At 41.1% G+C, this 56,812-nt stretch overlaps 1 protein-coding gene across 1 annotated transcript; it reads right to left on the reverse strand.

The window, feature by feature from the left end:
- Positions 1-21,847: 21,847 nt before the first annotated feature.
- Positions 21,848-44,371, reverse strand: LOC132403389 (coiled-coil domain-containing protein 63-like). The gene is made up of 5 exons (XM_059986800.1): positions 44,178-44,371; positions 41,755-41,944; positions 38,120-38,242; positions 30,750-30,931; positions 21,848-23,231 (listed from the first exon to the last, which is right to left on the reverse strand). The coding sequence occupies exons 1-5, from the start codon at positions 44,369-44,371 to the stop codon at positions 23,051-23,053; spliced, it is 870 nt and encodes a 289-aa protein (XP_059842783.1). The 3' UTR covers positions 21,848-23,050.
- Positions 44,372-56,812: the final 12,441 nt, after the last annotated feature.

A 56,812-nucleotide genomic window follows, 5' to 3' on the forward strand; every position in this document is an offset into this window, starting at 1 on the left:
GAAGAACTCTTCTCACTGCTGCCATCAGAGAGTCTGAAGACTCACACTCAACAATTCAGGAACAGCTTCTTTCCCTCTGCCATCTGATTTCTGAATGGACACTGAACATATGAACACTCCCTCACTACCTTTTCCTCTCTTTGCACTACTTATTTAATTGAACTTTTTAGGTATTTATGCATACTTCTTACTGGAATTTACAGTTTTTTATTATTCTGTATTTCAAAGTACTGCTGCCACAGAACAACAAATCTCACGACTTATGCCAGTGATAATAAACCTGATTCGGGTTCAGATTTAACATCTGTGGTGGTGAAGGAACTGCTGACGTTCCGGGCACAATCCCTGCATCAGGACCTACGTTGGGAATGGACGCCAAGCTTCATCCCAAAACAACAGGTTGGCACCTGATGGTGACTGTGTTGAATCTTTCACTGGCGTGTAGAAACTCGCGGGTCCAAGTGTGGCACTCTGCGTCTGCTACATCTACACACGGTATCAGAGTGCATGCTGTCAATGGGCAATGGCGTCAGGGAAGAAATAGTTCCCACAAAATTCCCTGAAAAGGAAAAGGCAAAGAAACTTGAATTATATGTTTTGTAGCCTGGGGAAAAACACACACGCAAGACAACAAACACTTATTTTGAGTCTTAAATTCCTTTATCTGTTTTAGATGTCTTATAGCAGAAAGAAGGTATCGAAATAAAAACGACAATATAATTTTTTTTAAAAACACTTCCTGCTATTACAATCTCAGTTTAGACCACAAAAGATATAGGAGTGGAAGTAGGCCATTCAGCCCATCGAGTCTGCTCCGCCATTCAATCATGGGCTGATCCAATTCTTCCAGTCATCCCCATTCCCTTGCTTTCACCCCATGCCCTTTGATGCCCTGGCTAATCAAGAACCTATCTATCTCTGCTTTTAATACACCCAACGACTTGGCCTCCACAGCCGCTTGTGGCAACAAATTCCACAGATTTACCACCCTCTGACTAAAGTAATTTCTCCGCATCTCAGTTCCAAAAGGACGTCCTTCAATCCTGAAGTTTAACTTCGGACCACACCCTTGTTATGTATGCAGTATGAAAATAACTAAAACAAAATATACAACACCAATACAGAAGTAGCAATTATTTGGCAGACACGTGCTTAACTTCCAAACACGTATAGTCTAGATCTTGAAATGAATTCTCCTTGCTCGCGCTAGTAGGCCAATTAAGGAACTTCGCAATCATGCAATCCAGCGCTGATCAGTTTACTTGCGAAAATCTTTCCTCACCAAACCTGGGAAAAGCATTTGAGTGTCGTCCTTTCTAGATCACGGCAATTCTCCGTACGACTCAACCCATGCAAAATTACATCATTGTTTTCTCTTAAAGGCATAGGCAGCTATTTTAGCATTACCAAGGTGAATATGTAAGTGCACTCTAACAATAAAAAAATGATATTCAATGGTCACCTTGCTACATATGAACCAACTTCTTAAGTTTCCTTCAAATTCTTTGCCACCACCGGCTTTTAAGTTTTAAAAATCATCCATAGTTTTGAGATAGGAAATAAATTACATTAAACTAAAATGAACACCTTTCAGGTGTCTTGGAACAAAAGCAGAAAGTTCTGGAAACAATTGGAAAGTCACACAGCGCTCATGTGGAGAGAAACAGAGTTAAGGTTGCAAGTCAAAGACTCTTCTTCAGAGCTGGCTACATAAGAAAGCAACTTATTTTTATGCCCTAAAGAGGGCAGGAGAGAGATTGATAAAACGAAGGGAGTGGCTCGTATAGGTTGGGGAGAGATTTATTGAGGTGATTCTGCTGTTTACGGAGCATCTCATTGACAGAGAGGGTGCAAGAAAGAAAGACTAAACAACGGGGCTCGTTACAGATGTAAAATATCGGGGCACAACTGTTATTGAGACGAGGAACTGGAAGTTGCACACTCGAAATGACAGCAGATCAGGTTGCACCTTTGTCGAGAGAAAACCTGAGTGATGGTACGGATTAGAGCAAAAATGACCAGTTCGAAAACAAGCAGAAAAAGAAGGCAGGGCCCTGTAGACTGCAGATCATTCCACTGGAAGAACTCAGCAAGACAAGCAACATTTGTCTACTTACTTATTGAGATACAACGTGGAATAGGCCCTTCTAGCCCTTTGAGCTGCGGTGCCCAGCAATCTGCCAATTTAATCCTAGCCTAATCATGGGACAGTTTACAACGAGCAACTGACCTACGAACCTGTAAGCCTTTGGACTGTGGGAGGAAGCCAGAGCACCCGGAGGAAACCCCGGGGTCACAGGGAGAACGTACAAACTCCTTACAGGCCACGGCACGAGTTGAACCCAGGGCACCTGTCATTGTGCTACCCACTTGGCTACCGTGCTACCCCGTGGAGGCTGACATTTCAGATCAAACCCTCCATCAGGAGCATGAAAGCAAGATTTCCAAAACATCAACAATTCCGTCCACCCCACAGATGCCGATCAACCGCAGAATCCCTCCAGCAGGCTGTTTGTTTCTACTGAGAAAAAAAATCAAGTTGCCAACAATTATTGAATCTGATATTGATTCCTAAAGGATGCAAGATGCAAGATCAGAGGTTGTCTCTCAGGTTTGCATTGGGCACTGTTGGAACTGTGCAAGAGGCTCCAGACAGACAGGTCAAAGTGGGAGATGGATGGAGAATAAAGGTGACAGATTGTAAAGACTTCTTAGAAGGCTCAGGTAAAAAATACTTCATATTGCGGGATACCGATCGACCAGGAAACTTAATGTCTATGGTAACCAATAGCATGCAATGGCCAAAAGTACTATTGTAGCATTCATATAAATGCCTGAAAATAAACGTTTGAGAATTCATTTCCACGGCTCGTCAAGTGTTTTAGGTAAAGCAAATCCTAACCAACACACTCATAATTCAAACTTCCATCTTCCTCTCTGGGAAATCCTAATCAGGTTTAATATCACTGGCATACGTCATGAACTATGTTGTTTTATGACAACAGTACATAATAATAAATATAAACTGCAGTAACAAATATATACATAAATTAAATAAGCAGAGCAAAAAAGTGAGATAAGTGCGTGGGCCCATTCAGAATTCTGATGGTGGTGGGAAAGAAGGGTTGAGGTGTGTCTTCGGGCTTCTGTACCTCCTCCTTGAAGGTAGCAATGAGAAAGGGGCAATGGGGTGCTTAATGGTAGATGCCAGCCTCGTGGCATTTTGAAGATGACCACGATGCTGGGGAGGCTAGTACCCACGATGGACGCCAGCGCCCTTTGATTGTCAGCGGGTGGGGAGATGTTATTTCCGACCTGCACTGGCTGTGTCAAGGATCCAGTTGCAGAGGAGGTATAGAGGCCCAGGTTTTGGAACGTTGAGTAGTATTGGGATATGATGATTTAGCTATATACCTGCTGAGATACAGTGTGGAATAGACACATCGTTCTACAGTCCCCCCATTTAACCCTAGCCTAATCACGGGACAATTTACAACCAGCAATTAACCCACCAATCAGTATGTCTTTGGACTGTGGGATAACACCAGGGCACCCGGAGGAAACCCACGCGGTCACGGGGAGAAAGTACAAACTCCTTACAGGCAGCAGCAGGAGTTGAACCACTACACCTTTGTTATCAATAAACAGCGGCCTGACGTAGGTATGGCTATCGTCCAGATGATCCAAGGCTGAGTGGAGAGCCAGTGAGACTGCACCAACTGTAGGCCTAAGCAAATTACAATGGGTCTTGCTTAGGCAGGGGCTGACTTTTGAACTGGTCAACCTCTCAAAGCACTTCACCACAGTAGATGTGAACGCCACTGGGCAGCTCGCCCTGCCCTTCTTGAGCACTGGTATGATTGTCACCCCTTGGAGCAAGTGGGCACCTCTGACTACAGCCCTGAGAGCTTGAAGCTGTCCTTGAACACCCCCGCCAGCTGGTCGGCACGGATTTTCAGAGCCCTACCAGGTACATCAGCAGGGCCTGACGCCTTGCAAGAGTTCATCCTCATGAAAAATGTTCTGACGTGAGCGACCGAGGCAGAGATCACAGGGTCACCAGATGTTGCACAGAATCGCACAGGTGTAGTTTTATTCTGCCTATCGTACTGTCCATGAAAAGTGTTGAGCTCGTCTGGGAGTGAAGCATCACAGCTATTCATGATGTTAGGTTTCGCCTTATAGAAGGTATTGGTCTGAAAACCCTGCCAGAACTGACCTGCACCTGATTTAGTCTCTAGCTTCAACCAGAATTGTTTTATTGCTCTTTTAGTGCCCCCACGCACGTAGCCTTTGTCGCCTTGCAGCCGCCATTTTCTTTCACGTAATGCTCTATTAAAGTGCCGCACAGTTTTCAGGTGGCGTAAAAAATTCCTGGTCCACGCAGCTATAAAAATAACTAGAGGGAATGTTGTAATTCACAGCTTTTAGTTTGGTTATGCCGGGATGTTCTCGAAAGTACATACTCATTCACACAGATCTCGATGAAGTTGGTGACAACTGTGGCATTCTCATTCAGAACTGAAGATGAATTCCTGAATATTGTCCAGTCCGTTGGCTCAGAGCAGTCCTATAAGCGCTCCCATGTCTCCCTTTACTATACTTCATTGGTCCTCACCACTGGTGCTGTGGTCTTTAGTCTCTGCCTGTACACCGGGAGTAGAGATACAGCCGGGTGATTGGACTTTCCACAGTGCTGGCATAGTGTGGTGAACTACATATACCTATCTGGACACACCCCCTGCTGACTGCTCCTGTGGCTCCTCCCACTGACCCCTGTATAAAGGCGATCGAGGCCTGAGCCCGGCCTCTGTCTCCAGGATGTAGTATGGTGGTCACTCACTGCTTGTTCCTTCTTCCAGTCAATAAAAGCCATTGATGGTGCATCACATGGTGAGCATTCTTGATGGTGGTGTAACAGTGGTCAAGTGTGTTGGCTCCTCTGGTTCCACAAATGATACGTTGGCGATTGTTGGTCAAAGACTTCTTCAAGCTGGCCTGGTTGAAATCCCCCGCAGTGGTAGGGAAGGCACTAAGGGGCGGTATTTCATGACTGCTGATCGTATTGCTCAGCTCCTCCTGTGACTGCCTGGCGTTGGACTGAGGTGGAATGTACACTGCTCCCAGGACAGCAGCAGTAAGCTCCCTCAGCAGGTAAAATGGATGACACTTGACCACTAGATGTTCTAGGTCAGAAGAGCAGAACTGAGGCAGAACTACCACATCTGTGCGTTGTGATGAGTTAATCATAAGGCCTACTCCCCCTCATCTGCCTTTAAAACGCACAACTGGCCTGTCTTTGCAGCGAATGGTGAGGCCATCGGGCTGCAACACTGCCTCTGAAATGGCAGGAGTGAGCCATGTTTCCGTGAAGTAAAGTGCACAGCAGTCTCTGAAGTTACATGCTGCACATGCTCAAAACCCCAGCTTTTGTTCGTAGGGACCTCTGCCAAATCTCCAACAGTGAACAGCTCCACAAGTCTAACAAAAATTCGAAGTTCAAAGTAAATTTATTATCAAAGTTTACTGTATATCACCATATACTACCTTTCTTGCAGGCATTCACAGGAAAATAAATAATACGATGGAATGTGAAAAAAACTATAAATAACACACCCACCTTCTTATTTTGACTTCTCCTCTTTCCTTTCCAGTCCCGAGGAAGGGTCTCAGCCCAAAGTGTTGATTCTTTATTCATTTCCACAGGTGCTGCCTGACCTGCTGAGTTCATCCACCATTTTGTGTGCGTTGCTTTGAATAACAAAGACTGACAAGCAACCGTTGTCCAAAAGTGAACAGCACCAATGCCCATTCTTTGTGAAATAGATTAACAGTAAATGTATTAACGTAATAGTACGATACAGCAGGGCAACAGGCCCTTTGGCCCATTGAGTCTGTGCTGACCATCAATCATCCACTTACACAAATCCTATTCATTTCACACTCTCCGCAATCCCGCTAATTCCCCCTGGATTCTCAAAGTTCAGTGTAAATTTATTATCAAAGTACATATATGTCACTATTTACAACCCTAAGGTTTATTTTCTTGTGGGCACACTCAATAAATCCATAGAACAACAACCCTAACAAAATCAACAAAAGTCCGCTCCAACCTGAACCAGTGTGTCAGAAAGAAAAGAAATGACAATAAATAATAGATATTGCAAACATGAGATGAAGAGTCCTTAAAAGTGAGCCCAGAAGTTGTGGGAGCATTTCAATGATGGAGCAAGTGAAGCGAAGTAATCTCCTTTGGTTCAAGACCCTGATGGTTGAGGGGTAGTAACTGTCCCTGAATAATATCTACAAATTATTAAGGGATAATTTGATGCCAGGTGTAATTTTATTGTTGAAAATTATGATTATTTTTAGTCCATTTCTTTTTGATTGACTGAACTAAGCCACAAAGAAGCTGTAGCTGGGAGATATAGAAGTCTTTATTCAACACAGCAGATCTTCTGGAGAGAATCTAGTCCCCTTAAAAATAAATGTTTTATCAAATTGTGTACAGATTTTATTTCCTGAAGACTGGTGCTCATTTTAATTATCTACTATCCATCTTTTTATAACTCCAGAATAATCCTTTTATCTTATTTGTGCATGATAGAAACTCCATTTATTTGGAAAAGAGATTAAATATTTTCTGGATAGTTTTATTGATGATTGCAAGGAGAAGGATTGTAGTGCCACCCAGTGTCAGACCAAGAAACTGCAGGTGCTGTCATGTGGTGCTGGGGCAGTTCAGTGGGTCAAAGCAGCATCTGTGGAAGCAGGGGGAAGGTCAATGTTTCGGGTCCAGGCCATGCTTCGAGGGTGAAAGTGTAGAGGAGAGACAGACAGCACAAAGAGGCAGAGGGAAAAGCACTTACAGCAGTGTACAGCCGACTAAAATCTAAAGCTGGCTTTAAATTATTCAGTTTAATGGTGTGCAGTAAATGGTAAATGGTGTATTGTTTTAAATTATTCAGTTGCTTTCACTGAAACATTAAATGTTAGTGTTTAAACAGCTGGCTAGTTCTTGGTCTTGGAAGTATAGTGGCCTCTGACCTGGGACTTAAGGATGGTTGGATTTCTTGAATTGTGCCTCAGGGTGCAGGTACAATATATTCCATCTGGGTGGCCTCCAACCTGATGACATGAATATCGATTTCACCTTCCAGTAAAAAATTTCCCTCCCCTCCCTTGTTCTTCCATTCCCCACTCTGGCCTTTTACCTCATCTCACCTGCCCATCACCTCCCCCCGCCCCTCCTCCTTCCTTTTCTCCCATGGTCCACTCTCCTCTCCTATCAGATTCCTTCCTCTCCAGCCCTTGACCTTTCCCACCCCCCCGGATTCGCCCTCACCTTCCAGCCACCCTCCCTCCCCTAACCCCCACCTTTGTATTCTGGCGTCTTCCCCCTTCCTTCAGGTCTCGGCCGGAAACATCAGCTGTTTATTCATTTCTGTGGATGTTTCCTGACCTGCCGAGTTCCTTCAGCATTTTGAGAGTGTTTCTTAGACTGGGTCTGGTTTGATAGACTGTGCACTGTTTGAATGTTCCTGAGGGGAGGAAGATTTGGGGTGCCCCCTCTAAACAAAGGGATGGAACCCCTGCTTTAAGAGATGGAAAATATTTATTTATCGAGATACATCGCGGAGTAGCCCCTTCCAGCCCTTCGAACTGCACTGCCCAGCGATCCCCCGATTTAACCCTCGCCTACTCATGAGACAATTTACAAAGATCAATTAACTTACCAACTGGTGGGTCTTTGGACTGTGGGAGGAGACCCAGTCAATCACGGGGTAAACGACCCGACTCCTTACAGGCAGCGGCGGGAATTGAACCCTGTACTTGTGCTAACCACTGTGCTACCGTGCCGCCCTGTAGGAACTAACCCAGTGACTGTACAGGGTGAACCTACTAATAAGTCAATAAGACATATACGGAAGTTTCTAAAGGTAACACATAGGAATGACAAGATAGTAATGAAAAACAGGTATAAATTTATTAAGTCGTTTGCTTAAAAAAAATTATTTACGTCTCAACCCCAGTTACACAGGATCCCCGTTGAATTTTCAGACTTCATGTCCTCCATCCCTATCTTCCGCCTTCCAGTTCATGTAAAACCAACTCATGTAGCTGATCATAATTCATGGGAAATAAAGGTTCTGTATCTGCGGACAAAAGGAATGAGCCAGACTTTATTACACACCATTAAGCGGCATTTTGTGGAACAGTGAAAACTGTGAGCTCGTGTTTAGTTACCGGTTTCATTCTCCGTCTCAGCTTCAATGTCATCATTTATTACCGGAGGAATGATTTTTATGGGTTTCGTGTACTTGGTCAGTTCCATACCAGCTAACAAGATATTCACTTTTGGAGTATTTGTTCCACTGCTTGCGAGACTGAGTGGCGGAGTTTCCTTCTCCATTTCAGCAAACTGGACTGTCAACATGTGGCGTTGTAGCAGCTCGATTGCCTTTCTTTCAATTGCACCTGTAAAACAAATGTCAGCGTTTGTATGTTTTGCTAGTTGCTAATAAAGTGTCAAATACATTTCTTTGACTTTTTGATCATTATTATTGGATTGGATCAGAGGCCATGTGATACAGGATAACTCCCCACATTTGGCATTGGTTTGTTTGAGGAGCCTCTACAATAGGGACATTGGGAACAAGGGCCATTGGGGCATTTAGGAGAGCAATTCTAGTGGCAATCATCCAAATAGCTAAGAGCTTGGCCACCAATCAGGGATGGGAGAGATGGCGAAGGGATCGATATTGATGTGACTGGATAAACCCAAGGCTGAGAATGAACTTAAACATGTCATTGATAATTTTAAAGTGTGAATGTTTTAAAGGCCAGGACAGACAATGTATTACAAAGCTTCCTGTGAATTACATAAAATTTTCAAACACCTCCATCTTCACATCCACACTCCAGACCCCCAAAATGAATATGAATCAGCATTCTCTCTCTCTCTCTCTCTCTCTCTCTCTCTCTCTCTCTCTCTCTCTCTCTCTCTCTCTCTCTCTCTCTCTCTCTCTCTCTCTCTCTCTCTCTCTCTCTTCATGCATATGCAGACATCAAGTGAGAATACAGGAATAATCTTCTCATAAAGATCAGAGATTTCAGCTTGAATGTTTAACTTCAGTAAAGTTGTCAGCAATAAACTAATTCTTCTTGATTATCTCGGTGCTGCATTAGTGACCCCACTGGTGCAAACTGCTGCACTTGCTGCCAAAAAGCATTTGTTTTTCAGGAAGGATCCTTTGGATGTCCTGAGGGTATGACGATCACTATTTCAACGCAGTTCTTTCTTTCCCGTTGTAGTTTGAACGAAGGATTGCAAGGATTTCTGCAGGTCAGTTCTTCATGCTTATTTTAGCTCATTCTCAAAGTTCAAAGTAAATTTTATAATCAAAGTACGTATATGTCACCATATGAGATTCTTCTTGCATACTCAGAAAATGTATAGAATAGTAACTATAAAAGGATGAATGAATGATCAAGTAGAGCATAGAAGACAGCAAACTCTGCAAATGCAAATATAAATAAATAACACCAAATAACGAGAGCATGAAATAACAAGATAAAGAGTCCTTAAAGTGCTTGGGAGTCCTATGCTTCCACCTGTGTTTTCCAAAGTAAAACAGTGTTTATTCTTTGCACGAAGTCATAGAGCACTACAGCACAAAAACAGGCCCTTTGGCCCATCCAAACCATGCTGAACTATTATTCTGCCTAATCCCATTGACCTCCACCCGGATCATAGCCCTCCATCCCCTTCTCATCCATGTACCCCATCTAAATTTGTCTTGAATGTTTTAATCGAACCCACGTCTACCATTTCTTCAGGCAGCTCGTCCCACACTTTAACCACCCTCTGGGTGAAATAGCTTCCCCACCCCCTCCCACCCCGAATTTCCCCTTAAGCATTTCAGGTTTCACCCTTAACCTGTGACCTCTGGTTTTAGTGTTACCCTCCATCAGTGGGGAAAGTCTGATTCAGCAACAGCATCTTCCCCTCAGCCTTCCAATTTCTGAATGGACATTGAACCCTTGAACACTACCTGACTATTTTTTTATTTCCATTTTTGCACTACTTATTCAATTTAATTATTTAATATACAGTGCCTATAAAAAGTAATCATTCCCCCCACCCCCTGGAAGTTTTCATGTTTTATTGGTTTACAACATTGAATCACAGTGGATTTAATTTGGCTTTTTTGACATTAATTATCAGAAAGACTCTTTCATGTCAAAGTTAAAACAGATCTCTACAAAGTGATCTAAATTAATTACAAATATAAAACACAAAATTGATTGCATAAGCATTCAACCCCACCCCCTTAATATGACAGACCAAATCATCACTGGTGTCAGCCATTTGGTTTTAGAAGTCACATAATTAGTTAAATGGAGATCTGTTTTTGGAGGCCTGTCTACAGTCAAGGTGTTTCAATTGATTGTAGTTTGGGGTATGTGGGGTGTCAGGGAGGGGTAGCACCTCTGGTGGGGAAACATGTCGCGTCCTTTTCAGGCGGTTTGTCCACCTTTGGTCCCCACCTGGCACTCAGCTCTCAGCTGTGGCTCCCTGTAGAGTTTGCAAATGCCGTTTGCATGAGACAGCGGCCACACCCCGGGCAACGGCTTCAACAAGCCGGCTAAACCAGGTGAGGGTAGCCCAAGGGTCTCAAACCCTCGGTGAGATAGGGAGTTGTCATGTGAAGATAGACTCCGGCGGTTTGAGCGGAATAGACCAATGGAAGGTCCAACGGTCAAGAAGGTGGTCTCTGCAAGCGTCGTGGAATGCGTAGAGCACGATGAGACACAGAAGACGTCCTGGTCATCCACTGCGCCTAGTCCCATCGCCAGCCGTCTCGGCTCTTGTCTTGCCACTGGATCCAGATGGGAATTGGGAAGAGAGCGTGAGGCTGACACTGCACAACTCTCCCTCACTTAAATCCAAATCAAGTGCTAGTCTTGACACCATCAAATGGTGTCAAGGTCTTCATCGATGACAATGGACGGAGCAGTAAAAATACACCAGTATCTGGAAGGTCCAACTGCTGGTGAGTCAGTATCCTGGCAAAAACGACACCACAAAGACAAAAGAACAGTCCAAGCAACTCTGCGAAAAGGTTATTGAAAAGAAAGAGTCAGGAAAAGGATACAAGAACACTTCCAAGTCACTGAATATCGCTGAGTGACCATGCAAGAGGGACTAGTGAGGGAGGCCTATGACAACTCTGGAGGAGTTACAAGCTTCAGTGGCTGAGTGGGAGAGACTGCACGTGTAAAAACTGTTGTGCAAGTACTTCACCAGTTGCAGGAGAGTGGCGAAGAGAGAGCCACTGTTGTAAAAACCTGACATGAAATCTCAGCTAGAGTTTGCCAGAAAGCAGGTGGGTGACTCTGAATTCAGCTGGAAGATGGTTCTATGGTCTGATAAAACCAAAATTGAGCTTTTTGGTCATGAGACTAAACACTATGTTTGACATAAGCAAACACTGCACATCTTCAAAAACACACCATCTCGACCGTGAAGCACGGTGTGGCTGCATCATGCTGTGGGGATGTTTCACTGCAGCAGGCCCTGGAAGGCTTGTGAAGGAAGAGAGTAAAATGTATGTGGCAAAACACAGGGAAATCCTGGGGAAAACCTGATGCAGTCTGCAAGAGAACTGTGACTTGGGAGATTTGTTTTCCAGCAAGACAATGACCCCAAGCATAAAGCCAAAACTATGCAGGAATGGCTTATAGACAGCAAAGTTAATGCCCTGGAGTGGCCAAGTCAGAATCCAGACCTCAATCCAGCTGAGAATTTGTGGCTGAACTTTAAAAGGGCTGTTAATCATAATCCCCATGCAATCTGACAGCCTGAGCAGTTTTGTAAGGAAGAATGGGGAAAAATTGCAGTGTCCAGATGTGAAAAGCTGATAGAAACCTATCCACACCAACTCAAGGCTGTAGTTTCTGCCAACAATGCGTCTACTATATACTGTCTTGAAAGGGATGAATACTTATGCAATCAATTATTTTGTATTTTATATTTGTAATTCATTTAGATCACTTTGTAGAGATCTGTTTTAACTTTGACACGAAAGAGTCCTTTTCTGTTGATCAGTGTCAAAAAGGCAAATTAAATCCACTGTGATTGAATACTTCTTATAGGCAACTATATATATATATAGTAAATTGCAGTGTGTATATATACACACACGCACTGTAATTCACATTTTTATCCTATTGCTATGTATTGCATTGTACTGCTGCTGCAAAGTCAACAACTTTCACATCATGTGCCAATGATAACAGACCTGATTCAATTCTGATTTACACTATCCATACTCCTCATAATTTTGTATACCTCTATATTGTACACCTCTTTAATAATTACAAAAGTAATTGATTTTGAAAGGCGTTGAGGAAGATAAAACAATGCATGCAAAATAAAAATCGCGTTAAAAATAAAAACCATAGCAGATGCTCAAAGCTTTTTGCATGTTTCGACTTCTCACTGGTATGGTGGGCACTAGGGTTAATGTTTCAGTTTAGCGCTCCCCGCAGGGAGGAGGTAAATCACGTCTTTCCTGTCGAGAGCTTACCTTTCTGGTATGTGCTTCTGCCTGCCTGGAGGGAAACCAGTTAATAAAACCTGCCTCTTTCAGATGGATTAAATTCACACGGAGCCTGCTAGGGAAACCCAGCTTCTTCAAGGTTCTATTGCTGACATTAGCAACTACCAAGTGACAAGTATCCAGGATATTAACCGCATCCTTGGTTATTAATAACTACTGCATTCTTACATCCAGCAGATAAAGAAATGCAGAATGCACAGACCCCTGTGAGCCCAGGCAATGTTCCAGAACAGAAAATAAAGTCAAATTTTCTCACCAGGGTCAACTACGAGAACGTACAAGTCTTGTAATAGACTGGAAGAAGTTTGCATTTACAGAATCACTGACGTATGTCATGAGATTTGTTCTTGCTCACCGAGGGCTTGGCAGTGGAAAGGGTGAGCAGTTTCAAGCTCCTGGGTGCCAATACTTTGCAGAATCCACGGTGGACCCAACGTATTGATGCAATTACGATTACAACAGCAATACCTCATTTGGAGTTGGTTTGGTATATCACCAAAGACTCGAGCAAATTTTTACAGGTAGAGAACATTCTTACAGGTTGTTTCACCATCCAGCATGGAGAGGATGTTTCCAGTCATGGGAGAGTCCAGGACTAGAGCACACAGCTTCAGAATAAAAGCTTATCCCTTTAGAACAGAGATGAGGAGGAATTTCTTTAGTAGGCGGTGGTGAATCTGTGGAATTCATTGCCACAGATGGCTGAGAAAGCCAAGTCACTACAGCAAAGGTCGATACATTCTTGATTAGGAACAGGGTAAAATGTTATGAAGAGAAGGCCAGAGAATGGGGTTGAGTGAGATAATAGATCACCCACGATCAAACAGCAGAACAGAATTGATGTCCAAACGGAGGAGCCAATCATGTGGGTTGCCTTTTCCAGGGTGGTGTCGACTTCTTGAGTGTTGTCGGAGCTGCACATGTCTGAACAAGCACAGCATTTTCCAAGATATTGGCTGGCACAGTGTAGATTTATCATGTCAACAGGTAAGTCACGGTACTCCTGTATTAGGATGGCCATCTCATCATCGGCAGTTACAGAAAGCGATGGCAAAATGAATTTGCATTGAATTTGCAATGTTACTGGCACTATTATAATAAAAACAAACAGTAGAATACATACAAAAACACACACAAAATGCTGGTGGGACACAGCAGGCCAGGCAACATCTATAAGGAGAAGCACTGTCGACGTTTCGGGCCGAGAACCTTCGTCAGGACTAACTGAAAGGAAAGATAGTAAGAGATTTGAAAGTAGTGGGGGGAGGGGGAAATGCGAAATGATAGGAGAAGACCGGAGGGGGTGGGATGAAGCTAAGAGCTGGAAAGGTGATTGGTGAAAGTGATACTGAGCTGGAGAAGGGAAATGATCTTGGGACAGGAGGCCTCAGGAGAAAGAAAGGTGAGGAGGGAAGCACCAGAGGGAGATGGAGAACAGGCAAACAACTAAATATGTCAGGGTTAGGGTAAGAAGGGGAGGAGGGGCATTAACGGAAGTTAGAGAAGTCAATGTTCATGCCATCAGGTTGGAGGCTACCCAGCCAGTATATAAGGTGTTGTTCCTCCAACCTGAGTTTGGATTCATATGAACGTAGAATACATATGTAGTGCAAGTATTCATTCCAGGAGACAAAATTAAACCAAGAAGTTAAGCAATTTTTTGGTAAAATTTCCATTGTCCAGTTAAGGAAGTCATCAGGAATTCATAGAATGCACATTGCAAGGCCGCTTTAATGTTTGCATTTAAATATCTAAATTTACTCAGTTTTCTTTTAAATTTAAAGTTAACATTTCTGATGTACATCTGCTGTGAGTCAATTCAGACTTTGTTCTCCTTAACCAGACATTTCCCCTGCAGCCCTCATACCATTGTCACTTCCTTGGATGAGATGTGTCTGGAATATTGTTCCCAGTATTCCAGTCAAACCTCGTGTTCTGATGAGGAACACTCACCTAAGTAATCCAGCGCGTTGAAATTTAAGATGCCCTCGTGACCACACAGTTTCTGTTCGATCGGCATTAAGTCACAGTTTATTTTCTTGGCAACGGATTCTACTCTGGATTTCAGTTGATCCAAGGTTTTACTCCTGTGTGTGTATATCTTTTCATACTTATTTGTCTGTTGGATTGTACTTTCAAGGACGTGCTGTAGAAAATGGAAAATATGCAGTCAGGAAAAAGGACTCTGCAATTCATGTTGTATGTGTTTCTAGTTTCTAGTTACCCCTTTTTTATTGCTATTTTGTGTAATTTTGGTCGGGGCAGGCTGGCTCTGCAGCCCACAGTCAATGAATGACACTAAACTGAACATTCCTAGGCTGCTTCATGGACTCTGCGGTTTGATGTTTAATATTTTGTGTGTTTTACGCTAGTTTTTTTGCCGTTTGCGCGATTTGTTCTTTTCTTTTGCACACTGGGTGGTTGATGCTTTCTTTGAATGGGTGCCATGGCGTTTCTCTGCTTTGCAGCTGTCTGCGGGAAGACAGATCTCAGGGCCATATTCTACACACACGCCTTGATAATAAATGCGCTTTGAATATATTTTCAGTTTACTTGTCAACAAATCAATGAAACAATAAGGTAGAATCCGGTTTTCATTCTCAGCAACAGAATCTGAAGGAGCTCGCATAATATAATTAAACGCAAACTGCCAATACACATACTTCTGTTTGCCCCTGCAAACAACAGAGCTAGTTTCCTCTCTCTCTCTCTCTCCATTCCTAGTAAATGTTCTTTCTTCTCAGTCTCACGTGCTTTCTCAAGTCAAGTCAAGTCAACTTTTATTGTCATTTCGACCATAACTGCTGGTGCAGTGCATAGTAAAAATGAGACAACGTTTTTCAGGACCATGACACAGTACAAAAAACTGGACTGAACTAGGTAATTAAAAAAAACACAGAGAAAGCTATACTAGATTGCAGACCTACACTGGACTGCATAAAGTGTACAGAAACAGTGCAGGCATTACAATAAATAATAAACAGGACAATAGGGCAAGGTGTCAGTCCAGGCTTCAGGTATTGAGGAGTCTGATAGCTTGGGGGAAGAAACTGTTACATAGTCTGGTCGTGAGAGCCCATTTCTATACCATTCATTAAAATACTGTGGAGGTATGGTTACCATAAATGATTTTTTTTGCGCGTGTTTTCCAACTTGCTCATGAAGGCTGTCAATCAACACCTCCAAGGCAAGTGGAGATGAAGGATCAACTTTATTCACCAGATGCAGTTACATGCATTAGGAATTTGCTGTGGAGTGGTGGTCAGGGCAGAACATGCAATGAAAAGCAACATCCAATTACTATAAAGAATATATAATACATCAAGTTAGAGGTTAAAGTATGGATATGGAATAAAACATGCATAAATACATAAATACCAGCATTACTTACAACATAAGTAGCATTGTAAAAAGTGGTTTAAAGTGTTCACTGTGCAGTGTAATAAAGACAGGAGGTGGTGGGGGAGCTAACCAATATGGTTGATATGTTTGTTGGTCTTGTCTATAACGTCCAAAGCCTGTTAATGAATTAAACATCTCAATACGTTTTAATGACATTCTGAAATAGAACATACTTGCCTCTATCTCCATTATGACCTTGTGCATTTCTTCCTCGCTTTGCTTGCGCTGGCTTTGGATTTGTAATATTTCATCCTGCGCATTTAAAAATGCAAAATTATCGGTGGATTCACTAATAGAAAACACCCCTAGGCCCAGAAATCAGGACCTGAGAAAATACAGTCTCATTTGGTTCTGTGGCTCAGAAATTCTTGGATGCCCGGGGAAGCAGGATGATTGCAACGTGCCGGGCAATCAGATGCTTTGAGGCCCCGCTGTGATTTGTAACTGAAGCTTATTGCCCTCAAAGGCACCATTCCTGTGCCTGTTTCATGGGTCGCTACACGTTCTCTAGGAAGAAGAGGGAGGGAGTTCATCAACTGTGCTTCAGCAGTTAAGTTATGACGTTGGGGAGGATCATCAATGGGGGTGACATTATAATCAGTTGCTTGGAAAGCAATTCTCAATATGGGGATACTGAGATCATAAAGGAGTTGAACTGACCATTGGCAGTGTAATACTAGTTTAATATTTTTCAGTTTGTAGGTCTTGATTGCACAATTCTTCTTGTCTATTCAACACGCCTTTAAATTAATCCTTACTAACAGTAGGGAGACAGTGAAACGCGTTGCCTGAAATCAGACAGCAGCATTCCAGGTGTCTTACACGGGGTCGTGACCAGGAGAAGGCCGGGAAGGTTTGTGCTGGCGGTGTTGGAGCTGGGACTGTATGGTGCTCTGTTTCGTGACCGAGGAAGACTGTACCGGCAGGTCTGCTGAGCAGGCAATGCCCCTTTAAGTTCCAATCTGTACAGGCCTGTTCCTGTTGGAGTGTCCCTATTGTACAAGTGTAATGTATAACATAAATTAAAGTATTGGAAGCAGACACCATTGGAGATCAGTGAGTCTCTCTGCATCAGTTCTCAGAGGCATGGAGAAACTAAAAGGAAACTTGCAGACTTCAATCTGTGACAGATTTCCAGATTTCTATTTAATTTAGAGACACAATGTGAAAAAGGCCCTTTGGGCCCAGCCCAGCAACCCACCTATCTAACACTAGCCTAATCACAGGACAATTTACAATGACCAAATAACCTACTAACCAGTACGTCTTTGGACTGTGGGACCCGGAGGGGGAGAACGTACAAACTCCTTACAGATGGAGCCGGAAACCCCGGAACGCCCTGACCTGTAATAGTGTCGCCCTAACCACTACGCTACTGTGGCGCCCACTGTTCAATGGTATTGAAATGAATGTACATAAATGTGCTTCTCAGTCATAATCTTCAGGTTTCTGCTGTAACATCTACTTTCACAAGAAATTATGAAGGGTGATCAGTAGAACTGAGCTTAGATAACAACAAAGATCTATTGCATTCAACAAGACCAAATATCAAACCTTACAGCAATTAGGGCATATTCTGGAGTTAGGGTATATAACAAATATTAACTTCAACAACCAATCTATAGACCTGAACACGGATTGTAGATTAAATTTTAAATGCATCTCTGGACAATAGTTTCCTGAGGCTGTGGACAGCAGTGGATAGAAAAACCAGAAAGAGCTGATTAACATTCATTTTGGGTGCCTGGGTGTAAAAAAGGAGGCGTGTAAACTATATGTAATCCTGATGAAGCACTGAAGGTCATTGAAAATATAGAATTGTCCTTTGACCTTTAGCATATAAAGTGTCATGCAATATTGGGTCGAACGGGCCTCTTCCTCCCTAAAGAGTCTCAATATGATGCCTGCTGCTCATTTTGTTGAATAAAACACTTCTATATCCACCAGCTTCGGTCTCTCTCTGGTGACATTGTTCACATTACAACACCTACTCTGCCATGGAAAGCTTTGTAACAAGCTACTTGTTTTGTGTGTTTTCCATTCTGTGGACTAGAGGTTTAATTTTAAAACAAATGGTGATAGAATTTGGATGGGATCGGGATTGGAACTTCATACAATGCTGCTCCCACACCTAACCTACCAAATCCAGAATTATATCCATCTCAGTGTTAAATGATGATCTTTTACCAAGCTTCCATCATTTTCTCTCCACCATCAGAGATCCTCCCCACCCAGGCCATGCTCTTTTTGCACTGCTGCCGTCAGGTAGAAGACACAGGAGCCACAGGACTCGCACCACCAGGTTCAAGAACAGTTACTACCCCTCAACCATCAGGCTCTTGAACAAAAGGGGATAACTACACTCATTCTATTTCTGGTGTTCCCACAACCGATGATCTCTCTAGGAGGACTTTCTGTCTTGTTATTCCATTCTCTTCCATTTCATGTTATTTCATACATGTTATTTATTTATACTTGCATTTGCACAGTTTGTTGTTCATTGATCTTGTTTGCAGTTACTGTTCTATAGATCTGCTAAGGACGTCTGCAGGAAGTTACAGAGAAAGGTTGAACGAGTTAGGTCTTTATTCTTTGGAGTATAGAGGGTTGAGGGGGGACTTGATAGAGGTATTTAAAATTATGAGGGGGATAGATAGAGTTGATGTGGATAGGCTTTTTTTATTGAGAGTAAGGGAGATTCAAACAAGAGGACATGAGTTGAGAGTTAGGGGGCAAAAGTTTAGGGGTAACATGAGGGGGAACTTCTTTACTCAGAGAGTGATAGCTGTGTGGAATGAGTTTCCAGTAGAAGTGGTAGAGGCAGGTTCAATATTGTCATTTAAAAAGAAATTGGATAGGTATATGGACAGGAAAGGAATGGAAGGTTATGGGCTGAGTGCGGGCCAGAGATGAGAGTAAGTGCTTAGCACAGACTAGAAGGGCTGAGATGGCCTGTTTCCGTGCTGTAATTGTTATATGGTTATATAAGAAGAATCTCAGGGTTGTATGTGGTGACATGTATGTAGTCTGATAATAAATTTTACTTTGAACTTTAGAACTTTGAAGCTTCTCTTCAGCAAGCATAAAGTTTACCACTTAACAAGTCTTTTTGCACAAATAATCCATCGTGATGCAACTTACAAACTCTAGATCACATACAACTGCAATATCTCTGTGGAACAAAAATATGTTAAAGCAATTACCAAAATAAAATCTGTAATTGCTAATAATGTTCAATCTTAGATCTGACAAAGGAACCCTGGACAGAGGTGCTTTCTTCTGTATCTTTTGCAACTTTACAAACCTTAATATTCTGGATCTTCTCTTGCATGTGTTCCAATTGAATATTAATTTCATTTATAAAATTAAACAGGGCATAATTTTTCTCTTCCTTGGCGATAAACTCATTGCCCAAACTGTAAAGTCCGTCTCTGCCAGCCAGATATTTAAGTTGGTTATACACTTCTTCATATGCCTCGTATTCAATTTCTTGAGCAGTTTTCTTACTAACCTTATCCAGAGATTGATCTAAAAATGCAGTAAAAAATGATTTTAATTATAGTTTTCATTTGTGCAGTTATCTTTTGAGATCCATTTGCACAAATGTGAATTTTCATTTCAGAGTAGATATCCCAGCTTACTTTCGATTTGTCAGTTATCCTGGAGTTATGTGAATTAAGCAGATATTATTTCAAGCGAGATCCATTCTTCAGTTTTTATTGGAAATTGCAAGCAGTTAAACTGGCCCACAGGCTAAGAGATTGTATATGCATCAGTTAAGACAATGGGGTTGTGAAAATTGGCCTGCATCAAACTACACAGCAAGGCTGTTATTAATACTGTTGTGTCTGAGTTCAAGCTGGCAGACCAGTCTGATGCTGTAATTTAGCATATCAAACATGGTCACGGGTATAGGCAATCAATAGTCTTTGTGTTTGGAAGCTGGGTTGATCACCGAGCTTGGCAAAACACTTGCAGATGTTTCGGCTCCAATTGAGAAGCCATTATCAGTGCACAGTTGAGTTTTAGTGCACCTTGGGATATCTGTGTACTCAGAGGCAGCCCTGAGAACATTGATTTTGGGTGTCTGGTTCTTTGCCTCCATCAGCTTTTAGACTATTTGTGTGAATTACTTTGTGACAAAGGTGTTTGAACATTCAGAAGAGTCTGTAATTCAAAGGAAGCATTGTCAACCCAAAATATTGAAGTAAACAGTGTCATTGTATCAGCTACTGTTATCGTTGATCTCAAGTGTATAAAAATGTGATGTTCCTTTGGGTTTATGAGACTGTCTCCAGAATGATGCCCACTTGTTGTACTGAATAAGGACTTCTACATCACCTGCTTTAGTGTATAATTATTTTGCAGTCAAAGGTATTAGTTAAGTGCTTAGGGAACTAAACATTTCTATTTCTAGTAACAAGTGTCAGTGGCTAGCACTCCCAGATGACTGTAGAAGATCAGCCAGATGCAGGTTGGAGGTCCACCTGCTCAGCATCACCTATGCAAACCCTGGTTGGAACGCTCACAAATTATAATCCTGAAACAAAACAAATAGAACAGTAACCAATAAGTTCAATAGAAGGTATAACTCCATCATTAACCCAAGAGAGACATGGTCTGTTTACTCCTTTCCATGGCTGCAGCCTGACCTGCTGAGTTCCTCCAGCATTTTGTGTGTGTGTGTGTGTTACTCTAGCTTCAGCACTGTGACCTGTGACATCGTTCACACACTAAAAAAAAGCTCTCCTCATGCAAACAATCGGATGTGTAAACAAGGTTACAAAGTAGCTCACCAGCTAGACCTACGATCTACATGCAAAAAATCAAAGTTAGGCATACATTAGGAAGATGCTTAAAAAAACATACTTTATTGTGCTTTAATTGTAGATTCAGTATTCACCTCTGCATCTTTCGCACATTTTGGTGTTATTGTTTGCAACCTACAAGGACATACAGAGATTACTTTAGCACCACTTCCCTCTCTGGCTATCCCGAGCAGTGAGATGGATAAGGGCACTGAAGTCACCTGGAAACTGTGATCAGCATTTCGTATTCTGCTTGGGCAGTCTACAGTATAGGAGCATGAACGGCGAATTCTCAAACTTATCTCTTCCCTCTCCCGACACTCTCCATCTACCCGTCACCAACATCCCTTCCTTTGTCCCATGCTCCATGGTCCTGTCCTATCATATTCCTTCATCGTCAGTCCCTTGCCACTATCGCCTATCACCTCCCTGCGCCTGGTGCTGTTCCCACTCCACCCCTCCCTAATCTGACCTTCACCCCCTCACCTGTATCCCCTTTTGCCAGCTCTTGATTCCATCTTTCTGTTCTGGTCATCTCCCCATTTCCTTTCCAACCCCCTTGAAGCATCTTGACTCAAAACTTCAACTGTCCGTTTCCCTCCGTAGACGCTGACTGACCGGCTGAGTTCTGCCAGCGCTTTCTGTTTCCAGGCTCCCGCGACTGCTGCCACTTGTGTCACCACTGCCATCAACCTCACTTCCAAGCTACAGCTCCCTGACACAGACACGGTGTTTACAGCAAAACTCCGCCTGTGCTCTGGCATTCCCAACTCTATTGTGTTTTCACATTTTGCATTCAGGACTGTAGCTTTATTGGAGAAAACCCACCACTGCTTACTCAGGACAAAGAGGTCCAGCCAGGATTACACCATATCACCATACAACATGGAATTAGGCCATTTGGCCCATCGTCTGCTCCTTCATTCAAATATGGCTGATTTATTTCCACTCTCTTTCTTTTTCAATATTTTTATTAATATCAAAATAATGGATATAACATAATATTGCTACACAATTATTGGGATTACATTGTTAATGGTTAACATACATAAATATATATTCAGTTAATGCAAGGGTAATAAACCTCTCAAAATTGTTCAAGTACAAATATAGTATACATAGAAGAAAGGATTAACAAATCCAAAAAGAAAAACAAAAATATATATATCCCCAAAATAAAACTAACAATACGAACCAAAAACTAAGAAAAAGAAAAGAACATGGGCTGTTTGTAACATCAAAAAAAAGAAAGAACCATTAGTGTCATTAACTCCGAACCTCTCTGCATATATTAAAACAAGAGAATAGGTTTGGAAAAAGGTCAAATCACATCATACGAAAGGCCTCCAAGTCTTCCCAAATTTAATGGATGGATTTTTTGATTTTTTTCTAAGTTTAAACATAACATAGTTTGAGAGAACCAGTGAAATGTGGTGGGAGGATTAATCTCTTTCCAATACAGCAAAATAGATCTTTTAGCCATTAATGTAAGAAATACAATCATACGACACACTGAAGAGGTTAAGAGATGTGGTTCTATCATTGATAAACTAAAAATTGCAGTAATAGGATGAGGTTGTAAATCAATATTCAAAACAGTTGAAATAACGTCAAAGGTATATTCCCAATATTTTTTCAAAGAGGAACATGACCAAAACATCTGGGTTAAAGAGGCTGTCTCAGAATGGCATCTATCACACACTGGACTTATATGAGAATAATAACAAGCTAATTTATCCTTAGACATATGGGCCCTATGCACTACTTTAAACTGTATCAACGAATGTTTAGCACATATAGAGGATGAGATTTATTTCCACTCTCAACCCTACTTTCCTGCCTTCTCCCCTTAACCTTTGATGCTCTCACTAATTGAGAACCTATCAACCTCCAACATAAATACACCTGACATTGTCTGTTGTAATGTATTCCACAGGTGCACCACCCCCTAGTTAACAGGTGCACCACCCCTTAGTTAACAGGTTTACCACCCTCTAGTTAACAGGTGGACCACCTTCTAGTTAACAGGTTCATCACACCTTAGTTAACAGATTCACCACTCCCTGGTTAAAGAAGTTCTGTGTTATTTCTGTCCACAATTCTCACTATCCACAAGCAAAATTAGCAAAGAGTTTAGACAAGGATTAGAAGCAGTGCTCTACTGTCTCAGATATTGGATATTATACTCCCTTCAGCATATAACATTTTTCAACATTATAGGCTATGAAATAGTCTACCTTCTTTTGAAAATTGTCGGAATTTAATCAGCATGAATTCCTTAAGTTTTGTCTCATGATCAATAATACGCATTAGTTCCTTTATCTCTGTGTTGTACAGGAGGAAGTCTTTTGCACTTTTTTCTTTCACAGCATTTATCCTCGACTCTGCCTCCATCCTGGGAAGGAGAAAGATCCATTTATCTTTGGAACCTCCGAAATACTAAAAAATTATGCAGATTGTGAGCTATTGAACAATAATGCATTGGCCAAACTTTAATCGGCACTGCTGTTGTAGCAGTCTTTTACCACAGCTTCAACACAGAATACCTGGCAAGGAGATCCCCCCCTTTCAATTGGTATTATGTCAACAGCGGCAAGGCTGCGTCTCTGATTTGGTGAACTCTGAATAACTTCCTTTCAAAAAAGAAGGCAAAAGAGTTTTACCTGCAAAAAAAAAAGGACTGTTTCTATAAAGGGTTCCCACTGGTTACATCAGAGAAATTCTAAATTTTACAGCTGGCAAGGTAAACCTGGTTCCTGACTTCAGATGATGGATGGACAGAAGAAAATAATTGGTCACCTTTTGCAGTCAGCTTAGAACAGGAATCATCTTCGGTATCGCTACGTTCTGGCTCCCCCTAGTGGTGCAGTTGTAAGTGCAACTGTGGGAATACTTGGTATGCAACTGAACTGCATAGATTTCCCTCGATCGGTTCCAACTGGCAGACAGGACTCAGAAGAAGAGTGGTTGAGTGCCCTTGGTCTAAAGCTGCAAATCAGTCACATATCAAAGTGCTCTTCATCTTAGACAGTCCCTCAGGATCCAAGATAACCTTCTACCCTTCTGGTTTTGTGGGTTCTGGGTGTCTAGTGAGGCCAATGTTAGAACTGCAGACTCTTCCATGGTGGGGCAGGAGGTGGCCGATGGACCAGTTGGGTGGATCTTAATGAGTGGTCCACAGCTTCCACTGCTTACACAGGATATCGTGACGAGATTCTCAATAGCTATCCCAATTGTTTTGTCTGAATGTCAAATAGCCATCAGTCAGAGATTGCCAGTAGTTGATAGGGATATTACATTTCTTTAAGGAGGCTTCAAACCTTGAACTTTTTCCTCTGTCCACCTGGTCATGTATTCCCATACAGAATGTCTGTCTGGGAAACTGGTGACGGGCTGATGGACACATGAGCAACAAGGTCTGCCAGCTTGTGTTGACATGATAGGCGCCTCAGTACAGGGAGGCATTGGTGAAGTTCCGGTGAAATTGGAGGATTATGTAGAGACACTGCTGGTGGCATTTTCCGAACAGGAGCTAGAAACCAAGTGGCTCATGCCCGAGGTTTTTCAAAACTATTTTCCATGCTGACCACAGACAGAGTCTGACATACAGCCAGGTACAAGCTGGTTCCAGCAAAAGGTGCACTCCAGTGAGAGGCAACAGTGGAGAGGTAATCTTCTTAAAGGTTCATTTGCAGGGTGAGTTGGCGGTGAGGAAGGCAAATACAATGTTAGTATTCATTTCGAGATGACTAGGACATAAAAGCAAGGATGTAATGTTTGAGACTTTATAAAGCACTGGTGAAGCCTCACTTGGAGTATTGTGAGCAGTTTTGGACCCCTTATCTAAGAAAGGATGTGCTGACAACGGAGAGGGCTCAAAGGAGATTCACAAAAATGATTCCGGGGTTGAAAGGCTTGTCTTATGAGGAGCGTTTGATGGCCCTGGGCCTCTACTTACTGGAATTCAGTAGATTGAGGGGTGACCTCATTGAAACCTATCGAATGTTGAAAGGCCTTGATAGAGTGGATGTGGAGAAGATGTTCCCTATGGTGGGGGAGTCTAAGAACAGACTACACAGCCTCAGAATGGAGGGGTATCCTTTTAGAATGGAGATGAGGAGGAATTCTTTAGCCAGAGAGTGGTAAATCTGTGGAATTCGTTGCCACAGACGGCTGTGGAGGCCAGGTCATCAGATATATTTAAGGCAGAGGTTGATAGATTCTTGATTAGTCAGAGCATGAAGGGACTCGGAGAGAAGGCAGGAGATTAGGGCTGACAGAGAACATGGATCAGGCATGATGAAATGGCAGAGCAGACTCAATGGGCCAAAAGGCCTGATTCTGCTGTAAAATCTTACAATGTTATAGAGATCAGAGGTTTAAAAACTGGGGCAAAGTAATTCCATTTAAGGCTCTTTATTTATCAGGGTAGTTGGTGTTGTGTTCTTTATATTCACACGTACTGTGGGTTACTAATAAATATCGAGAAACGTGGTATTCTAAACACATTGTGGTTGTTGTTAAATAAAAGTTGTATTTCTTTCAGAACATGGTTCTTTATTAGTAACTCATGGTACGTATGAATATAAAGAACACGACAAGGTGTCAGAAGTCGGTCTGGAAGAATAATATGTTTCCTAACATGGGAGAATTGAAGATAATTTTCCGAAAAAAAGAGTTTGAACTGTTTTGGTGTTTGCTAACAGCTTTACAAATGGAAGGTTTACAGCCTCCATCAACATTTCAGTTGCCTGGGAATGTAGCTGAGAACTGGAGAAAATTTAAGCAACATTTTGAATTATATTTATCGGCGATCGATGCCAATCGAAAATTGGAAAAAATTAAAGGTGCGCTTCTACTCCACATAATAGATGACGACGCAATTGAGGTATATAATCATTTTATTTTTGAAAATGGAGATAATTTAAAGTTAAAATTGATAATGGACAAAGTTGAAGCATTTTGTATACCGAAATGCAATGTGACGAATGAGCGGCACAGATTTTTTACATGTACGCAGAGATCTGGTGAAACTATTGATCAATACGTTACTGAGTTGAGACACCAGAGTAAAACATGTGAGTCTGGAGAACTGACAGGCTCTCTCATTAAAGACAGAATCGTTTGTGGCATTCTGGATAATGGTCTGAGAGAAAGACTGTTAAGAGAACAAGACTTAGACTTGGAAAAAGCTTTGATGCTCTGCAAAGTTTCAGAAACTGTGACGTCACAGGCGAAAGAACTTTTCATTGAGAGCTGCAACGTAGATGCTGTGAGGAAGTGTGTACGTATTAGAAAAAATAATAAAACAACAACAAAACCATCAGAGGGCAAGACGTCATATGAGAGAAAAAAGCTATGTGATCACTGTGGGCAGCAGCATCGGCCAAAATTGCGTTCAGCGTATGGGAAAATGTGCAACAACTGCGATAAGAGTAATCGTTTTTCACGCTGTTGCAGAAGTAGAAAGAAAATAAAACAAGTAAATGCAGTGCTTGAAAACGAACATGAGGAGTTTTATATTGATGTGCTTTGTGAAAATAAACAAAGTAAGAATGACTGGACTATGCCATTGCAAGTGAACCGAAACAATATTCTTCTTAAACTTGATACTGGAGCACACATAAATGTTCTTGCAGAATCTGAGTTTAATGCATTAAAGCCAAGACCAAAGTTGCATCAGACAAATATAAAAGTGACTGGGTATTCAGGTGCAGACATTCCAGTTAAAGGAGCACGTATGGCAAAAGTATCACAGAAAAATATTGTGCACACACTTTCATTTGTGGTGGTGCCAAGGAATATACAATCAATACTGGGTTTATCTGCCTGTGGGAGACTGAATTTGGTGAAAAGAGACTTGGTCCAGGACAGTGACATAGAGTCAGAATACAGTGACTTGATGAAAGAGTATGAGGACTTGTTCAAAGGGCTTGGTTGTCTTCCAGGACAGCACATAATTAAAATTGACAACACAGTGCCACCCCTAGAACATCCATGTAGAAAAGTGCCTTTTGCATTACGTCATCAACTGAAAACAGAGCTGGACAAAATGGAACAACTGGGAGTCATAAAAAAAATTGATGGACCGACTGAATGGATCAATTTGCTTGTCATTGTTGATAAGGAAAATGGAAAACTGAGGATTTGCTTAGATCCAACAGACTTGAATCAAAGCCATTAAAAGTGAGCATTTCAAATTGCTTACTTGTGAAGAAATAATGTCACAGTTTGCTAATGCAAAATACTTTAGTAAATTAGATGCATCCTCTGGATTCTGGCAACTTAAACCAGATGAACCAAGTTCAAAGTTGTGTACCTTTGACACTCCTTTTGCCAGGTACTGTTTTCTTCAACTTCCATTTGGAATTGCATCAGCTTTTAAAGTGTACCATAAAGCCATACACATGCTATATGAGCACATTGAGGGCGTGGATACTTCCATGGATGATATTATTGTTTGGGGATCATCTAAACAAGAGCATGATGCCAGACTCAGACAAGTCTTTGAGGCAACACGCAAGGAAACCTGAAGTTGAATAAAGACAAATGTCAGCTGGGTGTGACTGAACTTACCTTTGTGGGTGATATCATCAGCAATGAGAGTGTGCGTCCTGATCCATTGAAGGTTTCTGCTAATGAGAACATGCCAAGATTGTGTCGTAAAAAGGATGTTCAAAGGTTCATCAGAATGGTCAACAAATGGGAAAACTCATCCCACTCTTTTGGAACAGAATGCTCCGTTGAGGCAGCTAACAGAAAAGAGAAACGAATGGAGCTGGAATCATGAACAGGAGAAGGCAAGGCACAATCTCAAGAAAGTGCTCACAAAAGAACCTGTGTTGAAATTCTATGATGCTGAGAGACCCATCAAAACCTCATGTGATGCATCTCAAGCAGGCTTAGGGGCAGTATTACTACAAAAACATGATCAGGAATGGCTACCAGTGACATATGCATCTCATTGATTATCTGATCCAGAAACAAGGTATGCCAAATTGAAAAAGAATTGCTGAGCATTACATTTGCTTGTGAGATATTTCATCAGTTTGAGTCAGGGCAATCTATTGATGTTGAAACTGATCATAAGCCTCTGATTGCATTGTTCCACAAACCTTTAAGTGACTGTCCTTTGCGAATTCAGCGAATGATGATCAAATTGCAAAGGTATGTATTGAATGTGTCAAACACACCCGAAAAATTCATGTACACAGCTGACACAATTTCCAGAGCTGTGGATCCAAAAACAAAAGACAGTCACAGGGACGCTGTTGATGTTCAGGTATTTGTTGATATGATCATAGAGACTGCACCTGTTGCTCCCGAAAAGTTGGAACTGCTGCGTCTTGAGACAGAGAAAGACAAAATTCTCAGTCACGAAATACAGGTGGTGATGGATGGATGGCCAGATAATAAGCATGACTGTATCTCAGAAGTTCAAGACTATTGGAACCACAGATCAGAACTTTCTGTTGTGGATGAGATATTGTACAAAGGCAGCAGAATTGTGATTCCTAAAACCCAATTTCCTTTGGGATCAATAAAGTATGTCTGTCTGTCTGTCTGTCTCTGAAAAGAAATGCTTGGGAAAATTCATGAAGGCCACCAAGGTATTGAAAAGTGTAAGAGAAGGGCGCGGGACGTGATGAATCAGGATGAACCAGGTCCAGGATGAATCAAGAAATCGCAGAATTGGTGTCTTCTTGTCAACTATGGCTTAAATACCAACTTAGCAACCCGAAGGAGCCACTGCATCCACATCCTAGTCCTCAGAGACCTTATCAATAGGTAGGCGTTGATCTTTTTGTAACTGACAACAAAGATTATCTATTAATAACAGATTACTACTCATTGTATCCTGAAGTATGTGGTCTGAGCAGAACAACAGCAGGGAATGTAATTACATGCATGAAATCAGTTTTTTTCCAGACATGGTGTACCTGATGAAGTTTTCACAGACAATGGTCCACAATTCAATGGTGAATACATGAGACATTTTGCTCAGGAACGGAGCTTTGTTCATACATCTAGCCCATTTTCCCCTCAATCCAATAGATTAGTTGAGAAGTCAGTAGGAATTATCAAGAAACTGATGCACAAAGCAAAAGATAGTGGAGATGATTTTTATAAAGCATTGTTAGCCTATCGCAGTCCTCCACTTGAATGTGGATTTTCACCTGCTCAGCTCTTGATTGGGTGTTGTTTCAGATCTAATCTGCCAATGGATGAGAGCCTTCTGAGAACAGAGGGAGGTCAACAAGGGAAAAGGTGGAAAGATGAACACAAAGCAAAGATGAAAACATACTTTGACAGATGTTCTCGCCCATTACCTGAACTGCAACAAGGAGATGAAGTAAGGATACACGACAAACCGAACACGTGGACACAGAAAGCTACAGTACTTGAAGAAGTCCAACCCCGATCATACATGGTCCAAACAGAGGAGGGAGCAGTATTAAGAAGAAATTGCAAAGACCTCAAGAAAGAGCCAACCGGAGTTTCAGTTAGCTGATGCAGACCAGACAAAACATGGAAGTAACAACGAAACACAAGAAAGCACAGAATCAGTCAGATAAACAGCAAATGAGCAAAAGGCAACAAACTGTACATATACAAAAAGAAAGTAATAATAAATAAATACATAAATAGATAATATTGGGAACACGAGTTGTAGAGCCCATGAGCTGGTTGTGGAATCAGTTCATTATTGAAGTGAGTGAAGTTTATCCACTTTGGTTCAGGAGCCTGATGGTTGAGGGGTAACAATTGTTCTTGAAACTTGAGGTGTGGGACCTAAGGCATCACCTGCCTCAGCCAGGCACAATCCTAATGTCTCAACAGCCTGAAGGAACAAATCCCACCTCATTACCCGCCTCCTGAGAAAGTGGTCCCAGCTCCTAAACTGTCCCATCAGAGAGACCTCCTCAAGACTCCAGTAGTTCAAGGCCTCCTTAGAGTAGCATATGTTTTAAGAACGTCACCTGACATTTTCCTAAACTCCGCCTGAACATATCAAACTCCCCTTGCCAGATAATGCCTTTATCTCAGCAATCAGTTCAGTCAACCCGCTCTGCATTCCTTTCAAAGCAAGGTGTATCCTCCTTTACACAGAAGGGCAAGTCCACACATGCTAGTAAAATGTTGAAATAAGTTATATCTCTTTACCCATACTTTGGGTATCCTTTTCTGTTTGTTATATTCTCCGAAGCAACGAACCAGCAACGTTGAACTTTCACCTTTTATTCCTGACCGAAAGCTGAGAGCAGAAGACACAGTAATCGTCATGAGTTCCATGGCTTGTCATAGACCACGTTGGGATTCGAGGTTTCTCTGGTGCCTGTATTTACTAATTACTATCTTAATTAGAGCCGCTAAGCCCTAGTGCTTTTGGTTTAATCGTCAGGTCATTTGTGACTGGCACGGGTTTCCGCATCCTATGATCATTTAGAGGGGACTCTCATTTAGCGTTGGAGCAGAGTCCTCGTGTTTTTGTGAAGGATGTCTGGTGGTTCCTCCAATACTCTGCTGATATTCCTATATATAACTTTGTGCTTCCGTCTCTTAATTGGGAGTCTGCCACTGCTCCGCTCCTGGGTTGACTCGTGGCCAGTGCTCACTGTGACAGAGTCCTGCAGTTCCTCCGAAACTGGATTTGGTCCTGCCACCGACCATTGCGACAGTACTGTAATTCGGGTTGACAGTGCTGGCTAAACCTGCTACTTCAGAATTGATGTGGCTGTAAAAACTTCCTAAATTTTGTTAAAATCTTTATCTTGGTGCTTGAAAGAATGAATTGATTCTTTTTACATGAAAAGCACACGTAATTAATAAACCACTTGATTCCAAAGATTTCAACATGTCAATTTGCTTCCATTTACCTTCTTAATGCAGTACTAATGAAATGATTGCTCACCGTTGGTCATAAGCTTGTATAGAATCCTCAACAATATCTCTCATTATCTTCTTTTGTCCCTGTAATTTTGCACTGAGTTTGTTATATAGTTTTGTGTAAATCTCTTTGTTAGCTCTCAGGCTATTCATTTCTTCACGGAGTTTGCAGTTTTCAGCCAATATAGAGTTAAACTTCACAGTCGCCTGAAAAAGAATTTGTCAAGAAATATTACACAGTACAAAGTTCAAAGTAAATCCTATTATCAAAGTACATATATGTCACCATATACTGTACAACCCTGAGGTTCAATTCCTATGGGCATACTCAGTAAATCTATAGTAACTATAACAGGATCAATGAAAGATCAACCAGAGTGCAGAAAACAACAAACTGTGCAAATGCAAATATAAATAAATAGCAATAAATATGAGAACTTGAGATAATGAGATAAAGAGTCCTTACAGTGAGATCTTTGGTTAGAAACATAGAAAACCTACAGCACAATACAGGCCCTTCAGCCCACAGTGCTGTGCCGAACACGTCCTTACCTTAGAAATTACCTGGGGGTTACCCACAGCCCTCTATTTTTCTGAGCTCCATATACCTGTCCAGGAATCTCTTAAAAGACCCCATCATATCCACCTCCACCACCATCACCATCAGCCCATTCCACGCACTCACCACTCTCTGCATAAAAAACTGACCTCTGACATTTTTTCTGTACCTATTTCCAAGCTCCTTAAAACTGTGCCCTCCTGTGCTAGCCATTCCAGCCCTGGGAAAAAGCCTCTGACTATTCACACGATCAATGCCTCTCATCATCTTATACACCTCTATCAGATCACCTCTCATCCTTCATCACTCCAAGGAAAAAAGGCCAGGTTCACTCAGCCTATTCTCATAAGGCATGTTCCCCCTCCAGGCAACATCCTTGTAAATCTCCTCTGCACCCTTTCTATGGTTTCCACGTCCTTCCTGTAGTGAAGTGACCAGAACTGAGCACGGGTTGTAGGAACATTTCAATGATGGGGCAAGTGAGTGTAGTTATCCCCTTTTATTCAAGAGCCTGATGGTTGATGGGTAATAAACGTTCCTGAACCTGGTGGTGTGGGTCCCAAGGCTCCTGTACCTTTTTCCTGATGGCAGCAGCGAGAAGAGAGCATGGCCTGGCTGGTGGGGGTCCCTGATGATGGATGCTGCTCCTTGTTACAACAACGCTTCTTATAAATGTGCTCAATGGTATGAAGGGCTTCACCCATGTTGGCCTGGGCCACTTCCACTACTTTCTGACGGATTTTCTGTACAGGGGTATTGGTGTTTCCATACCAGCCAGTCAATACACTCTCTACTACACATCTATGGAAGTTCGTCAAGGTATTAGACGCTTTCTGAAATAATTATTGCAAAGGGATCATTCAGGAAATTGAGCATGATATCCAGTATGCAGGAGGAACTCAGTGGGTCAGTCAACGTTTCAGGATGACCTCCTTTATCAGGGCTGTGACGACTAAGGAAATGTGGAAATGAGCACTGACGGGATTCCTGTGGTGGTTCCTTCCTCTCTAAAGTTTCTGCATGCCTTCACCGCATTTAACAACAGCTAAACTTGAGCAAATAATTTTTGAAGTGGTTAACGTTTGTACAGTTATAAGACTAATGGTTCTTTCTCATTCTATGTTTACACACACTGTATAGGCTTAATTCTAATGAAAGAGCAAAGATGAGTCAGAGCTGGAACAGGTGCTCAGTAATAACAGCCTGTTTTTGATATCACATCTCTGGCCATCATACAAAGGTTATTTTACTTCTCTGTACACCTTCCCCATCCCACCTCCCACCTTCTTACTCTGGCTTCTACCCCCTTCCCTTCCTGATTGGGGACAACAGCCTGCCATGTAGACTGTTTATTCCCCACAGCCCTGTCCCCCCCCACTCCAGATGCTGCCTGACCTGCTGAGTCCCTCCAGCGTTCTGTGTCTGTTGCTCTGTTTTTGCAGTGGTGGGGGGACTTGATGGATTACTTGGTGGAAAATGGGAGTTTCAAGACCAGAATGGGCAGAGGAAGCAGCTTGTGGAAGGAACAATGAATGATTTATTTAGCACAGAGGGGGAGGCCTGATAGAGGTGGTGGGGTAAGAGGATAATGACTAAGCTGGAAATCTAGATGATATGTCTTCTTCTCATTACAACCATTGGGGAGGGGGCAAAGAAGCTTGAAGACACAAGCTCAATGTTCTAGGAACAGTTTCTTTCCCTCTGCCATCAGATTTCTGAACAGTCCACAAGCCCACGGAACTTTCTCACTATTTTTGCTCTTGTTTTTGCACCACTTATTTACACAGAAGAGTACGGCACAGGAACAGGCCATTCGGCCCACAATGTTGTGCTGAACCAGCTAAAAAGCAAATAAAAACACCCTCCTACCTGTGCAATGTCTGTATCCCTCCGTCTCCCTCACATTCATGTGCCTATGGGAATGCTTCTCATTTAATATTTTAATATATATTTCTTGTCTTAACTTATATTATGTATTGGGCTGTACTGCTGCCGCAAACAACACATCTCGTGATATATGTCAGTGGTAATAAACCTGATTTCTCATTCTAAAACACTTCAGGCATTTCCTAATTTAAGAGGAGGGAGAAAGGTGAGTCCGAGGATGTTAAGATCAATGTACTGGCAAGTCAAAGGCAGGTTGGGGAGGGCAAGTGAGGGTGAACTCAGCTAAAGTGGCAGATCGTTAAAGGTTTCGACGTGAGAATGGTGCAGGATTATGGATGACCCCGGCATGTTAGAACCAAGACCACTGATGAGAGTTTTGACAACAGTTGCAGTATAACTGACTGGGAGTGGAGGGTGGCAATGTTTACTCAAGTGCAAGTAAGGTGATTTGGAGATAAATAGAAATTTGGAAGTCGGTTCTCAGTTCACGAAATCGCCTGACCTCGCCGAGGATCCCTCAGCTGCACTGCCAGGCTCAGAAAGGGAATAAAATAAGGAGTTTATTAAAGTGCATGGTCTACTCTACACTTCTTCAGGAGAAAAATCTGCACAGCAACAAGATCCTGGAATCAGGTAGTGGTCAACGGTGAGGTGATGCCAGCTGTCTACATGAAGGCTCGATCCCTATCAGTGGATAATTTTATGCAATAATGCACAGATGAGGAAGGACAGATCCTTTTGACCAGGGGTTCCCAACCTTTTTTATGCCACGGACCAATACTATTAAGCAAGGGGTCCATGGACCCAGGGCTGGGAACCCCTGCTTTAGACAATTTCAAGAGTCATTGTGTGGAGGATAAAGAAGTATCATAGAAACATAGAACACAGAACACAGAGAACATTCCTGGAGGTGAAAAAGTTAGGAACAACGTGACGTAGAGCAGAACCTCAAGGAAGAAATAGAGTTGTACTGGGAAAAGACGCTTAGAGTGAGCCCCTGGGAGCATAACGTTTGTCATCAGGAATATCAAAATGATAGTTTGGTATTCATACCCATCCAAATGCCCTCAAAATATTCTGCAATCCATGGTTGCTGTAAGGAGAATTCTCTGCTCTCCTTTGAATAGGGGAACATAGTTTCAATGATTTTGAATGCAGGGCTTTTGTTGCACATTTCATCAAATATTGGCATTTTGCATGTTGCAATACACACTCAGGAATAAATGATTTGTTTAAAATCTCCTCTCCTCACCTGCCCAACACCTCCTTCTGGTGTACTTCCTCCTTCCCTTTTGCTCATGATCCACTGTCCTCTTCTGTCAGATTCCCTTGTCTCAGCTCTTTATCTTGTCCACCTACCACCTCCCAGCTTCTCACTTCAACCTACCCACCTTCCTCCTCACCTCGTTCCACCTATCACCTCCCAGCTTCTCACTTCAACCTACCCACCTTCCTCCTCACCTCGTTCCACCTATCACCTCCCAGCTTCTCACTTCAACCTACCCACCTTCCTCCTCACCTCGTTTCACCTATCACCTCCCAGCTTCTCACTTCAACCTACCCACCTTCCTCCTCACCTCGTTCCACCTACCACCTCCCAGCTTCTCACTTCAACCTACCCACCTTCCTCCTCACCTCGTTTCACCTATCACCTCCCAGCTTCTCACTTCAACCTACCCACCTTCCTCCTCACCTCGTTTCACCTATCACCTCCCAGCTTCTCACTTCAACCTACCCACCTTCCTCCTCACCTCGTTCCACCTACCACCTCCCAGCTTCTCACTTCAACCTACCCACCTTCCTCCTCACCTCGTTTCACCTATCACCTCCCAGCTTCTCACTTCAACCTACCCACCTTCCTCCTCACCTCGTTCCACCTACCACCTCCCAGCTTCTCACTTCAACCTACCCACCTTCCTCCTCACCTCGTTTCACCTATCACCTCCCAGCTTGTACTCCCTCTCCCACTTTCTTATTTTGCCTTCTTTCCCCTTCCTTTGCAGTCCTGATGAAGGGTCTCAGCCCAAGATATCGACTGCTTATCCCCTTCCCTAGATGCTGCCTGACTTCAAAGTACATTTATCATCAGAGTTTGTACACGTTATACATTCTTGAGATTTGTCTCCTCAAAGGCAGGCAGTAAACAAAGAAACCTGAAAGAAGCCATAGAAAAAAGACTGACAAACACCCAATGTGTTTGTGTGGGTGGGGGGGGTGGGGGGGAGAGAGAGAGAGAGAGGAGAGAGGAGAGGGGAGGGAGGGGGAGGGGGGGAGAGAGAGAGAGAGAGAGAAATCATGCAAACAATAAAAGCAACCAAATAGCATCTAGAGTCCCTCTAGCATTTTGTATGTGTTGCTCTGGATTTCCAGCATCTGCAGAATCTCTTGTGGTTAAGTTTGCACATCAAGCAGTTTCACATGACAAAATGTACTAATGAAGAATGAACGATTGCTCTGGAAAGACACTGTACAACATTATACAGATGACCCAGGCAGGACAATAAATTTAAAGCATGAATAGATATTTTTAACATTTTGATTCTGCAACCTGTATTCTTGCCCATTCACTTTCCACAGCCAGCCAAGTTACCTCTTGTATGTAAACACGCTGAACAAGATCATATCTCAGCCTGCCAAAGCTTTTTTGTGGTTCAGTTAATTTCAATTTCCTTCCAACACTGCCAATAAAATGTCTTTGTTACTAGAGCTGAGGGCAACAATGCAGAAACAATGGAAACCTGACAACTTAAAGCAGTGTAAGTAGCACCACTCCATAGTATCAGTCCCCCACTAAAACTGGTGGGCTGCGGTAGTTGTTCCCACCTCTTGGACCAGCCTCACCAAGATTTCAGTCTTCATGTAACACAATTTTTCATTTCTATTTATTTAAAAGCAACAAGTGCCATTCATTGGTGGAATAAGGCAATTAAATGTAATAGGAAGGATTGTTTTTGCAATGTTAAAGCTGTTTGTTGAGTGCAAAGGTTTGTTAGACACCTTTTACGACTTTATTTGCTATTCTCCATCTCACTCCATGTTGGTTTGACAAGTACCTACATTTTACCGCAGAGCAAACATTCCCAGATGAAAAAGATGAACACATCCAGCCCAGACGCCAGTCAAGCCGGTTTCTATGTTTTGACCAGTCAGATACCTGCAGCTGCTGTAAAGATCTAATTGTCCAGTCATTTTTCATAGTTTTTCAGAAGTCCAAAGAGTGTCAGTCTTCAGAGGATTACAGCTTCAAAGGCTGCAGCTCTCTCCCACTTGCAGGAATAATACATGTTAACTTCAACTCATCCTTATAGATCTTGCAAAATGCTACCAAAAATACCTGAGACATGAAACAAAAGTTGTGCTCTTGCAAATTGTAAGTGAAAAGAAACATCATATTTCAACTTGCATTTCTTGACCCTTGCGCAGACCATGCAGTCTTGCGTTTTGTATAATTGCAATATAACCCATCGTATGCAGCCCTTGTAATACAGTGTCCACACTTGTGCAGCAAAATTGGATTCGCTCCCATCGATATTTAAACCAGCCAGCTCCACCCTCTTCCCTCCTCCTTTTCTGTTAGGTTGCTTCTTGTTGAGTCAAACCAGAGACTCACAAGTGTCTATCCAGAATCGCCGGCAAAATATGACACATCAGGAAAAATGTGACACAGTTTCATTGACTCAGTTTTCTTCCCTATGGGCTAACCTCTATTGACATCAATGGATCTGGGATTGAAGGGGTGAACAACTTTAAGTTCCTCGGGATACACATCACCGAGGATCTCACACAGTCTGTACATACCGGCTGTGGTGAACTACATACACCTGTCTGGTCATGCCCCCACCCCCCCGCTGACTGCTCCTGTGGCACCTCGCACTGACTGTGGCTCCTCCCACAGACCCCGGTATAAAGGCGATTGAGGCCTGAGCCCAGCCTGCAGTCTCCAGGATGTAGCATGGTGGTCAACTACTGCTTGTTCTTTCTTCCAGTCAATAAAAGCCTATATCTCGCCTCACGTCTCAGAGAGTTATTGATGGTGCATCAATTTTATTGACTGGAAGTTTTAAAACATGGAGAGTATTTTACGTCCGGAAAGATTGGATTTGGACTCTCAAAACTCTGAAACAGCTCTTGCCTTTGAACTCTGGCTTGCATGCTTCCAATCATACTTGGAGGAGGTTCGTGCGACTGAGCCCGCTATTATGCACAGAATTCTCCTTTCGAGGGTCACCCCGAAAGTTTACTCACTTATCAGCGACCTGCTGACCTACGAAGGGGTACTGGACGCCCTCAAAAGACAGTACCAGCGGCCGGTGAACACTGTCTACGCAAGACATCGCTTAGCGACGCGGTGACTGCATCCTGACTGGCTGTGTCACTGCCTGGTATGGGAACTGTACTTCCCTCAATCACAGGTCTCTGCAGAGACTGGTGTGGACAGCCCAGTGCACCTGTAGAAGTAAACTTCCTACTATTTAGGACATTTACAATATCCTTTTTGGGTATAAAGAGGACCCAAAGAATCATTGGGAACTCAAGTCACTCCAACCACAAACTGTTCCAGCTGCTTCTGGGAAATGGTACCACAGCATAAAAGCCAGGACCAACAGGCTTCGGGCCTAATGATCCAGCAGGCCATCAGACTGATTAATTCATGCTGACACAACTGTATTTCTATGTTATGTTGACTGTCCTGTTCCACATACTATTTGTTATGAATTACTATAAATTGCACATTCCACATTTAGACGGAGATGTAAAGATTTTTATTACTCATGTATATGAAGGGTGTAAGTAATAAAGTCAATTGAAACAAGGCAAAGTTATATCACAACCAGCCATCATCAGCAACATCTAATGTTCAGATACAAGGATTGCTTGTAGCCAAGTTACAATTTCTTAAAACATTGAAGCTCTTACAACAACAAGTGTTTATCATAACTAAAGCTTACCAGGTTTAGTTGATTCTCCAAAGTTTGTATCTGTTTCTGCAAATGTCTTCGCCGTTGTTGAACTTTCCCAATGCCGCCGACGGACATCTTGAGCTTAATAATTTTTTCTTCTTGTTCTTTTATCTGCACCATAACAGGAATCTCATATGCAACTGTACTAAAGCATCTTAATTTGTTTCTGTATCAATGCATTGCGCGCCAGGCTGCAAACACTTCCACAGAATAAGTGCATTTTCGGTAGATATAATGGGTGAGAAATGAAATATTTTCTTTCATATTGCTGAACATGGAAGATGGCAACCAGACGTATGAATGAAATGCAGCTTATGTGCATGTATTAGACCACTAAATGGATTATCTCAGTGTAAGGCACTATAGAATGGCGCATGTTAATGGTGGGATGCATCTTCGAACACCAGTGCTTGTTAGTACCAGATTTAAGTCGTGATACTATTGCCAAGCAATAAGCCGTGTCCAGGGCAACTTCCCATAGACAACAAGAAGGCCGAACTTTCGGGTATTGCTTTCAAAGCAGCAGATAAGAGATTAAAATCAAGCCTACACTGCAATCCTTAAACGAATATAGATAAACAGAAATATAGAGGGACAACACACACGAAATGCTGGAGGAACTCAGCAGGCCAGGCTGCATCTGTGGATACAGACATTTCAGGCTGAAATATCGACTGCACTCTTTTCCTAGATGCTGCCCAGCCTGCTGAGTTCCTCCAGCATTTTGTGTGCGTTGCTCTGGATTTCCAGCATCTGCAGATTTTCAACCCTCACTAAAACTAAATGGCACTGAAACACCATTGACTTACTTTAAACCAAGGAAGAGCTGGTTTAAAGTTCCAAGCGTGGGTCTCACAACCGAGCTGAGCAGAAGCAACCCAGGGCGCCAGAACTGGGGGTAAACCCGCTAAATGTGAGCCGCAGGCACCCCCCTCTCCCTCTGCTTATCTCAGCGGCCTGAAAGCAGACTTTTTAAAGAAAATTTGTGACACAATCTCTTTAATAATGAACATATTGTAAGTGAGGTCTTGCCTGGTGCAAGACACCTGGGGACAGCTGCACATTGGGGAAGATTTCAGTGCAGACCAGTACCCTGCCCACCCTGCCTGCACCAGCAGGCTGGTGGCAAACTCTTCTTCAAGATGGACCTGGGGTGAACTTCCTAAGGCAGCTGTGAGCAGCAGCAGCCTGGGATGAGCAAGATCAGGAAGCTGAGGCTGGCCATCACCTCAGCCTTGACCTTCAAGAGCAAAGCAGTCCGGGAAAGACATTCTGTAAGTAAAAAGAGGAAATGCTGGAGACAGCCAGCTGTTCACACACCACCAGAGAAAACGTGAACCTTTCAGGTTGACATTCGTCCCCAAGTTCTTTGCTTTTGCAGGTGCATAATACACCAGTAACACAATGCAGGGAGATGCACTTCCAAAAAACAGGATACCTAGAGACGTGCGCGGATTTTCTCTTCTCTGGGTGATCCAACTTTCAACGGGATGGAACGAACCTGATAGAACATTTGAAGGTGCACAATTTGAATTCTCAGCCTATTCCTGCGAACACTGACTGGCCGCAATTGTTCCAAAGTAACAAGTGAAATAGTTAGTTACGTTTGCTGTCAACAGGTTAAAAAGTGGTTAGGCTACATGCTGTTTTATAATGACAGGCCTACGATAAACAAGGAGATGATTCTGACCCTTGTACTCATTCCCTATTCAAGACGGCCATGACTGATGTTGTACCCTGTGCTATTTCCCTAAACTAACCCTAAATCCTTTGGTTCCCTTAAAATCTAAAAATTTATCAGTCTCTGTTTTGGATGAACTTCCATAAGCGTTCATTTCTCTCTAGGCCAGGGGTTCGCAACCTTTCTAATGTCATGGAGCCTTACCATGATCCTGGTTGGGAAGCCCCTGCTCCAAGTGAAGAGATCTCTTCTCATCTCAGTCTTGGCTGGCTGGCCTTCTTTGCCCCGTTTTGTTTATCTGTGGAAATCATTTTAGCAGATGTGGGTCTGTTGAAGATGACAGAGAATGCCTCCATTATCTCCTTCGAAACCGTTAGGCACTAATCATCTGGGCGCAGGAACTCATTGGCTCTCAGTTGCATTACTTTCTCCAGTTTCCTTACGACTGATCATTTCTTTCAGCCATGCAGCTCATCCAGACTTGTAGCTAAAATATTTGCATCCTTATTTCTCCAAATAATCTCTCCCAGCTCAGCCTTAAAGGGCCCTACAGTTACATTTGCAATTCTTTTCCTTATTACAAACTTGTAAATGTTTCAATTTGTTTTTGTGTCTCATAATGTACTGTAAAGCACCCTGTACTGTGTTCCCTTAATATATTGGTTTGACCAATACTGGAAATTCAGCAGAATTTGGTCACTTTTATGTATTTTTTTATTTTCTTCAAGTCAGCAATACACAATAAGAAGTTAATAAAATCCTTCCTGCTTTAACTGTAATAAATAATTCACTATTTCTAAAGTAAAGTTCAATTTACTTCTATAAAAATCTTCATCACCATCGTGTGTGGTATGACATGGGCGACCATCATTGTTCTTGGCAAGTTGTTCTACAGAAGTGGTTTGCTATTGCCTTCTTCTGGGCAGTGACTTTACAAGACGGGTGACCCCAGCCATTATCAATGCTCTTCAGAAACTGTCTGCCTGGCGTCAGTGGTTGCATAACCAGGACTTGCGATGTGCACCAGCGGCTCATACGACCATTACCACCAGCTCCCATGCCTTCACATGACCCTGATTGGAAGGGCTAAGCAGGTGCTACACCTTGCCCAAGGGTGACCTGCGTGCTATCAGAGGGCCAGAGTGCCCTACACTTCCTTTGGTATTTTTTCCCCCGCCACTCTATAAAAATCTTCAGCTCTTTAAAAATAGTCTCACTTGAAAGGTGTATGTAGTTTTCGCCTTCATTCGACGCCTGATCCGCCACTTATTTCCAACATCTTCTGTTTCCAAATAAGACCTCTAGAAACATTTTTATGCCTCTCCACTTCATTCAAGGCACCTTGCATCAAAGATCCAATGTAATTTGATGTTGGGGTGTTTATACCGAGTTTGGCAATTAGCCTGCAGACAGTTTAGCGCCAGTCAAGGTGACATCCTCAGTGCGCAGTTATTGGTGTTTCTCTCTGGGAGTGCTCGCGTTTATAGAGCTACCCCCACCCGTTTGCCTTGGTCCTGATCGGCTACCCTTCCCTATCGCTTTCAAAGTGTCACTGGTTAACCTGTTCTGTAGCTCACAATATTTAATTGCACTTCAGCTTGTTTATGTGTAATCCACCTGGAGTGTCATCCTTACTTTCGAAGGTTATTATGTGCATTGCGCATTACAGTTCTTTACACCCTGGTTTGGAGAAAAGTTGTCTCATTTGACAGTATACATGTATTTAGTGAAATGATAATAAACTTGACCTTGACCTTTAGCCTGTTAGTTCGGCAAATATCGCAACATCAAATGCCTCAACCCAAGCTGCCAATATTCACCATTAAATGATGTTCAGAATCAACTAAAGGAAGCTTGTAATTAATTCTGCTTCATAAAGGATCCACTATTTTGGCATCGTTTCTAAACCTTGAGACATTCCTTCCACATCCTAGAAATGTACCTGAGCATCAAGCCTAGCAATTAGATTCTTCTCCTGCTCAGCAAGGCAGTCATACTCCTCTTTGCTTTGAATCAATGTCCTTATCAGCGCTGAATCGTTAATGTCCTTCTGTACCCTCTGAGACGATGTGACAAGGGCCAGGTTTGTCACTAGAGTGTTGTGGTCATGCTGCAATTGATTTAGCTCTCGTCTGTAAAAGAAAACATAAAGTCTAAAGGTAATATCGGAACGAAGGGCTCCATTTTACCAGCCAGGACTAATACAAGCCGCTGGTCCCTTACGTGGGTCTTCTGCACCAACTGCATTGTGTTATATACAGGTACATTTGTATATGTGAGACCTGACCCATTTCATGGCAAGTATGTTTAATTATTACTGAAGTCCATTTCCCTAATGAACCTGTGCTGCCCAATAACACCCATAAGACCAATGAACCTACTAACTGGAACGTCTTTGGACTGTGGAAGGAGACTGGTGCACCTAGAGGAAACACACGCAGTCACGGGGAGAACACCAAGCTCCTCACAGACAGTGGAGAGAATTGAACCCTGATTATGTAGCTAACCGCACAACACCGTGCCATTTTCCCTTGTGTAAAAAGATAAATTAATCCTTTTCAAAGCTGTCTTGCACAGCAAAGGAAACGCCACCATTCTGCTCCAGCTCTTGGAACATGACGGTTTAAGATGGCGTTACTGAAGACCTGCAACAGCTTACTTGTGGTTCGAAAGCAAAGGAATTTGATCAAAAACATTACTAATAGCAGTCTTTTTTTGAAGTAAATTGTGGTAAACTATCACCGCAAACAATGACGAGGCGAGTGAGGGCAAAGCGAATCCGAGAGGGTGCTGCAAAATCAACGTGCTTGGAGCGGGAGCCGTGCTGATTGGAGAGGAAAAGACGAGATGGGGGAGTTCCGATGCCCATCCAATACCCAGGTGCGAGGGTAGATGGCTCTAAGCGCCGTCCATTTGGAGAGGTCAAATACAGCTTCTTCAGCAGCTAAATCCAGGCCTGAATCAAATCACTGGGTGGCACGTTCTAGACACAGAACAATTTGCAACCGCAGCAAAGCCTGGGTCCTAACGCAAAGTGCAATACGCAGTTTGGACAATCTAAACACCAGCCCAGAAAGGCAGGGCATCAGGGGTCAGGCAAGGCGCCGAGCTGATTTGGAGAGGTTGAGAACTGCTTCCTTAGCTGTGAATTCTCGGCCCAGAGCAACTCACCATGGCAGGGCCCAGTTCCCAGTGTGAGGTTTGGACAATTTAAACTCTGGCCTAGATATTCTGTGGGCTCCTCTCTTCACGACGCTAAGTCTATAAGGCTGCCCGCTGACTGCTGTGCTTCGTGTCTGTGAACATTGCGGCGACTTGCCCTGCTAATAATGATGAACTGAATACCGAGTCTTTGGGCCTACTCCAGGCTTCTCTGGGGAGTTGGATCTAAGGACTCAATTTGGTTCAGAATGCTGTTGTTGTTGCTTGCTTCTATTGTTTGCATGATTTGTATTTTTTCTCTCTCTGTGTGGGAGTCTTATTTTCTTTTTTGTAATTCAAAATGTTATTATTATTTATTCTTATTTTACAAAGCAACACAGCATATCATAGAGCAGATACAGTACAGCATATTTATACAGCCATCCCATGATAGTAAAACATATAAAACTAAGAAACAGAAAAAAACTTCTAATTTAAGTTTAAATTAGCATACAACCAAAATTGATCCCACGTGTCTTGCACTTTTCCCTCACTGTTAATTCTTCCCAACATGCGTTCATATGATGAAATCTTAACCATTTCCTCAGTCCATTCCCTCACAGTGGGACATCTGGGTTTTTTCCAGTTTTGCAATATAATTCTTGCAGCTGTGATGAGACCCACCTTTAAAATAGTAAATTTGTCATTGTTTACATTAGGTATCATTGTCCTCTCACTCAGGAGACAGAGCCATGGGCACAAGGGCAGTGTAGGACCCGACCAATTCCCCAACAAATCAAGAACTTTACCCCAAAATGGACGAATCATGGAACACTCCCAAATCATGTGAAAATATGTGCCCAACTCATTTTTACATTTCCACCATATATGATTATCAACAATCCCCATTTTGTGGAGTCTAGTTGGTGTCCAATAATATCTGTGTACTTATACTGAATAAATTTCCCTCTCGCTTCCCTAATATGTCTACCCACATTTGATAAAATATTTGACCACTCATTATCTTCAGTATCACTTCCGAGATCCTTCTGCCAGACTGCTTTGAGATTGTTACACGGTTCACCCACAGAGTGCTTGAACATTTTATAAAACACTGATGCTTTATGAAATTCCTGTGGTAGTGTAAAGTATTCAGTTAAAGGGTTACTTTGTGGGTCACCATTCATGAATATGCTACTAACGCAATGTCTTATTTGTAAATACTTCCAGAAATTCCCTTTATCTACAAAGTTATATTTCCTCTGCAAATCCACATATGACATAAAAATCTCATTCTCATAGAGATCACCTACTGTATTTACACCTTTAATCTTCCATTCTTTCATAAAAATCTCATTCTCATAGAGATCACCTACTGTATTTACACCTTTAATCTTCCATTCTTTCCAGTACACCATTCTTTTCGCAATGCATATCGCAAGGTTATTCCAGAGCGAGGAGTATAACTGAATTAAACGTAACATTTTACAAGCTTTATGAATTGTACTCCACACACTCTTTGAGTGAAATAGTATAGGATTTAGATTAGTCTTGTTTTCCACATGTTGTGAGAGAATGTTAAGGGGAGAAAGTGGTGCAGCCAAGCTCTGTTCTATAACTACCCAATCTAAATCAACATCAGCCCTGTCCCAATGTTTAGCTAACTTGGTCATTTCAAAGGATAATTTATATGCCCTGACGTCTGGTAGACTGAGCCCACCCATGTCCTTGGACATACACATCTTACTCATTTTAATTCTGGGCTTCTTCTTATCCCGTAGAAAGTCAGTAATAATTTTGTTGTATTGCTTGAAGATCAAATCTCATATATTTAAAGGAAGCATCATAGAAAGATAGTTAAACTGAGGTGCTATGACCATTTTAACTACATTGACTTTACTCCAAAGTGACAGTCGCAGTGCCCCCCACTTATCCAGATTATTTCTTATCCTACTCAGTAATGGATCATAATTTAAAGTAATTATTTCTTCCAAATTCTGACTGAGTTTGACCCCTAGATGCTTCATTCCAACTGACACCCATCTGAAATTAAACTGAGATAGAGTCTTATTTTCTTTTAACTGGGTTCTTTCGGGATCCTTGCTTTGTGATTGACTGTAAGCAAACAAATCTCAGGATTGTATACTTTATGCATTCGTTGATAATAAATGCACTTTGAATCTTTGAAGATCAGTAGTGTGTCATCATCTCAGTAACTAATGGTGGAGCACAGGCTCCCCTTGATTTAGAGTCACAAAGTCATGAAATAATACAAATGGGAAACAGGCCCTTTGGCCCATCCTATCCATGCTGATTGAGTTGCCTCATCCAAGCTCATAACCTTGCCCTGCTGAAGGGTCTCAGCCTGACATGTTGACATTACTCTTTTCCATAGATGCTGCCCGGTCTGCTGAGTTCTTCCAGCTCTCTGTGTGTGTTGCTTGGATTTCCAGCATCTGCAGATTTTCTCTTGTTTTTTCATCCCGTTTTCCCGCTTTTGACCCCTATTCCTCTAAATTCCTCCAATCTGTGTACTTATCCAACTATCTTTTGGTTACTGACACTGTACCTGCCTCTACTGCTAAACCTGGCAGCTCATTCCATATGGCATACGTACCCCTCACAGAATAAAGGAATTGCTTCTCAGATCCCTTTTAAATCTTTCACCTCTAGCCAGAAAACTATGTCCCCTGGTTTCCCCTACCCTGGGGGGAAAAGCAGGCTTTCACCCCACCTACTTCATGATTTTATATACCTCTGCAAGGTCATGACATTTAACCTTACTCCTGCATAGATGATTTCCATGATTTCCCTCTTTAATAGCACTTTTATCTAAAAGTTACAGAAATATGCCTAGAAAGTTAGAATATTGGGACTGAGATTTAATTGATAGATCTGCTTATGAGACAATACTAGACAATACTACAAAGCTCATGACATCATAATCCATTTGGATTTATCTTGTTATTAGTTTTCAAAGTTCAAAGTAAATTTATTATCAAAGTACATGTGTGTCACCACAGCCCTGAGATTCTTTATCTTGTGGGCAAACTCAATAAATCCAGATCAGAATAATAACCGTAAAAGAATCAATGAAAGACAGCACCAACTCAGGCATTCAACCCATGTGCAAAAAACACAAACCAAATACAGAAAGAAATAATAATAATAATAAATTAATAAGCAATAAATATAGAGAACATGAGATGAAGACCCCTTGGAAGTGAGCCTATAGGCTGTGGGGAGATTTCAATGATGGGGCAAGTGAAGTTGAGTGGCGTTATCCCCTTTGATTCAAGAACCTGATGGTTGAAGGGTAATAACTTCCTGAACCTGGTGGTGTGAATCCTGAGACTCCTGTACCTTCTTCCTGATGGCAGCAGTGAGAAGAGAGAACGTTTTGAGAGGTGGGGTTCACTGATGATAATGCTTTTCTGCGACAACACTTCATATAGATGTACTCAATGGTTTGGGGGGGGGGAGTGCTTTACCCATGATGGACTGGGCCATATCCACCACTTCTTGTAGGAGTTTTGTAGTTTTGAGTTCTAGGTTTTTTCTGTCACTCTTATTATTGTTTGGCAAAATCAGGGATTTTTTTTTGTTATTGAACAAAGATTTAGACCAAGGCAACAACACACATAAAATGCTGGAGGAACTCAGCAGGTCAGGCAAAGAGTACAGTTGACATTTCGTGCTAAAACTCTTTGGCAGGACCCTTCTCTTTTCCATAGATGCAGCCTGGGCTGCTGAGTTCCTCCAGCATTTTGTGTGTGTCACTTAGATTTCCAGCATTTGCAGAGCATCTCTTAATTGTGACCAAGGCAACAACATCCAGTTTTGATAATAAATTGGAAGACAAGTGACAGACCCAGTGGAGCCACTGTCTCACTGCTCCAGTGTCCTGGGCTCAAGCCAAACCCTTCCAGTGCTGTCTGATGACCAGCATCCAGTGGCTGTCACATCTACGGTGAAGAAGTGCTCTGAGAGGTTGGTTACGCCTGGAATCAACTCCTGCCTAAGCAAGGGCCTCAACCCACTGTAGTTTGCCTATCACCATAATAGGTCTACCGCAGATATGACGTTGTTTGCCCTTTCATGTAGCTTTGGATTCACCTGGACAATACTAATACTTATGTCAATGTTCATTGACTACAGCTCAGTGTTTAACAAAATCTGACCAAAAGCTCCAAAACCTGGACATCTGTATCTCCCCCTGCTCTGGATCCTCATCTTCCTCACTCTGGCTGTGCGGACTAGAAATAACATCTCCACCTCACTGATAATCAACAGTGAAACACCTCAGGGATGTGTGATTAGCCCACTGTTCTACTCTCTACTGTGTGGCTAGGCACAGCTGAAATGCCATCTATAAGATTCCTGACAACACTAATGGTGACAAGGAGGTGTACAGGAGTGAGGCTGATCAGCTGGTTGAGTGGTGTTGCAACAACAACCTTGCACTCAACGTCAGTAAGACCAAAGAATTGACTGTGAATTTCAAAAAGGATAAGTTGAGGGATCAGAAGTGGAGAGAGAGAGCAATTTCAAGTTCCTAGGTGTCAATATCTCTGAGGATCTATCTTCAGCCCAGAATATCGATGCACTTACAAAGAAGGCACTACAGTAGCTATACTTCACTGGAAGAGATTTGGTATGTCTCCAAACACACTCCCAAATTTATACAGATGGACTATAGAGAACATTTTAACTGGCTGCATCACCGTCTGGTATGGGCAAGCTACTGAACAGGATCAAAAGAAGCTGCAGAAAGTTGTGAACTCAGCCAGCTCCATCATGGGCACTAGCCTCCCCGGCATCCAGGACATCTTCAAGGAGCGACGTCTCTAAAAGGCGGCGTCCATCATCAAGGATCCCATCACCCAGGACGTGCCCTCCTCTCATTGCTACCATCAGGGAGGAGGTACAGGAGCCTTAGGGCACACACTTAGTGATTCAGGAACAGCTTCTTCCCCTCTGCCATCTGATTTATGAATGGACATTGAGCCCATAAACTTCCCCACTACTTCTTTTCTTTTGCACTATTTATTTACTTACTGTAATTTACTGTTTTATTATTATATATTACAATGTGCTGCAGCCGCATGACTACAAATTTCACAACATTTGCCGATTCTGATACAGGGGAATCAGAGCCAACCAGTCCCTAACAGAAGCCTATTCAAATAATGCACATCAAAATTATTATGAAGGATTGCAGTGCAGCTAATACAGTTTTATACTCAAAATAAAAGTGTAATATTTATTTCGCAATGCCCTTTACTCAAGGAGGAGATACACGAGGTACAGATATAAGTTTCTAGAATCAATCTTAAACCTATAAACTTGCAGTTCTATGCCAAGCATCCTGCTAATTGACAGTCGTTTATGCTACATAAAAATGTAAGTTTACTGTTCTACTAAATGGATTCAGGAGTATGACAATACTACAGTCATCTTAGAGACCAAAACTAAACTTGAAAGTATTATTCCTTTTTTTTTCCAGAGCAGCCTTCCATTTTGCTTGTACACGGGACAAAATTCTTTCTTCTTTTCAAATAGCAGCCTTACATTTTGCCTATACACAGAGCAAAAAATGGTTTTAGAGAAAGCTTTGGATCTTGCTGGTGCAAAACTTCACAGTATGGCCACAGTCTTTAACCCAGGAGTTGCTTTTTCTGATTAATGTGGAGCACAATCTCCTTTGGGAATTTATTTGCTGCTGTAGTCCTTTGAGGCCCCAAAACAAAGCTGATTTAGAAAGGTTTCCCAAGTTTCTGGTCTACAGTACAGTATACAAAAATGCAAAGTCAGATTTCCAACGTGTTCAGCACATTTCTCTGGGACAGATTGCTTTCTGGCTGAGTATTTCTTGTTTTCTGTTCCCTACAGTCCTTGGATGGCTTTATTGAGAGATGGAATTTTAATTGTTGCAATAAAATTCTATATATAGTACAACGATTTCTGTTTAAATTCCATCTGAAAGTCCATGATTCTTTTAACATGTCTGAAGTTAAAATCACTCAAGTGCATATAAAGATTTTTTAAATCTGTTATATTTTCTGCTCAGAAATAAACATTGTAAGGCATCCATTTCCAGAAATTATTTTTTTATTTATCTGTACAATGGGCACAGATGTCTGTGGCAAATGCAGTATTTATTGATCATCCATTATTGCCATCCTCCTAGAGGACCAGGACCTTGTCGTGGTTCGAAGGCTTGCATACCTCAATAGCCCAGAGAGCTATGTTGGCTGGAGTCAGGGCCTTGTGCTTTGGCTCTTGGTAGGGTCACCCATGCCAAACCACCAGTCCTCCAGGTATGGGGGTTCAGCTCAGGGCTAACAACCCTGACTGGTAAAACAAAATTGTTATGGAAACAGCAATGAAGAATCCTTCTATACCTGTGTGTGTTGGTATGGACAGAGATGGAGGACTGTCATTGCTGCCCTGAAGACTAGGGGCGTAATGGGCAGTAAGTAAATCTTATTGGTCCTTGTGGGCTGCCCTCCTGAACTGCATCAGTTACTGCATCAGACAACCTAAATCAAAATAATGTAGGGCCAGTGTTGAAGTATTTCCCCGAATGTGATTTTTAGTTTTTTCTTTACTGATTTTGTAAAATCATTGAATGACAACCTAAATCAAAATAATGTAGGTGTTGGAGATCTGAAATAACAAGCAGGAAACACTAGATATCCACGGCCATCAGGAGCGAGAATGTGAATGCTCCAGTGTTTATGATCTTTCTAGGGAAATGGGAAAAGTTTTAGAGATGAAATTAGCTAAAAATTGCTAAGAACTTGGAGGGGAAGAGAGTAGAATAACCCATTTAACATCCCCAGCAACTTCTCACTTATCACTTTTAAATTTTCCCAGTTCTAATTACTTGAAACTACCTCCTCCCTGTTTCTCTCTCAAGGAGTAGGCTACTAAGCCTCTGAAGCCTACCCATTCAATATATCATAATGACCAATAGTGGGTCTCATCTCCTCCTCTGTGCCAGATCTTTGCAGCCTTAATTTCCTAAAATATATATCTACTTCCTCATTAAATACATAAATTCCAGAAATTCCCTATTTCTGAGAAGAAGCTTCTACATGCCTCAATTTTAAATGACCATTGAGTAAGTATGTCACCTTGTCTGAGATGCTCCAAGTAGTGGACAAATCTCAGCATCTACCTTGTTATGGTTCCTTAGGATCCTAAGTGTTTCACTAAGATTATACCTCATTCTTCTAAGCTACAAAGAATTTAGTTCTAATTTCTTGAGACACTGATGGTGGACAACTCTCTCACCCCAGGAGGTAACCTAATGAATCTCTGCTGGATCTCCCCTAGTGCTAGTATATTTTTTTAAAAAAAAAATTTATTGAATTTTCAAATAGGTTACAGAAAGAAAAAAAATTATCAACCCTTCCCCTCTCCCCTTAACCCCACCCCCCTAACATATCCCAAGAGAAGAAAAAAGAAAGAAAGAATGAATGAATGCCTGGATATCAGAAGATCCCCACATGCTCCATGGAGTTCATAATAGCTTTAATATGTATATTTATTTCTTTCCCCAGATAACCAATAATTTTATCTTCAGAGCACCTATGTATTTAATCCTATCTTTTGTAAATAAGGGCGCCAAATTTTCAGAAATATTTCATATTTATCTCTTAAATTATAACTATTTTTTTAAGTGGAATGCAGCTAAAAATTTCATTCTTCCAATGATCTATACTTAAGTATGAATCCGATTTCCAAGTAACTGCAATAGCCTTTTTGGCTACTGCCAATGCAATTTTTATGAATTCTTTCTGATATTTATTCAGTTTGGATTTCAGTTTTATCCCTTCAATATCGCCTAGTAAAAATAATGTTGGATTATGTGGAAGTTGTATTCCAATAATTTGTTCCAGTAAAACTCTTAAATTTGTCCAAAAAGGTTGAATTTTAAAACAAGACCAAGTAGAGTGTAAAAGTACCAATTTCTTGATTACATCGGAAGCATTGATCAGATAAATTTGGGTTTAATTTATTTATTTTTTGTGGTGTAATATATAATTGATGTAAAAAATTATATTGCACTAGTCTTAGCCGGACATTTGTTGTATTTGTCATACTGTCAAGACATAGTCTTGACCAATTTGTTTCTTCAATTTTAATATTCAAATCAGTTTCCCATTTTGTCTTGACTTATGAATTCCTTGTTTAATTGCCTGCTTTTGAATCAAACTATACATACAGGAAATAAATTTTTTAATTTTTCCTTTTTGAATTAAAATTTTTATTTCATTAGGTTTCGGCAATAATTTATCTCTTAAATAAGCCCTTAATTGGAAATAACAAAAAAGAGTGTTGTTTGATATTTTATAGTTATTCTTTAATTGATCAAATGACATTAATATACCTCCTTCAAAACAATCTCCTATATATCTAATCCCTTTCTGAAACCAGTTGTATAAAAGTTGGTTATCCATTGTAAAAGGAATAAGTTTATTTTGAATTAAAGGTCTCTTTGCTAATAAAGATTTCTTTATCTCATTATCAACATTTATCTTATTCCATAAATCAATCAAATGCTTTACTATAGGAGATTCTTTCTTTTCCCGTATCCATTTAGATTCCCACTTATATATAAAATCTTCTGGTATATTTTCTCCTATTTTATCTAGTTCTATTCTAATCCATGCCGGTTTATCTTCATCAAAAAAAAATGCAATATATCTAAGTTGATTTGCTTTCTAATAATTTTTTAAGTTTGGAAGTTATAACCCTCCTAGGTCAAATTTCCATGTAAATTTTTCCAACGATATTCTTGACGTCTTACCTTTCCAAAGGAACTTCCTCACACATTTATTTGACTCTTGAAAAAACTTCTGTGGTAATTGTATTGGTAGTGTTTGGAATAAATATTGTAATCTAGGGAATACATTCATTTTTACAGCATTTACTCTGCCTATTAATGTTATTGGTAACATCATCCATTTATCAAGATCTTCTTGAATTTTTTTCAATAATGGTAAATAATTTAATATAAATATAAAAATATAAATTCTTTATATCATTATCAACTCTTATACCTAAATATTTTATACCATTTATCGGCCATCTAAATTGAGTTATTAATTGACATTGACTATAATCTCCTTTAGTAAGGGGTAGAATTTCACTTTTATCCCAATTTATTTTGTAGCCTGATATTTTCCCATATTCTTCCAATCCAGAAGATAATTTACGCAGTGAATATAATGGGTTTGTTAAATAAAGCAAAACATAGTCAGCAAATAAATTAATCTTATATTCCTCCTGGTTAACTCTGAAACCCATAATATCTGGGTCTGTTCTAATTAATTCAGCTAATGGTTCTATCGCCAACACAAATAAAGCAGGTGATAATGGACAACCTTGTCTAGTTGACCTTGTTAACTGAAGTGATGTTGAAATTTGATCATTTGTCATTACTTTAGCTTTGGGATTAGTATTTAAGGTTTTAATCCATTTTATAAAAGATTTTCCTAACCCATACTTTTCCAATACCTTAAATAAAAAATCCCATTCCAATCTATCAAATGCTTTTTCTGCATCTAAAGTAACTGCCACACTCACTTCTTCCCTCTTTTGTGCCAGATGAATTATACTAAGTAACCGAGTTACATTATCTGCCAATTGTCTATTTCTGATAAATCCTGTTTGATCCATATGTATTAATTTTGGAAAGTATTTAGATAATCTATTAGATAAAATTTTTGCTATTATTTTATAGTCGGTGTTCAACAAAGAAATAGGTCTATATGATGCTGGCTTTAAAAGATCTCTATCTTTTTTTGGTAATACTATTAAAATAGCTGTCGAAAAAGATTCTGGAAGTTTATGCGTTGAAAAAGATTCTGGAAGTTTATGTGTTCTTTCCGCTTGGTGTATTAACTCCATAAAAGGAGGAATTAGTGAATCTTTAAACTTTTGTAAAATTCAGGTGGAAAACCATCTTCTCCTGGGGATTTATTACTCTGAAGTGATCCTAGGGCTTCTTCGACCTCTTTTAATGTAAGAGGCATATCTAATCCCTTCTGTTCTTCTGAATTCAATTTTGGAAGAGTTATTTGTGATAAAAACCTTTCTATCTCAACATTATCATTTTGTGATTCTGATTGATACAGTTCAGAATAAAAATTCTTTAAAATTTCATTAACTTCTAAAGGTTTATAAGTAATTTTATTTACACTTGTTCTAATTGCATTTATCATTTTGGAAGTCTGGTCTGTTTTTAACTGCCAAGCAAGAATCTTGTGTGATCTTTCACCTAGTTTGTAATATCTCTGTTTAGTTCTCATAATTGCTTTTTCTGTTCAGTATGTCTGAAGTGTATTATATTGTAACTTCTTGAAAAAGAAGACAAGTTGTCTTCTTTTTACTTCTGTCATTTATCTTTGAGATTCTTTTTCTAATTTTGTAATCTCTTTCTCCAATTGATCTGTTTCTACCATATATTCCTTCTTAATTTTAGAAGTATAACTTATTATCTGACCTCTCAAATATGCCTTCATTGCTTCCCATACTATAAATTTATCATCAACTGAATGTAAATTTGTATCTAAAAACTGAATCTGCTTTTTCATGAAATCACAAAAATCTTGACATTTTAATAATATTGAATTAAATCTGTAAAGGAATCTGTAAATCAATTCCTCTTTATCCATCAATATCATTGTCATAATCAAGGGGGAATGATCTGACAATATTCTTGCTTTATATTCCATATTTTTCACTCTGTCTTGAATATTCGTTGATAATAGAAAAAAATTTATCCTTGAATAAGTTTTATGTCTATTTGAATAAAATGAATAATCTCTTTCTTTTGGATTAATTCTTCTCCATATATCAATCAAATTTAAATCTTTCATCAATGATAAAGTTAATTTAGCTACTTTTGATTTTGTAACAACCTTTGTTGATCTATCTAAAACTGGGTCTAAACAAAAATTGAAATCTTCACCTATTAATATTTTGTCATATGCGTCAGCCAAATTCAAAAAGGCCTCTTGTATAAATTTTACATCCTTTTCATTTGGTGCATAAATGTTCATAAGAGTCCATAGTTCTGAAAAAAATTTGACAATATATAATTACATATCTCCCCGCAGAATCAATTAATACATTTTGTATTTTAATTGGTAAAGTTTTATTAACCAAAATTGCAACTCCCCTCACCTTTGAATTAAATGAAACTGCGATAACATTTTCGACCCAATCTCTCTTTCATTTCTGATGTTCTATCTCTGTTAAGTGTGTTTCTTGTAAAAAAAAGCTATATCTACTTTCATTTTCTTAATATATGTTAAAATTCTTTTTCTTTTCACCAGTCCATTAAGCCCATTAACATTAAAACTTTAAAAATTCAGTAAATTAGTTATTATTTTTAATAGGGTTACTCCAATCTATAATAAGACATAATCTTTTGACTTTCGTAGTACCTTGGGGAATCTTTTTTAATTTCTTCATGTTGCTATGTGTCTCCCCCCACCCCACCCCCGATTGTCCAGGCAAAGAAAGAAAGATAAAAGAAAAATAGATTATAAAGAAAAAATAACAAAATATCCCCCACTAATGTTGTGAATGAAAAAAAACACAACATTACCCCCCTCCGTTGTACGGGTCATGGCAATCGCCATGATTACACACGTGAATCCTGTAGCAATCGATCCAAAGTTCCCCCAGCTCCCCCCAGCATAAAAAGTATATATGAGAGAAGAAAAAATATCATTACTCTCGATTAATATTTCTCAAATTTTAACCTTTCTCCCCCTGTATCATATAATTAAGAATATATTTAAATATTCTTCTATCCTTAAAATTCCACCAGTTCCATTCACTGTCCCTATCTTCATCTTTAATCTGTTTCATTTTAAAATCTTTGACTGTGGTTAGCGAATATTTGGGAGTTCTTGTGCAAATTCTTCTGCATCCCGATAATCAGTAAAAAATCTTCTTTTTCCGTCATCCAAAAAAATTATCAGGGTTGTCGGGTGGCACAATATAAATTTATAGCCTTTTTCCCATAAAACATTTTTCGCTGGGCTAAATTCCTTCATTCTTTTCAAAAGGTCATAACTTATATCAGGATAGAAAAGAACTGTTTTCCCTTCTATCATCAATGGCCTGTTTCTCTTTCTGGCACGTTGGGCAGCCACCTTCAAGATCTTTTCTTTATCTTGATATCTTAAGCATTTTATCAAGATTGATCATGGGTTTTGATCAGGTTGAGGTCTTGATCTTAAGGCTCTCTGAGCCCTTTCAATTTCAATTAACTGGGCTCCTTCTTCCATTTCCAAAATTTCCGGGATCCATTTTTGAAAAAAAATTATTGGATCCTCTCCCTCTCTACCTTCTTTAAGTCCAACAATCTTAATATTGTTTCATCTGCTAAAATTTTCAAGCACATTCACTTTTTCCAACAACTGTTTTCTTTCTGATGTCCAGGCAGAAATATTACCTTCCATTTTATTCACTCTATCAATGGTGTCTCCCATTGTTTCTTCCAAGTTTTTAATTTTCTTGTCCATTTTGTCCTGTCTTTTCATCATTTTATCAAACATAATCTTCATATTTTAATATCTTTTTATTACTTTTAATGCTTTTAATTCATGCATTATTTGCACCAAAGTTTTTCTTATGTCTCCATCACCTCCAACCTCTTCCTGTTGCTCTTCTTTATTTGTCTCTTCATCTTCATCTGATTTATCCAGAGAATCTGATTCCACCACATCTTCACTTTCACTTTCAGTTCCAATCATAGCTGGGATTTGTAGTTTGGGTTGCTCATGTTTGCGCATGCCCTTTCCTTCACGCATGCGCAATTCCTGTTGCTCTTTTTTTTTGGAAACGGTTGATGTTGCCGCAGTTTCCTGTTCTGTATCGCCGGAGGTAAAATGCAGTTGAGCCCAGGGCTCTTTCATAGCGACCGGCCTTAATTCTTTTCCAACTTGTGTTGTCTTCAAAGTAGTAGTTTTCTTCTGCTTCTGTTTAGGAGGCATATCTTAAGACAATCCTGAATAGTTTATAAGTAGTCTTTAAAAACTTTACTAACTTTTCTTCACAAACGTTATTTTACTGGGTTTTTTTGGGAGAGCTGGATTTCCACGTCTCGATCCTACGTCATCACATGACGTCCCCCCATATATTTTTTAAAATAATGGGATCCAGACTGTAACCACATCAATACCCTTCACACTTACAATAAAACCATAAGATATAGGAGAAGAATTAGTCCATTTGGCCCATCAAGTCTGCTCCGCCATTCCATCATGCCCAATTCATTTCTGTCTCAGTCCCAATCGCCTGCCTTCTCCCCATATCCCTTCATGCCAATTAATCAAGAACCTATCGACCTTAGCCTTAAATATACCCACTGGCTTGGTATCAACAGCCACGGGTGGCCACAAATTCCACAGATTTGCCACTCTTTGACTAAAGAAATTCCTCTTTTTCTCCATTCTAAATGGATGTCCCTCCATTCTGAGGCTGTGTCCTCTGGTCCTAGTCTCCCTCACCATATCACTAGATCTACTCTATCAAGGACTCTCAACATTCGACAGATTTCATTGAGATCCCCCATCATCTTCTGAATTCCAGTGAGTAGAGGTCCAAAGCCATCAAACCATCATACACTCCTCATATGACCAGCCTTCCAATCCCAGAATCATTTTTTGTGAACCTCTTTTGAACCCTCTCCAATGTCAGCACATCCTTTCTTAGGTGTGGGGCCCAAAACCTGCTCCCAACATTACTTCCCTATTTCCAGCCCTAAACCATGCAATCGAAGCCAATGTGCCATTTCCTCACTTAACACTTTCTGAGCTGACCTGCTACCC

This window comes from Hypanus sabinus, chromosome 13 (assembly GCF_030144855.1).
Source record: "Hypanus sabinus isolate sHypSab1 chromosome 13, sHypSab1.hap1, whole genome shotgun sequence".
In the NCBI taxonomy this organism is placed as follows: Eukaryota; Metazoa; Chordata; class Chondrichthyes; order Myliobatiformes; family Dasyatidae; genus Hypanus; species Hypanus sabinus.

Excerpts from the sequence above, each read along its gene's own strand:
- LOC132403389 (XM_059986800.1), bottom strand. The coding sequence starts at position 44,371 with ATGGTGTACTGGAAAGAATGGAAGATTAAAGGTGTAAATACAGTAGGT. Across the intron at positions 38,243-41,754 it reads TTGCTAGGCTTGATGCTCAG|ATAAAAGAACAAGAAGAAAA; the intron begins GTACATTTCTAG and ends GTTATGGTGCAG. Across the intron at positions 30,932-38,119 it reads TGGAGAATCAACTAAACCTG|GCGACTGTGAAGTTTAACTC; the intron begins GTAAGCTTTAGT and ends ATTCTTTTTCAG.